Source organism: Telopea speciosissima, chromosome 9 (genome assembly GCF_018873765.1).
Source record: "Telopea speciosissima isolate NSW1024214 ecotype Mountain lineage chromosome 9, Tspe_v1, whole genome shotgun sequence".
In the NCBI taxonomy this organism is placed as follows: Eukaryota; Viridiplantae; Streptophyta; class Magnoliopsida; order Proteales; family Proteaceae; genus Telopea; species Telopea speciosissima.
This window is the reverse complement of record NC_057924.1, coordinates 28,199,597-28,271,685: the sequence shown is the minus strand read 5'-3', so window position 1 is coordinate 28,271,685 and position 72,089 is coordinate 28,199,597. Positions and strand designations below refer to the sequence as shown.

Below are 72,089 nucleotides of genomic sequence, written 5' to 3'. Positions count from 1 at the left end.
ACGTAATTTGCGGCTATGATGCATGAACGTGCGGCATCACCTCCACCACCCAACCGGCCCTTACTTTTTCCACCACCTGTGCCTCAACACTTAGGTGAAACTCTACTGCCAAGGTGATGGAGAGATTCAAGAAACTCCAACCACCTGTGTTTTCCAAGTTGAATTCTAAGGCCATGCAGCCAGAACAATGGATTAGTGCCTTAGAGAAGGCATTTGATGTGCTCGAGTGTTCGGATGCACAAAAGCTGAGATGTGTGGGTTATCAGGTACAGAATGAGATTGAAGCCTGGTGGAAGGCTACCAAGCTAAATCTTAAAGCCGTTCATCCGAATCCCACGTGGGAGCAATTTCAGGAAGTCTTCTTCAAGAACTACTTCCCAGAGAGTTTTAGGGACAAGAAAGAAGTTGAGTTCTCTACACTGGTACAAGGAACCAAATCAGTGCTAGACTATCAACAACGATTTGAAGATCTGTTCCATTTTTCTCTAGAGCACCTGAAAGGGGAAGTCAGCAAGACGAAGAAGTTTGAGAAGGGACTTAAACCTAAGATCGGGCCAGTTCTATCAATAATGGACATTCGGGATTATGCTCAGATGGTCGATAAGGCGAAGACCATGGAGGATAGATTGAAGGAGAAAGAAAAAGAAAAGGCTACGACATCGCCCGGGTTGGGTAAAAGACCAATTTGGGTGGCCAAACAAGCTTTTTTGAGGAACCAGTTCAAGTCCCAATCCGACTTCATACCTTAAGCCAAATGTGGGTCAGAACCCTTTTTGCCCCACTTTCAATCGACCTGCTCAAACGGCTACAAGTCAAGCGACAACAGCAGCTTCGCCAGCCCGACCAACCATAAGCTAAGTGAGCCAAGCCTCAACACCAGTTGCTCCACCATATAAGTGTTACGTGTGCAATAAAGAAGGGCACATGGCCAGAGAATGCAGGCAGTGTGGATACAGCAATAACTCTCCAAATCAGCCCTACGCTAGACCTTTTCAGCCACGGGACAATCGGACGCGAGGAAAGGTGTTCGCATTAACTAATGAAGAAGCTGAGGCGAACCCTGACGTAATGACAAGTAAGTCCACTGAATACTACAAAGTTGTAGGGAATAACCAGTGTATACATGTAACCTAAGCTATGTACAAACCCTAGGTACCCTGAGTGTCTCAACCATCCCTATACGAGTGCTATTCGACTCGGGCACATCCCACTCGTTTGTTTTCACTACCTTTGCAAGTAGGATGGAAGATCAACCGAGAGACATCGGGCACGATGTAGTAGTCAGCACACCGACGGGTAGTGTGGTGAGCTTGAAGGAAGTCTACGACCCCTGTCAGGAAGAAATTTATGGGAGAAACTTGACCGCATGGCTAATAAAGTTTGATATGAAGGACTTTAACGTAATATTAGGCATGGATTGGCTATCCGCCTATGGAGCAAATGTCATGTGTACGGAAAAGAAGATAGTATTCAAGTTGGAGGATGGGTCAGTTTTCACCTATCAAAGTGAACCAAAGAGGAAACTCAGAAGGATAACCCTATCCGCCCTCCAGGCACGAAAGTTGCTAGATGAAGGATGTCAAGGCTTTCTGGCCACGGTAATAGACACTGAGGCAAAGATAAAGCCCTTGGAGGAACTTGACGTCATCAGAGAATTTCCTGATGTTTTTCTAGAAGATCTGACCCAACTACTGCCTGATGGTGAGACAGAGTTCGCGATTGATCTAATTTTGGGTGTAGCACCAGTATCCAAGGCACCATACCACATGGCACCTATCGAATTGAAGGAATTACAGGTCCAACTATAAGACCTACTGAAGAAAGGTTTTATACAACCCAGCGTGTCTCCCTGGGGAGCACCCATGCTATTTGTTAAGAAAAAGGATGGTAGTATGCGGCTGTGTATCGACTACCATGAGCTAAATAAGCTGACCATCAAGAATCGATACCCATTGCCATGCATTGGCGACCTATTTGACTAGCTACAAGGAGCAAGAGTCTTCTCCAAGACTGATCTTAGGTCCGGATATCATCAATTGAAGATCAAGAGCGGCGATATTCACAAGACGGCGTTTAGAACTCGATACGGACATTATGAATTCTTGGTCTTGTCGTTCGGGTTAACCAACGCCCCGGCAGCGTTCATGGACATGATGAATAGAGTATTCCATGATGTGTGGACAAGTTCGTCATCGTATTTATTGATGACATTCTGGTGTACTCCAAGAGTGAAGATGAGCACGCTCGACACCTTACCTTTGTATTGCAGCGACTGTGGAAACACCAGTTATATGCCAAGTTCAGCAAATATAAATTTTGGCTTCACCAAATTGGATTCCTAGGACACATCGTCACCAAGGATGGCATTAAAGTGGACCCAGACAAAGTGAAGGCGGTTCTCGAGTGGGAGACTCTGAAGAATGTCATTGAGATCCGAAGTTTCTTAGGTTTGGTTGGATATTACCGCCGATTCATCAAAAATTTCTCGCGCATCTCGGCACCTATGAAAAAGCTAACAAAGAAGGGCGCAAAGTTTGAATGGAATGAAGCATGCGAGAAAAGTTTCCAAGAGTTAAGGAACCGGCTAGTAACAGCACCAGTGTTGACCATCCCGGATGACACTGGAGGAATGGTGGTATATACTGACGCATCCAGAACGGGATTGGGTGGCGTCTTAATGCAGAGACATAAAGTAGTCGCCTATGCCTCAAGACAACTAAAGGAACATGAAAAGAACTACCCCACTCATGACTTAGAATTGGCCGTGGTAGTCTTCGCGTTAAAGATATGGCAACATTACCTATACGATGAAAAGAGTAAAATCTTCAGCGATCACAAAAGTTTGAAGTATTTCTTCACCCTGAAGGAGCTGAATATGAGACAGAGGAGGTGGTTAGAACTGGTGAAGGATTATGACAGTGAGATCCAGTACCACCCCGGCAAGGCTAACGTTGTAGCGGATGCATTAAGCAGGAAATCTCAGACTGCATCCCTCGCTTCCTTGGTCATAAGCGAGCAGTGAATAGAAGAAGCTCAAAAGTTTGATCTGGAACTCGTGATCGAAGGAATGGCTATACAATTAGTAGCCATGGATTTACAGTCGTCGATACGAGAAGAGGTAATTGCGAAGCAACCATTGGACCTCGAATTGGCCAAGATAATCTGGGAAGTACAACAAGGAGTCCATAAGGACCCAGATTTTTCATTGGCCCATGATGCGGCATTGAAGTTTTGAGACAGGTGGTGCATGCCTAATGATTATGATGTCCAAATGCCTCACCTGCCAACAAATTAAAGCGGAGAGACACTGACCGTATGGATTGTTGCAGCCGCTCCCTATACCTGAATGGAAGTGGGAAAAGATTATCATGGATTTTGTGACAAATCTGCCCAACACCAGGAGGGGAATGAATGTAATTTGGGTGATTGTAGACGGGTTGACGAAGGCAGCTCACTTTATACCAATCAAGATAAGTTATTCAATGGAGAAGCTTGCCCAACTATATATTGAAAATATAGTCTGCTTACACGGCATGCCTATCAGTATTGTATCTGATAAGGATCCTCGATTTACCTCAAGGTTTTGGAGAAGTTTACAAAAGGCACTGGGACCTCAATTAAATCTTAGTACGGCTTTCCATCCACAGACGGACGGGCAATCCGAAAGAACTATCTAGACTCTGGAAGACATGCTCAGAGCCTGTGTCTTGGAAATGAACGACAGTTGGGATGCCCACATACCTTTGGTGGAATTTGCATACAACAATAGTCACCACTCCACCATTGGCATTGCACCGTTTGAAGCTCTCTATGGTCGGAAGTGCCGGACCCCGTTATATTGGGACAAGGTTGGAGAACAGAAATATCTCAGGCCAAAGATGATACAAGCAACCTATGACAAGGTAGATATCATTAGAGAAAAAATCAAAGCGGCTCAATCAAGGCAGAAGAGTTATGCTGATAATCGAAGAAAGGATATTGAATTTAATATCAGAGAAAAGATATTCCTCCGGGTATCTCCAATGAAGGGATTGCTACATTTTAACAAGAAGGGCAAGCTGAGCCCAAGATTCATTGGTCCTTATGAAATTCTCAACAAAGTGGGACCCGTAGCATACCGACTGGCATTACCACCATCTTTGCAAGGCGTCCACGATGTTTTCCATGTGTCAATGCTAAGAAAATATATCAACAACCCGACGCATGTACTATCAACTGAACCTGAACAGTTGGATGTGGATATGACCTATGAAGAATGTTGAGGAAAACACCTTATACACTCCAAGCCATGTTTTGATGATAACAAATAAAGCCTCTCTTGGACTAACATTTGTTTAAAGTGTTTAGATGAGAATGTAGCACCAAGTGAGGGGGAGCATACATAAGAGCATATACAAGAATAATTGCTCAAAATAATTCCAAAGACATGGAAGTCAAAAGTCAATACTTGAAGACCAAAAAGCCTATTAAAGATTGAAGACTTTTTGAAGACTTTGTAATCTTGTATTTGTAATCTTAAGTCACAAATTGATGTAATGCACACACGCACGCATACATCCATTTAGAATGTCCTTAGCATGTATTTTGACCCCTTAGACACATGACCATTTGAGTTTGGAACCCCCTAAACCAATCCCTTAGTGGAATTGAAGCATCTCCACTGAAATTGCCCAATCCGGCATACCAGTTTCCAATCTAGCATATCGGATCAATGGAAGTCTCAGGGAAATGGCCAAAGTAGCCCTCCGGCGTACGCTGGATAATGATCCAGCATACCGGATCCTATTTGGCTGCATTTTACCCTGATCCGGCATACGAATAGCTATCCAGCATACCGGATCCAAATACCACTGTTTAACTTTTTAACTATTATTCCTCTGTTTTATAAGGAAATTAGGTGATCTGGCATACCGGATTGATATCCAGCATACCGGATTATATATGGCTTTTGAAATCCGATCTTGATCTAGATTTCTAATTAATTTAAGCCATCTAGCCTATAAATACCCACTTGTTTAAGGCTCTAAACACTACTACTAATCACAATCAAGAGCCTCCAAGAACAAGTCACTCTCAAGTGAGAATCCAAGCACCAATCCAAGGCATTCAATCTCATTTAGCTCCCTTCATTCATATTTGCATTAAAGCTTCATAGTTTGAAAGGTAGCACATCCTTACTAAGGTTTGAGGTAATTTTAAACTCCTTAGTACCACTTTTACTTTATATAAGTAGGTTGAGTTCTCTTGCTCGGAATCAAGAGTAGGTTGAGTTCTCGTGCTCATTAACTCAAGATTAATTGTTGTTGAGTCCTCTTGCTCTTACTCAAGATTTGACATAGTGAAATTATTTCTAAGGTGAGAGGAATGGACGTAGGCCAGCTTTGGCTGAACCACTATAAATTTCTGGTGTTGTTTATTGTTGCTTGTTTGCATTACTTAGATAATTTTAATTCTGCATTATTTAGCATATTTCGCTATCTTCACCTATTCACCCCCCCTTTAGGTGAATTCACATTTGGTATCAAAGCGGGAGCTTAAGACTGTGATTATTTTTAATCCAATTAAGAGTTTTAAGATCATGGGATCCTTTTTCAATCGCAAGGTTGAAGGATACAACATTACCAGACCTCCCTTCATTGAAGGTGAAGGATTCTCCTATTGAAAGAATCGCTTCAAGAATTTTGTTTGTGCCAATAACATTGACGCATGGAAAATTATTGAAAATGGGCCAAACACTATAGACAAACCCAAAGAAGAGTAGACTCCAGCTAAAAAGGTAAAGGTTCAACTCAACTATGTAGCTATAAGTTACATCCAATGTGCCTTAGGAGAAAAAGAATATAATAGGACATGCATGTGTGACTCCGCTAAGGAGATGTTTGATAAGCTTGTTGTTACTTATGAAGGTACTTCAGAAGTTAAGCAATCTAAAATTGATATGTTAGTAAATGAATATGAGCTATTTAAAATGAAAAATGATGAAGACATATATGCTATGTTCACTTGCTTTACTAAATTGTGAACAAGTTGAAAGGTTTAGGAAAGGTTTACTCCAATAGTGAGAATGTTCGAAAGATATTGAGATCTCTCTCAAATGAATGGAGACCCAAGACTACAGCAATAAAAGAATCGAAAGACATCGATATGCTAAGTTTAGATGAGTTGTTGGGATCACTCCAAACTCATGAGATGGAACTCAAACAAGACACCAAAAAGGATAAACCAAAGGAACCAAAGAAGAAAGTTGTGGCATTCAAATCCTATGAAATCAGCGATGATGACAAAAAACTCTCAGATGATGAGATTGCCTATTTATCCAAGAAGTTTTTAAGATTCTTAAAGAACAAAAGCAAAACTTCATTCAATAAGAGAAGATTTTTCAAAGATCAAAAAGGTAAGAGTATTTCTAAAGATAACACTGACTCTTCTTCAAAATAATTGTGTGTTATGAATGTAGGAAACCAAGACATTTTAGAGGAGATTGTCCTAAAATGAAGAAATATAAGAAGGCCTACAAAGCTGAACACACCTTTGATTCAAGTGATGAAGAAGAGGATAATGAAGAATCACAAGAAGAAGAAGAACAAACAAATCTTGCATTAATGGCTACTGAAGAAGAAGAAACCCAAAATGAGGTGCACTTGAGCAACATGGAATGGTATATTGATAGTGGCTACTCGAAGCACATGATATCCAACCCAAAGCTATTTTCAAAACTCAAGAAACAAAAAGGAAGATGGGTATCCTTTGGAGACAACAGCAAAGGAAGAATCATCAAAAATGGATCGATAAAATTTGGAGGTACAGTGATCTCTAACGTTAGCCTAGTTGATAATCTTAAGTACAACTTACTTAGCATAAGTCAACTATGCAATAATGGTTATTTTGTTAACTTTAATGCCTTCAAGTGTGAGATTAAAGATTCTAATGATAATATGATTCTTGAGGGTTGTAGGAAGAACAATGTTTATACCTGCATATTTAGTGTAAACTCTCATAATGCTTGTCTTTTCTCTAAGTTTGATGATGCCACTTTATGGCATAGGAAATTGGGACATATCAATCCTAAGAGATCCCTTTCCTCTAAGAACTTGGTGAGAAACCTACCTAAGTTGAACTTTGATAAGCAACGCACTTATGGAGCATGTCAAAAAAGTAAACTTACAAAGGTGTCTCATAAGGCCCTTAATTCTGTTGCTACCTCAAGACCTCTATAATTACTTCACCTTGACTTGTTTAGACCTATACAAACTACAAGCCTAGGAGGTAAGAAGTATACTTTTGTAATTATAGATGATTACTCCCAATTCACTTGGACCCTCTTTCTTAAGCATAAAAATGATGCATTTGAGGAGTTTGTATCTCTTTGTAAGAGAGTACAAAATCAAAAGGGTTACTTGATCACTTCTATAAAAAATGACCATGGTGGTGAATTTGATAACATAGAAGAATTTGGAAAATTTTATCAAAAACAAGGTATAACACATAATTTCTCGGTTCCTAGAACTCCACAATCAAATGGTGTGGTTGAAAGGAAAAATAGAACTATCCCAAAAACCTCTAGGACAATGCTCAATGAGTATTCCTTACCTAAGTATCTTTGGGCCGAAGCTGTTCATACAGCATGATATGTGTTGAACCGAGTTTTAATAAGACCTATTTTGTTGAAAACTCCTTATGAATTATTTCATAACAAGATTCCTAAAGTTGATTATTTTAAAGTATTTGATTGTGTATGTTTCATTCTTAATACTAAGGACAACTTAGGAAAGTTTGAGGAAAAGGCTGATGATGGTATATTCCTAGGCTACTCTACAAATAGTAGAGCATATAGAGTATTTAATAAAAGAACACTAGTTGTGAAAGAGTTTGTGAATGTTAAATTTGATGAATCTATGGAAAAAGATAGGTAAAAAGCCCTAGAAGAAGATGATGAAGATAAAATACTTGAAATCAGGAAAAGAGTTGAGAAAGTCACTCTAGATGATCCAAATGATCAAGTACCTCAACTTCCTAAAGATATTAGAACTGTTAAAGACCACCCTCTTGACCTTGTCATTGGAAACCTGGATAAAGGTATATAAACTAGGAGTAAAATCCAAAATGTTTGTTCCAATGTGGCTTTCATTTCTACCATTGAACCCAAGAACATAAAAGAAGCACTTTTGGATAGTAATTGGATAATTGCTATGCAAGAAGAGCTCAATCGGTTTGAAAGAAATCAAGTTTGGGACTTGGTGCCAAGACCCTCGAACACCAAGATTATTAGAACTAGATGGATATTTAGAAATAAACTTGATGAAGATGGTAACATAACTAGAAACAAGGCTAGACTGGTTGCCCAAGGCTATAACCAACAGGAAGGCATCGACTTCTATGAGACATATGTAGCTGTAGCTAGACTTGAATCTATTAGAATGCTTCTTGTGTTTGTTTTGTCATAAGAATTTTAGGTTACATCAAATGGATGTGAAGAGCACATTCTTAAATGCCTTCATCAATGAAGAAGTACACGTCATTCAACCACCTGGATTCAAAGACTCAAAATTTCCTGACCATGTCTACAAATTGAAGAAGGCCTTGTATGACTTAAAACAAACTCCAAGAGCATGGTACGACAGGCTAAGTAAATTTCTCATTGATGACGATTTTACAATGGGTAAGATAGATACAACTCTCTTTGTAAAACATAAGAATAAAGACTTAATTCTTGTTCAAATATATGTAGATGATATCATTTTTTGATCTACAAATGAATCTCTTTGTCATGATTTTAGTAAAAGTATGAGTAGTGAATTTTAGATGAGTCTTATGGGAGAATTGAACTTCTTTTTAGGACTCTAAATAAAACAGACCCCGAATGAAATTTTCATCAGTCAAACTAAGTATCTTAAAGAATTATTAAAGAAGTTTGACATTAATGGACAGAAGTCATCTAGTACGCCAATGAGTACATCTGTAACTCTATCCAAGGATGAAGATGGAACTCTAGTTGACCCGACCAAGTATAGAGGTATGATAGGTAGTTTACTTTACCTAACGACTAGTAGACCAGACATAATGTTTAGTGTCTGTGCTTGTGCTAGGTTTCAAGCCAAACCTATGCAATCCCATTTGAGTACTGTAAAGAGGATTTTTAAGTACTTAAAAGGAACTCCAAACATTGGCCTATGGTACCTTATAGACAATGACTTTGACCTTATTAGCTTCTCTGACGCCGACTTTGCCGATTGTCATGTTAATCAGAAAAGTACAAGTGGTACTTGTCACTTTCTTGGATCATGTTTGGTTTCGTGGTTCAATAAAAAGCAAAACTCAGTTGATCTATCCACCACCGAAGCTGAATACATCGCCGTAGGACGATGTTGTGCACAAGTGCTATGGATGAGACAAACCCTCCAAGACTACGGAGTTAAGTTTGACACTTCCTCTATCCAATGTGATAACACAAGTGCAATCAATCTTAGCAAGAATCCAATTTTACACTCCAGATCTAAACATATTGACATTTGTCATCATTTGCTATGTGATATAGCTCGAAGAGGTGAAATCCGGCTTGATTATATTGAGACAGAGAAGCAACTTGCAGACATCTTCACAAAACCCTTAAGTGAAGAAAGATTCTGCTCTCTTAGAAAAGATCTTGGCTTGTGTGACCCATTTGATTTTTTAAAAAGCTGTTTTTTTCTCTATTTTTGCTAAAATGGTATACCGGATCTCAAAACGGTATATCGAATTAGTAATTCTGGCTATTTTTTATCGTTACTACTTGCAACGGTATACCGGATCTTCAAATGGTATACCGGATTAATTGATTTCTGACCGTTTTATAGCTGTTACATTTGAATTCAAGCCTATATAAGTCTCTCTTTTTGTCATTTTCTTGATCACTGTTCACTCATTCTTCACTCTATACTCTAATTCTCACTTGATACATAATTTCTTTTCATATTTCTTTCTCTCTCTCTTTCAAATATGAGTAGAAGAGGCAAGGATGTTGTGCCCGAAAGACAACAACCTTCCAAAAGGGGAAGAACTGGAAGCTCCTCAAGGCAACCTTATACTCCAAGAGAAGATCGTCTCTTTCGCTCTTCTGATTGCCGTGCTAGTTGACCCCTCTATCTCGCCCAAAAAATCAAGGAAGGCCGTGAAGTTGATATCTTTTCCTTTAATAGTATTCGACTTGAAGAAAGGTTCAAAGATATTGATTGGGAACCCCTTCTCAACATGGTGGAACCTTGCTACCCTCAATTAGTCAAATACTTTTATGCAAATCTCTATTTCAGCGGGGCGGATGGATCCTTAAAACTCCACTCTTATGTGCAGAGTGTTCACATAGAGCTTTCCATTGCCCATTTTGCTCGCCATCTTGGACTCTCTTACGATGGATCATGTATTTTTTGGACTCCAAAAAGCATTATCTTTAGAGACTTCATAAACCATGAAGAAGTTTACTCCTCCATCTTGAAGCAATATGATCCTCAGGCGGCAACCGTGGTAACTGGAAGACTTCGACTCATCCCTCATGTCATTTCCTATATTATTCAACACAATTATATCCCTCGAGGAGGTGATCGAAATAAGTGTCTCACCCCTCAAGCCTATCTCACTTTCTGTGTCTATACCAATACACCCACTTGTCTTCTATACTTCATTATGAGGTATATGGAATCTTGTGCTCACCCCCAAAGGCATACTAATCTACCCTATGGGCGGCTTCTCACTCGTCTCTTTCGAGCTTTTAGTATTGATCTCACTCGAGAGGAGGAATCCACCATCACTTTTTAACACATCACTCGCAATAGCTTCCACACCATTGCTATTCCTCCTCCTACCAATGTTTTCATTGAAGCCAATGAGATTTTGGATGACGATGCTCCACTGGCTCGTCAAGCACATGAAGAAATCCCTCCTTCTCTACTTGAATGGGTCCCTAGCATCGATGATTACATGGACGAAGCAAATACTCGAATCATGGAACTTGAATTCGGTCAACAAAGAATTCAAGATGATGTTACTTCTCTTCGCCACAATGTGAAGACCGGATTTGACTCTCTAAATGTTCGCCAAGATAAAATTCTTAATGCCGTGCATCAACTCTCTCTCAATCTTGGCTTTCTATCTCTTGACACACCGGGAGCTACTCCTTAAGGGATCATCCCTCAAGGAGTTAGACCACCACTTCCCGGTGCCTCAAGCTCTATTCCACCTATTCCGCCCATTGACCCTAATCCATGAAGTATAATGCCCCTTCTTTTGACAATGCCAAAGGGGGAGAATGTTTGGAATTGAAATATATTTGAATCTTTTGAAATTTAATGGGTATGCAAATGTGTATGCATGTTTATGTTTGGAATTGAAATATATTTGAATTTGAAATTTTTATTTCTTATTTATTCACTTGGATTATTTGTCATCATAAAAAATGGGGAGATTGTTGAGGAAAACACCTTATACACTCCAAGCCATGTTTTGATGATAACAAATAAAACCTCTCTTGGACTAACATTTGTTTAAAGTGTTTAGATGAGAGCGTAGCACCAAGTGAGGGGGAGCATACACAAGAACAAACACAATAGCGTATACAAGAATAATTGCTCAAAATAATTCCAAAGACATGGAAATCAAAAGTCAATACTTGAAGACCAAAAAGCCTATTGAAGATTGAAGACTTTTTGAAGACTTTGTAATCTTGTATTTGTAATCTTAAGTCACAAATTGATGTAATGCACACACGCACGCATACATCCATTTAGAATGTTCTTAGGAGGTATTTTGACCCCTTAGACACATGACCATTTGAGTTTGGAACCCCCCAAACCAATCCCTTAGTGGAATTGAAGCATCTCCACTGAAATTGCCCAATCCAGCATACCGCTTCCCAATCTAGCATACCGGATCAATGGGAGTCTCAGGGAAATGGCCACAGTAGCCCTCCGGCGTATGTTGGATAATGATCCAGCATACCGGATCCTGTTTGGTTGCATTTTACCCTGATCCGGCATACCGGATACCATATACCACTGTTTAACTTTTTAACCATTATTCCTCTATTTTATAAGGAAATTAGGTGATCCGGCATACCGAATTGATATCCAACATATCGGATTATATATGGCTTTTGGGATCCAATCTTAATCTAGATTTCTAATTAATTTAAGCCATCTAGCCTATAAATACCCACTTGTTTAAGGCTCTAAACGCTACTACTAATCACAATCAAGAGCCTCCAAGAACAAGTCACTCTCAAGTGAGAATCCAAGCACCAATCCAAGGCATTCAATCTCACATAGCTCCCTTCATTCATATTTGCATTAAAGCTTCATAGTTTGAAAGGTAGCACATCCTTACTAAGGTTTGAGGTAATTCTAAACTCCGTAGTACCACTTTTACTTTATATAAGTAGGTTGAGTTCTCTTCTCGGAATCAAGAGTAGGTTGAGTCCTCTTGCTCATTAACTCAAGATTAATTATTGTTGAGCCCTCTTGCTCGTTTCTTAAGAGTTGTACAAGTCCTCTTGCTCTTACTCAAGATTTGACATAGTGAAATTCTCTCTAAGGTGAGAGGAGTGGACGTAGGCAAGCTTTGGCTGAACCACTATAAATTTCTGGTGTTGTTTATTGTTACTTGTTTGCTTTACTTAGATAATTTTTAATTTCGCATTATTTAGTAAATTCTGCTATCTTCACCTATTCACCCCCCCCCCTCTAGGTGAATTCACAAAGAACAGCCTAAGGAGATATTGGATAGGAAGGAACCTAATCTTCGTAACTGCACGGTCGCCTTTGTAAAGGTTCAATGGGGAAACAATCCCATAGAAGAGGCTTCGTGGGAACGTGAGGAAGAGATGAAAGAAAAGTATCCCCAACTCTTCGAACTACAAAGTAAGCAAATTTCGAGGATGAAATTTTTGTAAGGTGGGGAGAAATGTCAAACCTACCCCTGACTGGCTGGAATTGTTGATTGAAGGACAGGAACCCCTGACATGGCATCCAAGCATACTATGGAGTATCACCCCAGTGATTGAATTTAATGGAGAACCCTCAAGGATGTCCTCCTACATACCTGTCAGAAGATGGATTGCGGACCCCTGCAGTTGCACTGCCCACAGCATAATGTACTGCTTGGACTCCAAGTACTCTCTCTCCTCTCCATGAATGTGGGTCCCACACCTGAAAATAGGTGCAAAAGGTCTTAAATGCCTTGTGGGTGCAAGGCCCCAACCCTGGGTCAAACCCCTGTGCAAGCCCAAAGAGAAATAGCTTTGCTGTAATCTCTGGGCGATGCACTGGGCGATGCAGACATCACCCAGAGACATCGCCGAGAGTGGAAAAATGCATTATTTTATTAAACAGATATGTGGGGACCACCCATATTGGACATGGGCACCGTCCATAGGTAGAAGGGAGTATGGGGGACCACCTCATACCCTTGGATCCCTGTGGACCCCACCTGAGTGCCCAAAATGGCTGCGAATCAGTTTAAAAACACATTCTCAAAAGGGACCCAGGCAACCAAATAGTCCTCAGTAGGAGGCTGGCCTATAAATAGGGGGCCTTAGGCTCATTTTAAAGCTATAGGCACTGTTGAAATCGTGGAGAGAAGGAGAAGAAAGAAAAGAGAAGGAGCAGAAGAAGGAAAGAGAAGGAGGAGGGGAAGAGCTCACCTTGCATCAAATCTACTCCAGCATCCATTCTCCACTCAGTTCAGGTACAAATTTGAACCTATACCTGCTGTTGTGATGCTGCTACTGTTCTTCTCCATGAATCTCTGATGGTTAGTAGCCTTTTTGGCTATTGGCAGCCTAAAACAGTTGGGGGCTGCCATGAACCACCTCATATCCAACATGCAAACATGATGCATGGAGGATCTGAGCTTTTTATGATGTTTTTTATGGTTGTTCTACACGTGAGACCGAAGCCCAATCTTGTGCTAGACTGCACTGCACTGTTACACCAAGAACAGGCAGTCTGGGCTCAGATCTGTGTGCCCTGGCTGCATGCAACCTAGCCATGAGTTGCAACAGCTTTAGATTACTGTATTACATGTGAAATAACCCTTGCATGTAATGAAATCCATGGTCTGCAGCTGAAGATATATTGGGTTACTATTCATTGGGCTGTCTGGGCAGCTCCTGGCAGCTAAGTGGTGGGCCTAGGTAAAAATCCACGGGGTCCAGTGCAAAGTACACCCCAGGGGGTCCATGATGACCTAACATGCATGGGGGAATGATCAAGGCACTACCCATGGTGCAGATCCTGGGAATTGGAGCCTGTTCACATGTTAAGCAGGCTTTGGGCGATGCACTGGGCGATGCAAACATCACCTAGAGACATCGCCCAGAGAATAAAAAGTGATAGTTTTGTTGATCTGCTATGGGGACCTCCACATATAGACTGTGAACAGTGTAGGGAGGTGGTAAATGAACAAAATACTTGGGTACCCAAGTGGGCCCCGTAGGGCTTGGAAACCCTGTCTGTGTTGGTCCTACAGCACTGCTGAGTTGGAGTCAGTGTTATGGGGCTGTTATGACCTAGAACCATGTACTGCAGGTGTAAATGACCATTCTGCCCATAGGCCACAATTTCTAGATGATGCACTGGGACTTAGGCCTAAGGCCCAATGCAAGGCCCAGAGAATTCCAAGTGATGTCCAATTGTGCACCGAGTCAACCCAGTAAGCCTAGATCAACCCTAGGACATCCAAAAATAGTTTGGAATATTCAATAATATATTTCTAATTTATACTTAGGGTTTGATCCCGTGCTCGAGGCATACTGCCAAACTACAATCGGAACTGAAACTACAACTGAATTCCTAGAACCAGACCCAGGTGAGTGAAATGTTATCGTGTATGTACGTGTAACAATATTCTTATACCGACAATTAAATTCTTTAATTATAATGTTGTGTTACTTGAACAATTACAATTTCACAATTATTACACATCATGTGGCTGTTGATTAACTCTATTTGAATATATCATGATGGCTATGATTGATAGACTAGATGTCGTAGTCGGCTTGGAAATGAGGCCTGTGGTAGCCCGTAGAATGGGATACGGTTGACACTGCCTGACTCATACGATGCCATATAGACATAGGGCTAGAGTTTCATCACCCGTTCTACGCACCCTTGCCAACAAGGGTTAAGGTGTTGGATGCCTATGAGGACTACCGTAAAACCTCGGGCGTTTATGTCTGGAAGCCTCGGCAATATGCTGGGATGCCTCGAGCTATAAGCTGGGAAGCCTCAAGTAACATGCTTGGGAAGCATTGAATGGTGAATCATGGCTATATGCCAAATAATGTTTATCCTCGATCTACATGTCGGGAAGCACCAAAATGGTGAATTTGATATTAAGTCGATTACCAAGCCCAAGCGTGGGGACGTCAGTCCTTGAGGTTGAAGCTCTGTGTTGGGAGTTTTCACTCAGGGTCTCAAAAAGATCCCATGCTTCATTCTCGCTCTTATGCATAAATGTTCCTCCACAAGAGGCATCTACCATCTGACGATACTGGTCACTAAGACCATCATAGAAGCACTGTACCAATTGCCATTTTGGTACAACATGGTGGGGGCATTTCGAAGTAGTTCCTTCAGTCTTTCCCAATACTCATGAAATTCTTCACCACTATTCTGGGAGAAGGTGGTGACGGCCCTTCTAATGGTATTGGTTCGGCCTGTTGGGAAAAACTTCTTCAGAAACTGCTGTTGCATTTTCGCCCATGTGGTTACTTCTGCAGAATCCAAGGAATGCAGCCAATGCTTGGCTTTATCCTTGAGGGAAAATGGAATAGCAACAATTTTAGGGCATCCTCTGAGAGGTTTTGGATTTTTACTGTAGAGCAAATTTCCAAAAACTCATCCAGGTGCTTATAGGGCTCTTCATTCTAATGTCCATAGAATGATGGCAGCATCTGGATAATGCTTGATTTGATTTCATAATGAGCAACCGCAATTGGTAGCCTAATGCCGGTTTGGGGTTGGTATGCAGTTGGAGTGAAATGATCACTCAGTGGTCTGGCCTGTGGGTTTGCCTCGTCACCCATCCTGATATGGTGTCTAATCCTCCTACAAGTATGTTCAATTTTGGGGTCAAAATCTAATAGGTCAGGTCGGGCTGAGCGCGTACCAAGCATACAACAGCCAAACTAAACTAGGCTGGGACCGAGCATACAAGTGTATCAACCTAGCTATCGGGGTCCAAACGTAGTAAGTGTAGAGTCGAATGTCCTAATATGGGACCGATCAAAATAGGGCAACTAAGCTCACAGGACCGCACATACAAGGGTAACCTATACTAAAAGAAAAAGAAAATTACAAAAGTGGTAAAGAAAAATTACAGAATTAAATTAAAATGAAAATTACACATGTAAGTTAAAACTAAAATTAAAACTATCCTAAAAAAAAATTTTAAAGTTTAAACTACCCTAAATAAAATGAAATCCTAAACTAGCGCAGATCCAAGTGTACCAAGGTCAATCCTAAAGTAGTTTAGGACCGAAGCATACAAGGGTAACTAGGCCAGCGTGGGACCGAATCATACAAGGCTGAAATTAGCTACTAAAAGAAAAATAAAGACGAAAGTTAGAGAATATCACAGAGGCTATCCGGACTGCATCGGTGTCTTTTTGAAAGAACCAAATCCAGCTGAACCGCATCCCCTCTTAAACAACCTCCAACGATTCAATACCTATAGCAAAAAATAAAACGTGAGTCTATCACTCATACTAAAGACAAATTTAGAATGAATAGTAAATTAAGCTATGTTAACACAAAAAATAAATCAAAATTAATGCTACTGTAGGCTGTTAAACTAAGAGATGCAAAAATCTAAAATACCTAAAACGAAAATCAGAAATAAAGATTAAAGCAAGCTATTGAAAGAACATTGAAAGACTCGATAAAACTCTAGCAATCGTGCTCTAGTTCCCTGGCAACAGCACCAAAATTTGATCGAGTCGTTGAACCAATCAAAAATAAACCTAACTAAACACTAATACAGTGGAAAGTACGGGTATCGAACTACGAGGAATAGAGGCTAAGTTACATGAAATTAAATCAAGTCTAAGATGAAACTAAAAACGTAAATTAATTAATTTAAAGCTAACACTAGCAACTGATTAAAGCGAATAGAAGATGGTGAGAAAATACTGCTTTTAGGTTGAATCAACTTTAATTCAGATTCATCATTCAATCTCTCTCATATTCGGCTCATGGCGACTACAAGCCCCATGACAACCACAGAAAATAGGGTCCCTTCTAGGTATAAAGTATCTTGGCGACATTGTCGTCCGATCGCTACAATGAATCGAAAGTTTAAAGAACTCGGGTACGCACAATCCACTCAGGTATACCGTATCATCGATACGACCACATGAATCAATTCAATACTATTGCTTGGTAGATTAAATTGAATCACAGAAACAAATTACCCTAACTAGATGTAAACATGATTACACAAAAATCACAATGAGATGCCTAAGTCTTTTCCAAGCAATCAATAAGAAAAGAGAATGACTAATTAAATCATCCTTAAAGTATCATCTTCCCAAAAACAGCAGCAAGTTTAGTTACTCATTTAACATAAATGAAATAAAGAGAAGTTAGGGATACAAGCCAAAGAATTAGAGGGAACAAGAGAGTAGAAGCAATGGCAGCAATGACGATGGTAGATGCTCTTCCTCTCCTCTTCTTCTTCCTCTTCTAGTCTTCTTCTCCCCAAAACCGTCAACCCCCTTTTGCTCTCGGTCTTCAATCTCCCAATTCAATTCTCCTCCCCCCTTTTTGAACTCCATCTGTATCCTTCTTTTAGGGGAGAGGTGATATATTTTGAATTAAAAATAAAACTGAAAATAACCCAAGGGAGTTGCATTCCACTAGGAGAGTAAGAGAGAGGGAAAGACAACGTGTGAGATGGGGATGACTTAGAAAAAAGGGTAAAAAGATAGAAAGAGAGAGAGAGGTAAAAAGATATTTAATAGTTTGTTTTTGAATTAACAAACTAGAAAGAGAGAGAGAGAGAGGTTTACGTGAGAGAATACGTCTCTCTTTCTTTCTTTTATTTTGTTTTTCTTCACACACTCCAACTTTGCCATAATCCATCTTTGGCCATAATCCCTCCTTCCTTGAACCGAATTGATTCGACCCAAGAATTAAATGTTAATCATTTAATTTTTTTGATGCAATGAGTCCAATATCGATTTTTCTTGAGAAATTTCCTCTTTGTCAAATTACGATAATGCCCTGAGATGACTATTTGCACACATACGAACCTTTGACCCAGTTGGTAATCATCCAAAATCGGCTAAAGGAACTGATTCTATCACTGATTCATGCTTTTCTCCTTCCAGGCCTGCAATCATAGAAATTACATAATAGTATCAAATCCTTCATAAATATTCAAATACAAATCGAAAATAAATAGTGATTTCTATCTAAGATTACAGCCCAATCAGTCGGTTTCCAAGCCCAAACTAGGGATACATGTATTGGGGAATGTAGTAGCACTAACCTGCCTTAGTTGTATTGATAGGTGGCTAATAAATAAACTGGACTTGCATATCATGTAGGATCATGTGGAATGTGGTTGCATATGCATGCGTGATGATATGTTTTACTCACGGGCTCAGTGGGGCTCACACTCTGTTATATATATTTTCTTTCTATTAGATGATTCTACAGGTGGATGCCACGGTGGCATGGAGGCTCATTGCGAGGAGGAGAGCCCTTGTGGTTATGATGATATTGGTATGGATCCTGACGAAGGTCATGCTGATGATGCGAGTGTTCTCAGTGGTTATTGATGAACACCAATGAGGGCCGCTCTTGATGCTTTTGTTTTGGGGACTCCATTTAGTTTTTTGTTAGGAGTTTATCCCCATGTTTGTTTCTGTTTTAGTTTCTTCTTTTCTTTTTGGGGTTGAGTTGTCTCACCCTGTATATAGTTACTTTTACCTCAGCTTATGTATATGTCAGTTCTTACTGTTCTGTTAGTGGGTGTAAGGGGAATGGAACAAATCTTACTTATGTATATGTATCACAATCATTTCCTGTATCGCTACGCTTTCTCTTTCTTTTTATAATTGTAGATTCTCTGTTGCACTCTGACCTTACTTGTGGTAATGTTATAGACGTGTGTGTCCGTGAATGTATTAACTGCTTCTAAATCCGTGGGATTTAGCGGATTGTTGTTATGCATTTCGGGTCACCTACCTAATCCTCCCAGGGGTTGGTTTGGGGTGTGACACTCTTATCCCGTAGAAAAATATTGTAAAGGTGTTCTTCCCACCTACTGTACTGAAAGGAAGTAACTAGTAAAATTCTCTCAAGGTTGAGAGGAGTGGACGTAGGCTAAGTTTAGCCGAACCACTATAAATTTTGTGTATCCTCCATTTGTGCAATTTATCTCTCTCTATCTTGTTTAATTCAAGAAAATTTAAAAAGGACAATATTTCACTAATGATAACCTATTCACCCCCCTCTAGGTTATCCCACATTTGGTATCAGAGCGGGAGCTCATTTTATTTGAGACATAAAGATCTATGAGATCACATTACACCAATCCACTTAACGGACTGAATGTCTCTAGACCTCCTCTGTTCAATGGAGATATTTTTTCATATTGGAAGATTAGATTCAGGAACTTTACATGTGCTCATAATCTTGAGGTTTGGCATGTAATTGAACATGGACCATATTCCTTCACTAAAATTGTAGAGGGTGAAAGCATTCCTAAGGAAACCTCTGAATTAACTCCTGCTGAAAAGGAGAAAATTTAATATAATTTCAAGGCTATCACCTTCCTACAAAATGCCTCAAGTGATTTCGAATTTAACAAAATAGCCATGTGTGAAACGGCAAAGGAAATTTGGGATACACTTGTGGTGTCATATGAAGGAACTTCACAAGTAAAGGAATCTAAAATTGATAAACTTATGCATTCTCAGGTCACTTTCCTCCAAGTGGAGATCGAAAGTGACGGTCATAAAGGAAGCAAAAGATCTTGACAAAGTTAGCTTGGACAAATTGCTTGGATCTCTTCTTACTCACGATGTTGAATTAAATGAAGACAAAAGATGGTCAAAAATAAAATAATCAAAGAAGAAGACCATAGCTCTTAAGACTACTAATCCATTTGATGAAGAGAGCAATGAAGAAGAGGACATCACATTCTCAGAAAAAGAAATGTCTCTCATTACCAAAAAATTTCAGAAATTTCTCAAAAAGAAAGGTGGAAAATATTTCAACAAGGGACAAGCAAGCAAAGGTAAGAATCTATCCAAAGATAAAACTCTTCCTTCTAAGAAAGATATCGTTTGCTATGAGTGCAAAAAGCCTGGCCACTTTAGAACTGAGTGCCCAAAAGGATAAGACAAAAAGAAAGTGTATGCTGTTGAAATTTCATGGCACTCAAGTGAAGAAGAAGAGGTAGGAGAATCTGATGAAGAAGTCACAAATCTTGCTCTTATGGCAACAGAAGATGACATATAGAGGTAAGTTCAGCCTATCTCACTTCTAACTCTAAATATAGTGACCAAATTGAAGATATAGATACGGATGACATAAATGAGAACGATATTGAAAAGGGATTTGAAGCTCTCAATGAGACAAGCCGCAAACTTGAAGCTTCAAACTCCTTTTTAGAAAAAGGAAGTACGAGAATTGCATTATCAAATAGATAATCTATGTATCTACATTGCCCAACTTGAAGGAGAAAAGGAGAAATTAACGTCGGCCTTGCTCACCTTCACCAAGGAACAAAAATCACTAGACACTCTTCTTGGTACACCTGAAAAACCACCACAAGACAAGGAAGGACTAGGTTATAATGGAAAATCCCATATCATGCCAAAGGTAAAGAAAAAATGATGTACATGGAAGAGGGAAGAACATATCAAGGTCAAACATCAATCTGTCATGCTCCCTCTTCAAAAAATCAAGGGTATACAAATCAAAGGTATAGAAATCAACATCATCATGCATTTCGATATATATCTCAAAGAAGGAATAGACTTCAAAGAGAATGTATTCCTCAAAGACCCCAAAGACAATTTCATAGACCACAATTTCTATACACAATGGAAAGAAACTATAGACCTCAACCATATCATAGGCCATATATGAAGTATAACTTACATAGACCTTATGACCATCAAAAATTTCAAAGAGGTAGAAGGACTCAAAATTCCTTTGATTGGCAAATACCACAAAAACAGAAAAGGGTACCATCTCCATTTGATATTTGTGACCCTAGGTACCAACGACCTAAGAACTATATTCTGGACACAAACTATGGTCCAAACAAGAACCATAAATATAAGAAAGTTTGGGTACCTAAGGAATATCTCAACTCTAACAACGATGGACCCATGAGATTATAGGGACCAATGCATGTGTAAACTTTGTTTTGTAGGTAGGCTTGAAGAGCAAAGGCCAAGTAGAATGCTATATCAACAGTGGATGCTCCAAGCATATGACGGCAACTACAAAGCTATTTACAAAGTTGAGAAAGTATGATGGAGGATGGGTGACCTTCGGAAACAATGGCAAAGGAAAGATAATCGGCATTGGAAACATCAACATAGAAGGTACTACCATCACAAGCGTCTATCTGGTAAATAAACTTGCCTATAACCTACTTAGTGTAAGTCAACTATGTAGTGTTGAAAATAAAGTAAGTTTTGATGTCTCACATTGCCTAGTTATGGATACAAATAACAAAGTAGTATTGAAAGGAACTAGAAATAACAACATATATACTTGCATTATTGATGAAGCTAGTTCTAGCAATACTTGCTTAGTTTCCTATGAAGATTCAAGTATTTGGCATAGAAAACTTGGACATATAAATATCAAGTTGATTCAATCAATAGCCTCCAAAGAACTTGTCCGAAACTTACTTAAACTAAAGTTTGACAAGAATCATTTTTGTGATGCATGCCAAAAGGGTAAACAAGTTAAAGTGTCTCACAAATCTAAGAACATTGTTTAAACTACTAGACCACTTGAACTTCTCCATTTGGACTTTTTTGGCCTTATCCCTACTCCAAGCCTAGGTGGAAAAGTCTACACTTTTGTGATTGTTGATGATTACTCTAGATACACTTGGACTTCTTTTCTTAGACATAAAAATGAGGCTTTTAATGAATTTTTAAAACTTTGTAAGAAAATCCAAAACCAAAAGGGCTATTTGGTCGCTATAAAAAGAAGTGATCATGGTGGTGAGTTTGACAACTCAAACCAATTTGGGAAATATTGTGATGATGAAGGCATCACTCACAATATCTCTGCTCCTAGAACCCCTCAATCCAATGGGGTTATTGAAAGAAAAAATAGATCTCTTCAAGAGACTGCCCGGACTATGTTAAATGAATATTTTCTACCTAAATATTTTTGGGCTGAAGTTGTGAATACTGCATGCTATGTGTTAAATCGTGTTTTGATTCAAAAAATCCTATCTAAAACACCTTATGAGTTATATTTTGAAAAGAAGCCTAGAGTTGACTATTTTAAAATTTTTGGATGTAAATGCTTCATTTTGAACACTAAAGACTCCAAAGAAAAATTTGATGAAAAATCAGATGAAAGTATTTTTCTTGGGTACTCTAGCAATAGCCGTGTTTATAGAGTATTCAACAAAAACAACCTAGTGGTAGAGGAATCTATGAACATAAGATTTGATATCTCTCCTCCAAAAGAAAAGTACAAACCTCTAGTTGATGATGATGAGGATGTTATATCCGAAATCTCAATAAGAGTTAAGACTACTTCTTTAAATGAAAATTCTCCTTTAGATACATCAAATGAAGACTCATTAGAATTCCCTAAAGAAGTTAGACCAATAAGACATCATCCATTAGAACAAATTATTGGTGACTTAGAATTAGGTGTTCAAACTAGGTCTGAACTTCAAAACACTTGTAATTTTGATGCATTCCTATCCATGATAGAACCTAAGAACATAAAAGAAGCTCTATTGGATAATGATTGGATTTTGACCAAGCAAGAAGAACTCCATCAATTTGAAAGAAATGATGTATGGGAGCTTGTGCCAAAACCCAAAAATAAATCCATCATTAGAACTAAATGGGTTTTCAGAAATAAACTAGATGAAAATGGTATTGTAGTAAGAAATAAGGCTAGACTAGTGGCTCATGGATATAATCAGCAAGAGAGAATTGATTTCGATGAAACATATGCCCCTGTTGCTAGATTAGAAGCTATTAGAATGCTCCTAGCATTTGCTTGTCATAAAAATTTCAAACCTTTTTAAATGGATGTGAAAAGTGCTTTCTTAAATGGTTTTATTGAGGAAGAAGTGTATGTCTCTCAACCTCCAGGTTTTGAAAACTCTTCTGACCCTGATCATGTTTTTAGATTAAAGAAAGCACTGTATAGACTCAAACAAGCACCAAGAGCTTAGTATGATAGATTAAAGACATTTTTGATTGATAATGCATATATCATTGGTAAGATAGACACTACATTATTTATTAAACGTAAGGGCTCTAAATTAATCATAGTACAAATTTATGTAGATGATATTATCTTTGGTACTACTGATGAATCTTTATGCATTGAATTTAGTAATTGTATGAAAAATGAGTTTGAAATAAGTTTAATGGGTGAACTCAACTTCTTTTTAGGCCTTCAGATCAAACAAACTAAAAATGGGATTTTTATCAATCAATCAAAATATATCAAAGAATTGTTAAAGAAATTTGACATTAATTCCCAAAATGCCTCTAATACTCCTATGAGTAACTGCAAGCAAACTGGATCGCGGATAGAATATTTTTAAACACAATCCGTGGGTCGTTTGGCTCATCTCTTTTCTCTCAAAACCCTTCTCTCTTCTCTCCAAAAACCCTCTCTTGAGTTTTTAGGGCAAAATCTTGCAAAACCCTTGAAGGTTATTGCTCTTTTGGTGATCCAATCGCATCTTCACCATCAAATCTTCAAACTTTTACTTCTTTCTCTCCTAAAATCTCTTCAAAACCCTTGTTCTCCAAAACCCTTGCTTTCTATGGCTTCCAAAGGAGAACCCTCAAAGAAAAGAAAGACCGTTGATTCACAGAAGGATACCTAAGATGGAACTTTGTTCATCTCTAAAGAGGCTTCAATTTTGTGGAAGCAATTGCAACTCAAGAACTCATTAGGGAAAGGTTAGTAAGTGTCACTGAACTCAATAATATTCTCCCTTGTGAAATCAACACTTTCTTTAAAATGTTGGGTTGGGACTCCATCCTTTATCCCCAAGAGAAAGCCTACCCTAGACTTGTGCAACTCTTCTATTGCAATCTCCAAGTTGTTGGTAATGAAGGTGACTATACCATCACCTCTCTAGTTAAGGGCAAATACATCTCATTTGACACTGTGGAACTTGCCCAAATGATTGGAGTTGATGACTCTAGAGAACGCAAATATCTCCGTACCAAAACCTTGTTAGGGAATTCTACCCTACCTCCATAAGTGTTTTGATGATAACAGACATATTGGTCAAGATCTTGGTTGTGTTACTATGTCAACAGGCTAATAAGTCAAAGAACTAGAAGACACAAAGTAAAGACATTCAAATAAAGCTTGTCAAGTAAAGAAGATCTTTTAAAGATTGAAGAACGTCACATGAAAAAAGAAAGACAAGATGTTCGTGTGCACATACTTAGATACACACTGCATACATACTTGTAATTGCATTCGCATAAAATAAATGAAAAAGCATTTGCATCATTTAGAGACCTTATGAGGTTTTAATTGAACCCCTTTTGACCTTAAAATATGTTGGAATTTGTTGGAGAAAGTCCCGGACCAATCTCCTCTATCAAACTGTCAAAATCATTCCAAGACAGGGATCCGGTCTATGATCCGGTATCACAGGGTATGCATCGACCGGGAGAAACAGTGGCCTCACTGGTACATTCCTAGAAATGATCCGATCGATCAAATCAAGTGGGACGATGATCCGATCGACCGGACATCGACTGGATGCTCTTTTTGCCCTCCAATGACTAGTTTTTAACGGCTAGTTTTTCCAATGGCTATGATCCGGTCGACAAGATCAATCTTCAGGCCAACCAGATGGATTAAAAATAGATCCATTAGAGCACATTTTGCATATGTTCTATAGGCCATTAATGAGCCTATAAATAGAGAACATGTCAGACCTTTTCACCTATCCACTATAGTCCAAAATTCAACTTTTGTGAAAGGTGAAAAGTCAATTATTGCTCTCATTATTGAAGTCTTCTTATCCACATCTACATCACTCAAGGATTGACTTCAAAGGTCAAAGGACCTTCACATGCTTGCACTCTAAAGAATAGCCTTGAAGAAGGTCATCATTACAAGCATTCATTTACATCATTTGACACTTGCAAGGAGTACACATCACACTCCTTGCCTAGGTAATCTTTACCCTTATACTCCTAGGGTTCCCTTTGGGACCCAATATGGTGAATGGGTTCCTAGCTTAGCTCCAATGTGAGTAATACTCATTAATGGACAGCTACCTACCCTATTTAAATTTCCCTATTGGATTCTTAACCATCAATAAACTTAACCTAAAAATGGAGACCTTGGGAGGAATCAATACTTAAATCCCTAAGATCAAGCTTAGGCTAGGTCATAGTGATCTTAAGGGACCTTGGAATGACCTTCCTTAAGCTCTAAAACCTTTAGACACACAAGGAACCAAGTTGGAAATCGGAGACTTAAGGAACACATGTTCTGCCTTGAATGGATTTACACACGGACCCAAGTATCGGGGCTTATGTCCGAAAATCCATTCCATATATTTACTCAATCCCTTAAGGCTTGGCCTAGATGGACTTACGAACAGAACCACCAAAGTGGGTTACTTCCACTAGTCCGTCCCAAATGCTAAAGCTTCTACTTCTCTTAATTGAGGACGGAACTACAGACAGATTCACCTAGTGTGGGTTACATCCGTAAATCTATCCGTGCTCTATTTTACTGAACTAAATAGTAAACCTAGGGGAACCTTTATGGGACCCACCTATACCTTCTAACACCTTGTTCACACATCCCTAGGCTATCTAAATAGTACGGGGGAACGCGTACCAAGCAACCTACACTAGACACAAAGATTATACGTGAATCTTTGGTGAGTGGGTTAGGGTGACTGTTTTGGGTTGTTTACTATTGCTTACTTATATATATCATGATGGTTGCATTATCATTCAAGCATGATTGCATATTGCATTTCTTCTTATATGATGATGATGATATTGATGATATGGAATGTGTCGGGTTACGGTCCCGGGACCCCAGAAATATGTGAACTTATAAATTACATGTCATTCTTGCCTGTATGCGCCGTGTTGTGCTGGTACCCGGGTGTTAGATGGAAATGGACGTTGATACCCGGAATACCTCTCAACACGATAGGATTCATGTAATATATCTGTGGTTAGAATTAGTTCCCTATGCTATGACCCTTACCAACAAGAGTTTAGGTGTTGGGTAGCCAGAGCACCTACCGCCTGTGGAGAGTTTGAGAGGCCAGGCCAGGGGTAGTAATGGTTATAGGGGTCTACCTCTAGGTGGTATGAGGCAATGGCCGATACGGGCCCCATGGTAATAAATGAGGCTTCCCTGTGATGAGAAAGGAAGGACCCACAATGTCCCCCGAGTTATTGCAGTAGCATATGCCTTTGACTTAGAATTATATATTGGGTGGCAATTTGATAATAATTACATGCACCCTGGACTATCTATGATTTATGTGTGTTTGTGCATTCCCCATCCCCTCACTGGCTCAGTGGAGCTAACCCCCTTTGTGCACACTCTTTTAGATGTTGCTGCAGGTGATGCTTACCTTGCTGGACTCGAGGCTCAGGCCTCAAAGTATGATCATATTGGCAGCGAGGACCCCGAGGCTGTGACAGAGGAGCACGGCGATGGATGTCCTTGTGATAACTGTGCTTACGGGCCGTATTGATACTTGGGACTTATTCCCTCTTTTGATTCTTGTGGGGCTTTGTGCCCATTTATAAACATTGTCTGTAATACAGCATATTCTTTTTTAATAGTTATATGATGGTCAGTCGGATAACCGTTAAACTACGATGTATCACTTAGACAATTGAACATACTGTAACTACTAATACTAATGCTTCCGCTTATATTCTGATCAATGTGAAATGTGGTATTTCCTTTCCGCACTTTGATATTATCCTGCCTTTAATATTGGTTTATTAATTGTGTGTTGGGACACTATATCTGTGATCTTGATAGCTTTGGGATGACACGTGTCATCCTAATCACACCCCTTTTAATATTATTATATCTCGACTAGGATAGGGTGTGACACTTAGACATACTAGTTGTAATGATAATTTTAAGTGATTACTCAAGGCCGTAAAGTACCGCAAGGAAAACCAACCTAAGGACATAACAAAGTCCACTAAGACATGCTTGTACTAAAACCTTTCGTCCCTTTATGAATTTGGCACTCAAACTAAAAGTCAAAAAAATCTCAGTAAGGAGTCCTAATATTTTAGAGTGCTTAACCCCATTCTTAAACAAATAAAAATATTCATAATCTCGATTTTCTACCCAATTTCTATTTGGTTAACCGACGGTTTTCTGGTTTTGAATCAAACAGAACCGGTAATAGAACCTATGAAATCAGAATCACGTCATTTTTATACGGTGCAGTTCGGTTCGATCGTAAGTAGTTGATTCTGGTTCCGACAATCGGTTTGGGTTCCATTTTGACACCCTTAAATAATATGAGAAGAACATCACTTTTTATGTAGAATCTAGAAACTCATCATAGATGGCAATGATTCTCTATACGAAGAATCACCAATTACTTGGGCTTTCAATTGGCTACATAGATCATAGAACAAGAATCGGATCCAATTGGCGGCTTATATAGTTATGTAAAAGAGTTCTTTATAGGGGGAGCGTGGCTCTTGCGTGCATACAGGGACCAATGAGGGTGTGATTTCTGTCTTTCATTGAGGGTGGGATGGTTATTTTGCCCCCCACTATGTCCGGGTGTGGGTGGTACACTCCCCCATGGGAAATTTTCTCCTATAGTTATATTCGTCAATGTCGAATTAGGGTTGGTTGAATCATCCAAGTCGGTTTGGAATTGATTTAGGCTGACTCTGATTAAACCATATTTTACACGTGTTTGATGATACTATAAGGCTAACACAATTCAATCCAAAGGTATTTGGATTTGCTCATTCTAACTCACCTTAGGTTCATGACCTACGTGGCGCAATAACACTGATTAATGCATTGGGGTCAAAATTTCATTTGTCATGTGATGATGCTTATATGTTTAATTAAAGGCAATTATTATAATGTAATAATGTATTAGGAAGGATATAGTTTTTGGTGGATATGGAATTTGGTCAAGGAATATGAACTTGGAAGGGAAAAAGGTGTGGATTGAAGACATGATGATTATGCTTTCACTTTTGGAAATGGGAGAGGGTTCCCATGCTGCCTGTGAGATTTGTGTGTGAGAAATCTCACACCACACCAATGGTGGTACTAAGAATTGTATCATCTCCATGAGACTCACCTGATTTGGGTATGAAAGAAAAAAATAATAAAAATGGGTAAAGTTTGGGCACACTATGAGGGTGCCAACATGTGTGCCTCTCCCCACTTAGTGTAAAGACTCCATCTTCCCTTATCCCTTTCTCATGTGTCTATCGCCCACTAGTTTACCCGAAGCAGACAACATGTCTATCCTTTCCCCCCCTAAAAAAATTTGTAAAAAAGTGTTGATACATCAGTAGTGTGGAAACTTTTTCCCTTATGAAACTAATACTTTAAAAAAAACAAGAAGATTGATGTAGCGTAGAAAAAAGTGCAAAGAGTTAACTATGGTTTCAATCATTGGATATAAGTATATATTTTTCTCTTTTTTGATGCAAGGATATAAACATTATTTTATTGTATTTACTCATAACTTTCCATTACAAGTTAGGGAAAGCTTTATGATGGAAGGAAAGAATATCCATAAGTTCGTTTCACTGGTTCTCAATTTTCTTTTGACCCTTCAGTCATCAAGCGTTACAAGTAGGCAAGTAGCAATCGTTATCTTTTAGTTATTATAAACTTACCAAAATTCCATTGAAAATTAAGGGTGTATTTGGATAACATTACAATGAATTAGTGGAATTCAAATTCAATAAAGGACCCAGTTGACGTTCACCTAAGGCCCCGTTTGTTTAGATGGGAAGATGGGGTGGGATTATTGGGAAGATGAGATCGACATGTTGATGGGATTTTCTTGGGGTGAAAATGTTGAGGTAAAGTTGAGATAAAATTACTTTTCCCATGAATAGTAAACAAAATTTTACCAAATTGGTGGGACTTTGGACAGCAAAGAGATGAGATTTTGAAGTGCCACATCAGCAGACAAAACGATTAATGATGTCACTTGAGTTTTTGTAAGTTCACTACCTCAAATTAACCAAACAAGGTTGGGATAGGATTTTGAAGTGCCACATTAGCATTTTCCCAACCCAATTTGTTAAGATGGTAATTGAATGTAATTCGGATGGATTATTTCACTAATGGTAAATGTAATATATACAAATACAATGGAGTAATTAACTCCTTGATAGAGGGAAAACTACCAAAACTGTGATCAAAAGATCCTAATCTGATCCGAACTAATCTCTAGAAGATATATACAAATATATACAAGAGAGGATGGATGAGTCGATGCCAACTCATCCGATGAGGATATCTAATACTCCCCCTCAAGGTGGTACATGAAGGTCTCGAATGCCTAGATTGGACTTGAGATGTTGAAATTGAGCCCAACCAAGAGACTTAGTGAATAAGTCGGCCAATTGATTAGCCGAAGCTATCTTGGTTGTGCAAATAAGTCCCTGTTGTAATTTCTTATGAACAACATGACAATCTATCTCGATGTGCTTCGTTCGCTCATCATAAACTGGGTTAGCAGCAATGTGAAGCGCTGCTTGGTTATCACAATATAGAGTAATACCCTTCAAGGGTGGCAAGCCAATATCCCGTAAGAGGTACGAGAGCCAAGTAACTTCACAGGTAGCAATTGCCATAGCACAGTACTCGGCTTCAGCAGAAGAGCGTGACACAGTGGTTTATTTTTTTTCCAAGAAACCATGCTAGAGCTAAGAAGAATGCAATAGCCTGTGGTGGATCGTCTAGTCATTGGACAGCTAGCCCAATCTGAGTTACAAAATGTCGTTAAGCAAAGATCAGAATTTGCAGGGAGAAATATGCTTTGTCTAGGAGTGCCTTTCAATATCATAGTAAACGATGTTCAGCATCTAGGTGAGGTTGGCGGGGTTGGTGCATGAATTGGTTCAAAATGTTGACCGTATGTACAATATCAGGCTGTGTAACAGTTAGATAAATTAAGCGACCAATTAACCGCCGATAGGAGCCGGATCAGAATACTGCCTGTGGAATCAGAAAGCTTTAGGTTCTATTCCATTGGGAAATCCGTCGGTCGAGTGCCAGTGAGTCCACTATCATTGAGTATATCAAGAATGTATTTCCGTTGGCAAAGGTAAAGACCCTTTTGGGAACAGACGACCTCTATACCAAGAAAATACTTCAGGGGTCCAATATCTTTGGTTTGAAACTGAGAATAAATGCGAGTCTTGATGTCCTATAGTAAAGTGTCATCAGAACCAATAATGATGATATCATCGACATATACAAGAAAGAAGAGGGAAGCTGATTGTTGACGAAGAACAAAAAGAGAATGATCAACCTATGATTAGATAAGACCAAAACTTAGTAAAGCAATGGATAATTTGGAGAACCAATTTCAGGATGCCTGTTTGAGCCCATATAGAGACTGTTGGAGTTTGCAAACGACGGTCTCCCCCTTACGACGATACTCGGGAGGGGGCAACATATATACATCTTTTGCGACTGCCACAGTAAGAAGCACAAGGATGGTGACAAGTTTAGCCACAGGGGCAAATGTGTCATGGTAATCGACCCCTTCAATTTGTGTGTAGCCCTTAGCAACAAGACGAGCTTTAAATCTTTCCACAGAACCATCCACTCGCCGTTTAATTTTGAAAACCCATTTAGACCCAATAATCTTTTTGCTAGGAGGTAACGGAACCAAAGTCCAAGTCTTGTTGTTTGTGAGAGCAATAATCTCATTTTGCATTGCATCATGCCATTCGGAATGTTTCATAGCCTTGGCGAAACTGGTAGGCTTAGTGGTAGTGGTTAAAGTAGTGAGAAAGGACATATGATTGGAAGAAAAATGATGATAACTTAAAAAATGAGCAAGCGGGTGAGACTTACCTTGACCAACAGTTGAAGACGTATTTGCTTGAGCAATAGACAATTGGTAATCTTTTAGATAACTTGGAGGTTTAGTGGTGCTTCGGGCACGTGGAGGGAGGAATAGATGGAGAAGGTTGGGTTGGAGCAGCAGTATCAAGGTGAGATTGCGGCAGTGATGGAGATGGGATTGGAGCGGCAGTATCAAGATGAGATGGTGGCAGTGATGGAGTTGGGGCAGGGGCGGAAATTGGAGGAATTTCATCATGGTCCGTCGGTGGTATAGGAAAAACATAGGAGGGTGTTGTGGAGGGGTTGGGGTATAGGACAAAAGGGAAACACAGTTTCATGAAAAATGACATTGCAAGATACATAGGTAACCTTATTAGAAAGGTCATAAATTTTGTAACCCTTTTGTCCATGGGGAAAACCAATGAAAATTCCAAGAGCCTGTTGATCAAACTTGTGTTTGATAGTGGTGTTGCGGCCAAAACAAAGCATCTAAAGGCTTTGAGATGGAAAATGGTTGTTTTTTTTTAAAATAAAAAGTTCATGAGGGGTTCTCCCTTTGAGGACAGGGTAGGTAAATAGTTAATTATGTAACAGGCTGTAAGAACACAATCAGCCCAAAAAGGTAAGGGAAGATTGGCTTGAAAACAAAGAGCCCTAGCAACATTAAGAAGATGGCAATGTTTTCGCTCCACAACACCCTTTTGTTGTGGGGTGTAAACACAGCTTGATTCTTGAAGAACGCCCAATGTTTGAAAAAAAATTAAGGTGTCCGTGCTAAAAAATCACGAGCATTGTCAGATCGTATCTGATGAATAGTCATATGAAATTGGGTTTTGATTAAAGTGAAAAAATTCCGAATGATGGAATTAGCTTCGGTTTTGTGGCTCATTAAGTAAACCCATGTAGAGCGCAAGTAGTCATCAACTATACTTAAAAAATAACGAGCACCAGAGAGGGAGGGTGTATGATAGGGCCCCCAAATGCCAACATGAATTAAATCAAAACAACATCGTGTAGAAATCATACTAGAAGAAAATGGTAACCTGGTTTGTTTTGCAAGAGGACAAACATTGCAAACATTGTTATTTGAAAAGGAATTAGTAGCATCTAGGTGATGTAATTTGGGAAGAAGGGTAGGAGAACAGTGATCGAGACGCCAATGCCAAAGTTTGAACTGGGAATGAGATGAGGTTGCAGAGACCATAGGAGAAGAGCACTCCAAGTAGTAGAGACCACCGTGTTGTTTACCCGTCGCAAAAATCGTCTTCGTCACTTGGTCCTGAAAAAGACAAGAATCATGAAGGAAAACGATTAGAGAATTGGTTTGGGCTATAAATTTACTTACAGATAATAAGTTAAATTTAAAGGATGGAACAAGAAGTATGTCTGTAAGGTGTAGGTGAGAAAACAAGGGTACAGTACCAACATGGGTTACTAGTGTAGTTGACCCATCAGGTAACCGAATAGAGGAAGGGGAAGTTGATTGTTTAAAAGTAGAAAATAAGGTGGAATTCAAAACCATGTGATTTGTGGCGCCGATATCAATAATCCAAAAACAAGAAGGAGGTAGTGTAAGTAGCGCTGTACCTGCGACATTGGCCAATGGGTGGGGATTACCAGTAGGAAGAAGCAAAAGAAGCTATTGGAGTTGCTCGGCAGAAATAGTGGGAAGAGCAGCAATAGGTGGGGCAAATTTGCCGGACTGTGTCACATTCGCAGCAGGGTAACAGGCAGAAGCAATGCCATTAGAGGGACCAGGATTGTTGCGAGACTTGTGCTTAGTGTTGTCACTGTGACGAGGAGTCCAATTGGGTCGGTAACTATGTTGCTTGAAGCATCTAGAGTCAGAATGCACATCCATATTACAGAAGTTGCAATGATATCGTGGGCGAGTATTGCCTTTAGAATCGTTTCGGGAAGACAAGTACTGAGCAGCTAATGTGACTTGATCAAGGGGAACAGAGAGCCTTGTAAGGATCGTTTGATCCATAAGAAGGATCTGACTATGAACAGCAGAGAAGGAGTCATTGAGACCCTGTAAAAAATCGATGAGAGCATCAGTTTCGACATAAGCATTCAACATCGTCATGGCGCTACAGGTGCATGCGGGAAGGGTCCGATATGAAGATAATTCATCACGATAAGTTTTCAAGGCAGTATAGAAGGCAGAGACTGAGTTAGTTCCTTGAGAATGATTTGATATGGAACGTCGTATTTCAAATATACGGGGGGCATTTTGTTAAGAAAACCTTTCGCTCAGATCAACCCAAACATTGCGAGCATTCGTGGTCCAGAGAATGTTGTTAGCGATAGAGGGGATGGTAGAGTGAATCAACCATGAAGTAACCATGGAATTGCAGCGACCCCAGGCGAGATAATCTTCGGAATCAGCAGCGGGCTGTGTGAGAGTGTCGTCAATAGAACCGAGCTTGTTCTTTGCCTGGAGAGCCATGGTGATGGAATGGCTCCAGGTTGGAAAGTCATCACCATTGAGAAGTTGGGTGACACGAGGGGTGCCAGGGTGATCGGAATTGTGAAGGAAGTAAGGGGTGGTGGGGCAGAGATGACCGGTGTTTTGGCCATTAGAGAGGAAAAATGGAGGAAGATGAGGATCGAATGTTAGGCTGATACCATGTTAAGATGGTAATTGAATGTAATTCGGATGGATTATTTCACTAATGGTAAATGTAATATATACAAATACAATGGAGTAATTAACTCCTTGATAGAGGGAAAACTACCAAAACTGTGATCAAAAGATCCTAATCTGATCCTAACTAATCTCTAGAAGATATCTACAAATATATACAAGAGAGGATGGATGAGTCGATGCCAACTCATCCGATGAGGATATCTAATACAATTCTCCCACCCACCTAAGTGAAGGAAAATCCCTTGACAAAGAGTAGCATTATTATGAGGGGAGAGATACTAATGACCATAGATTGGTATACTTTTCCTTTATCCATGATGGAGAATACCTTAAAAAAAAAAAAGGTGTACCCAATGCATGAGGCTCCCAGCGCTGTGGGGTTTAAAAAGGCTCATAATGTATGTAGCCTTACCCCTACTTTCACAAAGTATCTGTTTTCAGATTTGAATCCATGACTATTTTATCACAATGGAGCAACTTTACCATTGCACCCATGATGGAGGAAAACTTTGTTCTTCAATAAAATTAAAACAAATTTTCACTTGAAACGATGGAATTGATTTTTTCTTCATTGATAAGGGTATCAAGACCATTGCATTAGAGGCTTTCCTACATGGCCTTCATGGCAGAAAAAGTCTACATGTCTGAGAAAGGCTGAAAGCATCTTTCCAAGCTAGTAGCCCAGTAGTCTTCCACATCAGCATCCGTTTCTAAGCCCATTACAGAGATTTTAACCTATCAGCTAATCAAAGTGTCAGAAGATAACCAACAAGGAGTTAAAACCATTGCCATCCCAAAAGATCTTAGATGGACTCCTTGCACTGACCAAATTATCAAGGTTTTATTGTAGATAAGAAAACAATGGGACATAAGTAGGAAACCTTTGTTCACAATGAAAAGAAAATTGATTATTTTGCTGGTTTACTCATAAATAAACAATTTCAACATCATGGGTTGCATCTGAAAGCTTACACTAATATGGGCCCTTATGTTTTGGCTTGATCTAGAGAGCAAACCAAAGAGATAGACATTGAAGAAAGTCAATATTAGTAATTCGATGGAAGCCACTAAATATAGACTTCACAGTTCACACTAAGAAAAGCCTAACAAATGTAATTTGTGAATCCATGCTATTCATAGGGAATCGTTATCCTCTCCTGTTACAGCACGGTGCTGTAATGCATCATGCGGCACTGCAGAGGCCATGTGACATAATGGACCCCACATGGTGTACATGGCCTCTGCAGCCGCCGCATGATGCGTTACAACACCATGCTGTAACAGGAGAGGATAAAAATTCATTCATAGGCAGAATTGTGTGCTAGAAAATGGGATCCGGCTCCTCTCTAGGGAGTGCCCAGTGAGACATTCAATGGATGGGTATGCACTGGGATGTTCGCCTTCCTAGCATGAACCCAATCAACCCAGTCGTTGAATGTTCACTAGGCACTTTCTAGACGATGGGAGTCGCTAGAGAAATGGGTTTCACTTCTTATTTTTAAATTATATGTACCCATTTACAGTCTAGATTCCTCTTTGATTAAACCCACTAAACTATAAACAAGCCACTATTTATTGTCTAGGATTATAATAATGAAGCTATAAATTGCTTACTTGCTGTAACCAATGGTTGGAGGGGCTGTTTGATTATAGTTTTTTTTTGGTCTCAAAGAGAGTGCAAATTCATTCTCTACATTCATCAGTAGTGACTGTAGTGAGCAAAGTTAATTTTTCTTCTTCCATAAAAAAATAGGGTAAAATACATCTACCCCTAAAATGCACCCAATATTGTTCATGCCCTTATAAGGTTCTGACAAATCCACATGCATCCCTTCAAAATTTTACGTACCACCTCTATTTTACTCCCCTAAAACCATTTAAGTCCACACTGCTAATTTTAGGCGCTAAATGTTACAAATTTTTTTTTATTGATCAAACTACCCTGTAATTTGAAAAGACCTTTTTGCCCAACCCTCATCTTTCCCAATTGATTTAACCAGCAACTCATCTTCCCCAAACCTGCAAATCCACTCCTTTTTATTGAACTAGATGAGGTTAATTGCCTGAATTGCCCGCATCTTCCCCAAATAATTTAGAGTTTGAAACCCTTCAATCCTCTCTTCAAACGCTCTCCATCCACCTCTGTTGACCCTCATCCTTCAATCTCACAACCCAAATGAATGGGTATCCAGAAGCCTCTATAATATTAGCAGATACCTAACGAAATCTCTCCAACACCCAAGTAATACACCTCAAAATTTGGAAACTTCAGAAAACCATATATTTAAATCAACAGAACACTCCATTGCAATCCGATTTAAAGTTATCTCTGTATATCCAAAAATTGCCTTTATTGAAAATTGGAGATATTTATAAACACATTGACAAGAGGAGGTAGAATTGAGTTGCTAAACAGGTCCTCTATAGTATCTTATTTCAATTCCAAAACCCTAATACAAGACGAAGCAATCATAAAGGTAAAATAGAATCGAACGAAAAAATAAAAACCCTGGCGTGATCCGAATGGCTACCTGTTACACAAGGCGTCTCATGAAGTCGGTGACTCCATGGTTCACTTCTGCTTCTAATGAACCTTACCTTCTCCTCTTTCCTTTCTTTAATCAAATCTCCTACGGTCCAATTGGTTTGACAATAACAGGACAGAGGTAAGCCATGTTTGATTGCAGAAAGCCATGTTTGATTGCGGTTTTACCTTTCGAAATTGAAGAATAACTAATGGCCAATGGGGTATTTAGGTATATGAGTTTTGAGAGAAGTTTTAGAAATGGAAGATGGATTTCGGGGAAAATAAGGGCATTTTGATAATTATACCTTAACATGGGTATAACTATACGTTACATTTTTCAATTTCAGATCCATTAGTATTTAATGCCTAAATTAACGGTGTGAACCTAGATGGTTTTATGGGGATAAAGTAAGGGTGATAGTGTGAACTTAAATGGCTTTAGGGGATAAAGTAAAAATGATACGTGGACTTTTGAAGGGAGTTGGCCGGTGGATTTTTCAAAACCTTAGGGAGGCATTAAGAACATTGGATGCAATTTAAGGGGAAAATGTATTTTACCCTAAAAAAAGTTACTTTCTCTTGCCACTGAGCTGTAGGACGAAAAGGGTTGTTTGGCTGCCAGTAATTTTGGAGCGTAGAAATCGATGGGAAACATCATAATGCTCATAATATTCTGTCAAAAACAGCACAACAAAGCCGAAGAAATTTATTACAGCAAAGCCTGCAAGGGCGCAAACCAGTGAACCACCAACCACCAGTGGTAGTATAGTAATTTAAAAGAATATAGAGGTTGAAAATCCAGGTTTGAAATTATCCAATAAGAAGTTTCCTTTTGTAAACCTCATTATCCCAAAATTGGAAGAGCTTAGAGCAGAAGGGAAGGTTGTGTCAACGGACGCCAAACATGATTCAAATACAGCAGAATCCCTCCTGCAGAAGGAGGGGGGAAAAGAGAGTGGCGTCTGTTCAATAAGTTTTCTGCTCCTTCACTCTTCTGTAATTTTTTTTTCCCTCTCGTCTGGTTAGCTCTCTCTATCTCTGTATTTCCGGCGAGAGAGAAGGAAGTAGATGAGTAGACGAAACAAACATCTTTCTGTTTTACGTTATATAGTTTCAGGACAAGATTTTCGTTGTGAATCTGTCAAAAGATCCAACTGTAATGGAGTTGCTCGAACTGTTTCTCCTATGAATTCAGGGTTGGTTGAAGTGTTTTTAGGGCTGTTTTCCTTTTCTTCTTTATGCTTCGGACCTCCTGTGACCACCTTGTGCTAGGGTTCGTCCACGTGTGATTCGTTTCGGTAAGTGGTCTTTTCTTGTTTTCAACTTTTCTTTATTCGAGATTGATCGATCATTCAATGGCATATTTCTGTTTTTAGTTGGGGGTGGAGGTGGGGTTTGTGATCGGCTGAATATGGCTTGTGAAAGAGTAATCCTTTTTCCTCTTTCTGTTGAAGGTGTGTTAAAGTTTAGAGTTTTGCTTGTTTTTTGGTTTTATTTTGGTTGCTGAAGCTCAATTATTGCCGAAATATTTGTTGGGTTCTTAATGGTAAGCGGATATTGGGGTATTTGGAGTTACTTTGATGATTTCAACTTTCGGCTATAACTTCACTGATGAGAGTAGCTGTTTTGGTTTCGTATTTTGTCTATTGTTGCTATAAACTATTCCATGTGATTCTGTTTTAATATATGTTTGGTACTGCTTGGGTTCGTCTTTCCCTGTTTTTAAGGGGGACGGTTTTTTGAAAACTAGTTTATTTGTTGTAGTACATTATGGCATGTATTGGTACGGGAATGGATGTAAGCCCATCCAGTAATTCTTCTTTTTGACATTCGGTCCAAATTCCTGCGGCAAAACCATTTAATGCTTCCACTTTTTCAAGGATTTTGAATTTTGTTCTCCATGGGAGGTTTATCTGAAGCTTGTAACCTTCTACCATAGGATTCTCTTAAGCTCAGCTCTTGAGTTCTTACTGAGATACCTATTTGGCATGGTTTCCTGTTGACTAAATTGATTGACTTTACTTAATGTGGTTTCACAATATAACATCAGCATTTGGATTTTATATTGATATGATTATTTTTAGTGCTGTCGGGCTAATTTCTGTTCAAAAGCATCTGAGGCTGGTAAATGCCTGCCATTTTCACAATCAGATTAGCACTGCTGGTTTTTTTTTAGACTGAAGAACTATTTGCATCTGTGTATTACTCATTAATTTGCTTCGTGTTTTTTGTATCCTAGGAAAGAATCTCAAGATTTGGTGGTCTTCTGTGTCTTTCGTTTTTGTTTTTTTAAACTTTTGGCAGAAGGTGGGCAAATGGAGCAGCCTGCTGATACTTCAGTCTCAGGTAGCTGCAGGGGTTCTCCATATCTTCCTGTTAGATAGCCAATGATGAATGGCTCTATTTATTCTGTGCCATATGTTTCTCGAATAACTCTTCTTGTTGCAGGTCCTTCCAAAATTTCATCAGTTAATTTTCCCCGAAGAGTTGGAAGCAGTGCATGGGGGATTCCATCTAGATCTGATGCATATCATGCATCAAGTGATGCCAGCCTTTTCTCAAGCTCCTTACCTGTTCTTCGACATGAAAAGTGTATGCCCCGGCTCTTCTTTGTAGATTCTATATAGATTTATGCACTGACAGAAAGTTTTCATTTTTTTTTTAATTGCAGTGAATTTTGCAGACTTGGAGCACAGTGGTCAATCTGTAGATGATGGATCGGCTCCCTTAAATAAATTACATCAAGATGTTGAAGGTAAGGATTCTCTGGAAGATGATGGACCAAATGCAATTGGTAGCCTTCTTCCTGATGATGAGGATGACCTTTTAGCTGGTATCATGGATGATTTTGACCTACGTGGCCTGCCTAGTCAACTAGAGGAATTGGATGAGTATGATCTTTTTGGCAGTGGAGGGGGTATGGAAATGGACTTTGATCCTCAGGAGAGCATCAATGCGAGCATGTCAAAGATAACCATATCTGATGGTGGTTCTGCCAATGGGAACAGTCAGTATGGTATTCCAAATGGTGTTGGAGCAGTTGCTGGGGAGCATCCCTATGGAGAGCATCCTTCTAGAACATTATTTGTGCGGAACATCAATAGTAATGTCGAGGATTCGGAACTGAGAGCTCTCTTTGAGGTCAGTGCAATCTCATCTCAGCTTGCTTTTGGTAATTTCTGATTTATACCCTACTTAGTATTGGTTGATTATTTAGTTTTATGTTGTCTCTACTTGAATAAGTTACCAATTTCTGTTTGGAATTTTCTTTTGTTAACTTTAAAGGAGAGGTCATGATTTCAGTATGGTTCAGCTAAAATGCAAATTATTTTAATAAAAGAACCTTTGTTTAACTTATGGATAGGAGATCCCATCAGCAAATATCACAGCCAGCTTGAAAATGGAATGAATGCTGCTGAGAGTTTTTTGTTGCTAGTTACTTAAGCTCAGTCTTATTTACTGGGTCAAGAGAGATGGTCCCCGTGGCAGTTTCGGAGGATTGAATTTGTTGTGGAATATAGTAAGCATAGGTTTCACTTATGGGCACATATATTTTCAGCGAATGAAGCACTGAGGTTTATAATAATATCATCCATTGAATCGAAAAGTGAAAACTTCTAAAGCAGAATCCATGTCTGTACTGTAGTCTTGGACAGTGCTCCCAACCAAGATATACTATCCATAGGTCTTATGATTCACTGATTAAACTTTAGGTGAGAGTCACCATACAAAAGTTTCAATGTTTTTTGATCTACTTCACATCCTAGTGAATATCGTGTAGCCTTTGATAGAGGATTGTACAATAATGCCTGAATGGGTAATGTAGAGCTGGATCACGAAGGACCTAGCCCCAGGCAGGATCTTCTTGAACAAAGTTTAATGCTGATTTTAGAAATGGGTAAACGGACCAGATTCGGTGCGGATACATTGCTATCCGCATTCAAATTCGGAAATCCTATTTGATATCTGAATTCGGTTTGATATCCGTCGGAGATGTAAAACAAATTCCAAATTTGAATTCGACGATGTAGCGGATATTCGGTACATTCGGCCATCCGATTCGAAACAGCAGTCGTAGAGAGAAGAGTGATGAGGCCGCTGGATGTCTGCTGGCCATTCTCCAACTGCACCAGAGAGAGAGAGAGAGAGAGAGAGAGAGAGAGAGAGAGTCAAATTACCAATCAAAAAATATCTGGGTTGTTTCTTCTGGTCCTGTTTCAGAGATCCAAATTTATCTTCTTGGTTATTGATTCACACGGACCTAATCTATTCCCACTTCTTGGTTTTTCCTCAGGTTTGATGATTATTTTCCCCCATAGCTTTAGATCTGATGGTTATTTTCACTTACGGATTCAGTTCTGATAAATATCTAACCCACTTTTCACTTATGGATTCAGATCTGATAAATATCTAATCCACAACATATCTGCTTCAGAGATTCAGGAAGGATTCCCATCGCAAGCTTCTCCTTCTCCACCCAACAGCAGCACCTCCTCCAGATCAGAAACTTTTCAGGCTAGAAAGTTTCCGTACAAATGAACTAATCAATGGGATCAGATCTACTTGCCTGATCTTACGATCCGATCTGTTTGGCTCTTCTCACGAACAGACCTGCTCATAATGAACGAGTTTCTCTATTTCTCCATGTCTCCATTTCCCCATTTTTCTTGATGCTTCTGACTTCTCAGTACAGTCTTCAAATTGAAGGAAAGGAACAAGTCTCATAAGTCTTATCAAAATCTTAGTGGGCGACCTAACAGGCGAACACTCCAGAAGATGAGCATAAAATAATAAAATTATAAGAAATGATAAAAAACTAAGCCCAAATGCCCAAATGTCGAATGATGAAATGACAATGAGTCTATAAATACCCAGACTCCACTCTTAACTCGAGGTTGTATTATTTTAATTTTTAATCCCATAAATGCCTAATGTCGAAATACCCAAATACTAAACTTCCAGTGGATCCACCAAAAGTCTCCCAGGAAGTGAAAAATTTCTGAACATATTTGATATTATAAAATATAATTTATATATTTAATTAATTTTCTAATTTGGATAGATGGATACAGATATATATTTCGGGTAGTTTATTCCCATCAGATACCTAAATGAATCGAATAATAATCGGTCGGAAACTGGGATATCCGTATTCGTATCCTATTAGTTTTCAGACGGATTCGGATAGTTCTGAATAATGATTTTTCGAATATGAATTCTTCTGAACGAATACGAACATGGATTTAATACAGATTTTCGACTATCCGTTTATATCCCTAGCTGATTTGGCCTTCAAAAAACTGGGCAACAATTGATGAACTTGTAGCAGATCACACAATGAAATCGATTGAAATGGAAACAAAGAAGAAAATAGAAAATAGAGAAGGATAGGACTGGATCGAGTATCCCACTCTCTCCCGGGTCTCTCACCCACTCACAAGTATAGGCATCTCACCCTTCCCCACTGCATCTCACAGCATAGCATGGTTTACAAACCAAAACTCTCTTTTTTCCTTCAATTCATTGGCCACTGAAATCCTGCAGCTTTCCCTTATTTATAACCTTTAATCAATTACAGCAATTGAATCCTTCTTTGCGTGGAAAGGAATCCCCTTACAAGCTATGCATTATCCTAATTGGAAACTAATTACAAATCAAATCCAATCTATCTAGAGAACTGAAATAGAAAGAGTCCTAGGATTAAAAACTACGAATTACATAAACAAATCTAATTAAAAAGGAAACAATCTTAAAGTTACCGAGTACCCCATGCAAGGACTAGATACACAATTTAAAATCCTAAATTAAATGAAATCAACACATCGCTAAGCAGCTGGGCTTCACCAGAAAATCTCTCACGCAATATGGCTTCTTGACAGAATCTTTCTCTAATGCAGGCTGGCATGGCTCCCACAGAATCTTCTCAAAATTATCTTCAAATAAATCTGATTGACCTGGGATTAATCCTCCTTCAAATCAGGAAGATCAATAGTTATATTCACCCCCAAATAAAGCTGGTCGATGGCTATTCTTGGGCAGAATATAGACTGGGAAGTTGGAATTAAATAATACCATAATATGGGCCAGGTATGGATGCAGTGTGAAACTCAATCGATGTACCAATTCTGCATCAATGGGGAGCTGTCATATATCCCTACCAATTGTTCATTTAGACAGTATCTTCTTTTAGGGTGTATCACTGATCAGTGGTCACTACTATGCTTAAATTGATACCTGTTTAGGATATTATCATCTGTCAAACAATTGTATGATGTTTCCATCAAGGGAAACCTTGGGAAATTAGGTGGCTCCAACCCTCAACCTTCCTACCACCCCCGCAACAAAACTAAAGGAGGAAAAGAAAAAGAAAGGTATAAACATGTTCTAACATAGTGAGACACTTAAATTATTGTGTTGAATACAACTAGCTGTAATGCTGTCTGCCTGAGTAGGATAGTCAGGGTTATCTTTTGGTTGAAATTTGGTATGGGTGTTATGTCTTGGGGATCGATAGAAGACAATGAGATACAGTGGCCATGAATGTATCCTCAAATAAAATATAAGTTTGAAATGTTTCATCTCAAAATACCAGGGCTATATTTTAGCTTGGAAGACTCTATACAAGATACAAATATATCATCACACCTTACAAAGATTGTAGTTGAACATTTTATTTATGGCATGCTGTTTCCTTTGTATTAACATTAGGGCTTAGATGTCCACTCCTAGAAATAAGATAGTGTGATTCTTGGACCACGTAAATCACTGATTGTAGTTCTTATTGCTTTTCTTAATTACCATTATAATTAGCTGTCGTCTTGTTTTCTGATTTGTTGGTCCCTCAGTCAATGCCAACTGCATGTCTTTCTATGCTTATGCATGTATCTTGCTCTTCTCAATTTACATGGCTGATGGTAGGTAATATCAATACTTCGAAGACCCTATTTTTCGCTCATCTGAATATTGAAAAAGTTCTTTATGACTATCCTTAAGTTGCTAGAAGCTTTCCATTTTACGCATGCGTGCATTTTAAGCTAAAGGTATGGATTGGCTAGTTACATAGTAGTCAAGGCGACTAGACGACCCAAGGTGTTGGAGGGGTGATTAGGCGACAAGGCACCCGCCCAAGCGTTGCCTAGGCATGCAATATATGACTATGTATGATATAACAATGATAATTTTATATAATTATGCTAATATGCAAATAAAAGCTATATCAATTCAATATGACATAATTATGCTAGTAATGACCTGATATGAGAAAATCAGCATATAATAAACAAAGTATAGGATAAAATATAAACATAGTTGTCGAAAAATAGAACAATAAACATTAATCAATGTAAACTCATGAATTTTCAACAAGGTGTGCTGTTGCCTTGGACCCAAGAAGAGCAAGGTGGTGCCTAGGCGATGCCTTGACAACTATGGCTAGTTATCTATATACTCTAAAGTTTGTTGATTCCTAGCAAGCTTATATCAACGGTGGTCTTATACCTTAAAGGATATGCAAGAAGCATACATGCTACATTAGTAATGTCTAAAGTCATTGCCTTTTCTAGCTTTTTATCTCATTCATTGTCGTCATGATCATCTATACTTGGTCTTTAGCTTCTATAAGTTGATTGGGCAAGCATTATTGGATTTAACATAATGGTGCATGTTGTGAATTTAGTAGTAGAATATGTATAATACACCAATAATCTTGGTTACAACAAGCACATTATTGCAAGTCTAGCTGCTGGCTTCAAAAATAAGGAAATTTATGGTTAGAGGAAAATTCTTCTATTGTAGAAATCTTGAGGGTCCAGGTACCTCTACCCCATGAAGAGAGTTGTTATCTAGACAACTTCACTATCTCACTGACCATTTTTTCCCCATACTGCCTATTTGTGTGGCCAAGTTTTCAACAGCCTTTTGTTCAGTCGCTGCATGCATGTGTTTGGAGTTTTCTTTTGGATATCCAAATGAGTGGTTTAACTGATGTTGAATCTCTGCCATCTTTCCTGAAGAGCGCAACTTTGTTTCTAATGCATTTTCTTTGTGTTTTGGTACATGGTTTTGATATCATGACGTCGTTTTCTTTATAGCAATATGGTGCTATTAGGACCCTTTACACTGCATGCAAGCACAGGGGCTTTGTAATGATATCTTACTATGATATCCGAGCTGCTCGGACTGCCATGCGTGCCTTGCAAAATAAGCCATTGCGTCGGAGAAAGCTTGACATTCATTTTTCAATACCAAAGGTTTGAGATAAAACCATAGCCACTTTTGTATTAAATATTCACTTTGTTGACTCACCGTTTCATCTATTTCTTGTGCCATTCCAGGATAACCCATCAGATAAGGATATTAACCAAGGAACTCTTGTAGTCTTTAATTTGGATCCTTCTGTGTCAAATGATGATCTCCGTCAAATATTTGGGGCTTATGGGGAGGTTAAAGAGGTGTGTAGTTTGTTGTCTACTTTGTTAACGTTCATTTTTCCCTTCATGTTCTTATATAATGTTTGTTTTGAATGATTCTTTGTGACATTTCATGTTTGGATGTTTCCTATTACATGAATACAGATCAGGGAGACACCTCATAAGCGGCACCATAAGTTTATTGAATTTTATGATGTCAGAGCGGCAGAAGCAGCTCTTCGGTCATTAAATAGGAGTGACATAGCTGGGAAACGTATAAAGCTCGAGCCTAGTCGTCCTGGGGGAGCACGTCGGAAGTGCGTATATGGATTTAATTCGATTCCTTCTCTCTTTTTCCTTAGTTACCATTTTTTCAAATATACCAGCTTTAAGTTTTCTTATTTTCTTGGGTTTTCTGTTTGCTGCTTCTTTTCCCTGTATTGAGTTTTGTTTCCATCAACTCACTTTTATGCTAGTATTTGTTATGCAAATTTGTTTTGTCAACTTCCTTTGGACCAGATACGCATTGGAAAAAAGTTTAGAGCTTCAAAGGTAGCTGGAAAGCAGTGAATAAACTTTAGACCTAGGGCCTGATTTCTTGCAGAATTTGGTTTGAAACATCATGTTTATTTTAAAATAAATTAATAAAATAAATAAAATATAATTGAATTCAGTGGTTGAGGATTTGGAATAGCAAGTCACTCATGATTTCGCTGATCCGGTAGATTGGTCACCAAGAACTCTAATTGTGATTCAGTTTGGAAACAATTAAATATAAAACTATGGAAGTTAGAGAAATATTTTGAAACTTACATAGAAAATATATAATGCATATGCATCTGCATGGGACCTAGTTGTTCTTTAGTCCATTAGATGAGTAGTATGTGATTTGATCAAGGTACTGAGTCAAACCTGAGTTATTCAAGACTGAATGAGAAGCAGGATCTGAGCCAAGATTTGACTGAATCTGAAGATTGACCAGCCCCTAAGTACTAATGAAGTTTGGGGACAACAGGCTAATATTCTGATTTTTGACAAATTGGTCCATTTGAGTAAACTTTACTCCTGACATAGTTGTCCAAGGCAATGCCTGGGCGAGAAGGCTCTTTTTGTGGTTCAAAGCAACAATGGCTACCAGTCACTTTATGTGCAGTGTTCATTCGAAGAAAACCTAATATCTGGGAAGCCCACTTTTCCCTGACATCAACCATAAACTATTGTGCATTCTTGTGCATGCCAGATGTGCTACTGTGATGTGCTGAAACCCTAAATAATTTGTCTTCTCGAAGCTGAAAAGTAATTTGCTAATCCCTACACTGCACTTTGTGTCCTAGTTCCTGAACTTTACCCTGATGCTAATATGTCCTGAATTTTTGAAAGAGCAACCACTCAAGTTGAATTTGATGGTTTCCTCGGAACAGTGGGACCATGGTGTCACTGTCTGCTGCTTGAGATCTGATGATCTGTTTATCAGATTCCGGTTGCGAAAGAGTCCATATTTATCCCATGAAAGCTGTTTTGTTACTTCAACAATAAATATTATTGATGTTTTGTCAAGTAGAATGTGGCATCCCAAACTACTCTACTATACCCCTCCAAGAGTCACTATATTCTTGCCATCAAGGTAGACGAATAGGGGTTTTTGTCTCTTGCTAAAGGCGCAAAAATGTGAATGCATCTGTAGTTCTAATCAATACAACCCTGACTAGGCTGCCTAAACTAACAGATTAATGATGTGTCATCAGGTTTTGTTTACAGGTCAACTTGTTAATTGACTTGTCTATATCATCCACTTGTCTTGTGTATTGTATTAGACATTTTAACCTGTTGTTTGTCTATTGTCAATTGGATTTATTTGTTGAGAATATCTTCACCAAGTACCTTTTTGGGAATAGATTCCCTGTAAATTGTCTCTTTTTGCATGAATGCTGGTAAAGTATTACAATTACTCAGTTTGGACTCTCAGGGTTGCAGTTCATATCTTGTACCTTTGTTATTGTCTGATGTAGGTATCATTTTCCCCTAAATGTCATCTTGTCCAACCAAGTAGCTCCAATTTGTACTCCTTTGCATATCTCCCTTCCTATTATAGTCTATAACTAGTGTACTATTCTTGGTTTATCTTTTTAGTATTTAATGCGTATGCCTTTATGCCCTGTATGTGCAGCTTGATGCAGCAATTGAGTCAAGAGCTGGAACAAGATGAAACTAGGAGTTTCAGGCATCAAGTAGGTTCACCAATTGCCAATTCTCCTCCAGGTAGGCTCTTTCTGGATCCTTTGCCTTGATGTATTAATAACTGTATTTTGGTTTGAGTCCCTGTTCTTGTTCTTTTTATTGTTAATGGGAGTATACTGGAGGTTAATTTCCTTGCTTGGTTCATGACAGGTAACTGGGCCCAGCTGAGCAGCCCGGTTGACCATGGCCCTTTGCAAACTCTGAGTCAATCCCCAGGTGTGGGAAGCATTAGTCCTATAGCCAGCAACCATTTGCCTGGGTTAGCTTCAATTTTACCACCTCTGGGATCAAATTCTATAAAAATAGCACCTATTGGGAAGGATCAAGGGCGGGCCGGCCATGTTGACCAAGTATTCAACAGTGCTAGCTCTCCTCATGGAGCTGGCTATCAGCATTCTCATCCATTTCCAGAGTCAAAATTGAGCCCAAGTCCTGGGAATATATCTTCATGTGGTCCTTCAACCTCTAGTGCATCTGGTATTGGAACATTATCAGGGCCACAGTTTCTCTGGGGCAGTGCCACTCCTTATTCGGAACACACTAATTCTTCTGCCTGGCCAACACCGTCAATGGGACATCCCTATTCTTCTAACGGACAGGGACAGAGCCATCCATATTCAAGTCGACATGGTCCTTTTCTTGGTTCATCACACCATCACCATCATGTTGGGTCTGCCCCATCTGGTGTTCCTTTAGAGAGACATTTTGGATATTTCCCAGAATCGCCAGAAACATCCTTCATGAGTCCAGTTGCATTTGGAGGAATGGGCTTAAGCCGTAATGATGGGGGATTTATGATGGGCATGGGTGGTCGTGTGAATGCTGGAGTTGGTCTATCAGGAAACATATCCGAAAATGGTTCCCCCAGTTTCAGGATGATGTCCTCACGTAGGATGGGACCCATGTTCCTTGGTGGTGGTGGTCTATATCCTGGTCTAGGTGTCCCTGGTATTGATGGTTTGGCTGACCGGGGGCGGAATTGCCGGCTTGAAAGCAATGGAAACCAGATAGACAGCAAGAAGCAATACCAGCTTGACTTGGAGAAGATTATTAGTGGTGAAGATACTCGTACTGCTCTAATGATAAAAAATATCCCGAATAAGTAAGAATAATTTCTGCAGCTCATTGAGTTGATGATGATTAATTTTTTTAGGATCGGGTGTGAAGTTGATGGTATTTTGATTTTGTGCCAGGTACACCTCAAAGATGTTGTTGGCTGCCATTGATGAACATCACCGTGGTACCTATGATTTCCTCTACTTGCCTATTGATTTTAAGGTAATTCTGTCGGGAGTCAGGAAGGAATACTTTGAATTTTCCCTCAGGTTGAATTGTGACTAATGGTTATAACCATTTGTGGATGCAGAACAAATGCAATGTAGGCTATGCATTCATCAATATGGTGTCTCCTTCTCTCATTATCCCCTTTTATGAGGTTTCATTTGCATTCAGCCTTGAAACTATTATGTTTTTATTTCTTCTATAGTTTGGTTATGGATTTTTCAGTTAATGAAAGATAGGCGCTTAATATATACTTAGCACTCAACCACATTGCCCATTTTGAGGGAAAGATTGTTGTATCTAAGTTTTGTGTTGGCAAGCCACATTATTCTAACATCTCACCTGCCTCAAAATGATAAATAGGGCATCTTAAGGCTCTGGAAAGATTTATGCAGTAGAAACTTGGGTAGTCAACTAAGGTTATCTAATGATTATGCAGGCATTCAATGGAAAGAAATGGGAGAAGTTCAACAGTGAGAAAGTTGCTTCTTTAGCCTATGCTCGAATTCAAGGCAAGGCAGCGCTTGTTACCCACTTCCAGAATTCTAGCTTGATGAATGAGGATAAACGGTGCCGCCCAATTCTATTCCATTCTGAGGGCCCTGAGGGTGATCAGGTAAATGAATAGGCTTGATTATGCAGGAATTGTATGTCTGGCATATTTTTAGTTATAGTATTAGTGGAACCATCATCTTTGTCCTCTTTAAGTATCTTCTCTTTGATCTTTCCTTCTTTCTTCTTTCTTCTTTCTTTAACAGTCTCATCTGACTATCATTGGATCTTAGTATAAAGTCAAGCATTCACTGATGAGAACTTTGCATGTTCATTTTTGTAGATCATTCAGGAAACTTTTCCATCCAATACTATGAATATCTGTATCCGTCAGCCAGATGGATCATATATGGGAGATTCACCACAGAGCCCTACTGAGGGAATTTTGGGTGAGAAACCAAGTAAGAGTTAATACTGTTTTTTGGAAGCAGGTTGCTTTTAGCTCAAATGAGATGATGGCTGTGAGTTCTAACTCTTGCGAAGATAAATTGTGTATAAAATTGGGGAGAGGTAATTTAAAGAAAGTGTATATAGGCAGCATCCGCTTATGAATGCACCCAGAGCATGTCACAAGAAATCTTTGGATGAAGATGCGGAGGGAGCATTTTTTTTTAATGTGTAGAATGATTTGATATCTAAAGATGGGAAGACAATAAGGTGGTGCATGCAGGTGAAAAGTCGATTCTCTTCGCTACCAAATGCATTGCTCGCCAGTTTGTGCATGATTCTATCCTTACCTTTTGTTTGTATTTTTTTTTTCTCTTATAGGTCTTGTTGTTAGGGGTTGGGATTGGGTTAGGTATTTGCAAATATTCCTACATGTTTATATGGGTATGTGTATGGGAATTGAAATTTTAGGGTTGATCCAAGGGCCTGTTTACAAAATTGTATAGAGGTTGATAACAGACCCTACTTTTGTATTGTGCTGGGTGGTGTTCACTTGGAATTATGATATTTTTGTATTTAATGAAGACATGGGCCTGTACATATGTTTCATTTCAGTTGTTCCATTCTTTAACCATTGGGTTTTCTTCAAATGCCCTCTTCAAATTGCCCAAATGTACAAATGCCCCCTTGAACTTTCATTAATTCTAAATGCACCCCTACTTTCTAAACTGTGTACCACTCTAGTACTCCCCGTTAGTTTGTGACGTTATGTTCTAATGGCTGGCATTTTTTGAACATGATTAGATCATTTTGCTCTTGATAGGGTAGAATGACAAAATTGCCCGCCCTTGAAAAAAAAAAGAAAAAGAAAAACTTGCAATTCATCCTACCAAATCTCTGCAAATTTTTCCTTTTTTTCAAACGCTAAACATTTGGGGGAAACTAAAGATGAGATTTGGTCCTCCATTCCACCTCCGCCAATCGAGAGCTCTTCAAGTGGTGGCCGCAAATGAGGTATTGCTGAGTCAACGATGCCTTTTCCTTTGAAAAGGACACGTGAGAATGCAGATCTCGGCTGTCATGTAACTATCGATTGGATGCCCAAATGCCACATGTCAGACATCGTCCTTAAGAACCGGACGAACAACATGGTGTCAGAACCAGAGACGATAAAAATCCCAAATGTTTATTAACTCTGTTTTCTTTCTCCATTGTGCTTTATAGCCTCAGTTAATTTAGAAGAGTGAGGAAACAGAAAATGTCTTCTTCCAAAGGAATTGGTCCTGTTGTACAAGAATTTTTGCCGCACAATCCTTGTTACAAACAGAGTTCCTAGTCTAATTAGGGAAATTGAAAGAAATTGGGAATGAGAGAACGAAGACCAAGAGAAAAAGATCAAGAATATACCCTATTCCTTTTACTGAATGTTAATACCACCTGTCCTCTTACATGGGGCTTGCCTTGTGTTTATATAGATGGAGGGGAGGGGAGAACTTGCAGTAAGCCATTCTTTGTTAGCCATAGTCCTCCTTCGTAGCATGATTTTTTGATACTTCCGTTCTTGATATGGTCCCCTCTTTGTCTCCGAGATTCCTGGTCCACGTGGGAGTTTTCTCTAAAGGGGGTCTCTAACCGTCATAACTCAATAACTGTCATGTGCATGGGACTTCGTAGGCGTGCTCTCCAAGTTTTATCTCCTGGCGAGTCCACGTGTATGGTCATGATCTGAAGCGGAAATTATGGTGTAACATTTGCCCCCTACTCCCTTCACCTTGGTCGAGGTATCTCGGTTGAGGTGTAGGGTGTAATTCAATGAAATTCGAAGGAGCGTTTAGGTATACTCCACCTTACAAAGTCTTTACAAATACGCCGTCTTTGGCCGTTCTTAAGCACGTGGGAGCGAAATATTTGCCTCCTTTTCGCGTCTTTTGAGGGGAGATTGATGGGAAGTTAAAATTTAACTTTTAAACTTCTTTACTCTTCCCGGTGTTCTAATGATAGTGCTCTTATTCCTAGGTATAGGTTTTTTCGTCTTCCCTATTATCTGGTCCACTCAAAGATATTGGAATAGTGGGATCTAGTCGAGGGTTATCTGTGTTGTCTCCAAGGACATAAAACATTCTAATCTTCTTGAGTTTTCCATTTCTTCATCTTCAAGTTTTTTTTTCTGTGAGGGATTTTTCTTCAAGTTCTGCCATTGTGTCGCTCTGTCGTTTCATATCTTCTACAACCGTAATCTTCTCCTTCTCAAGTAAGTGCTCTTCTTTCTCTTCTTTTTATCTATAATTCTTTTTCTTTCCCGTTTGTTTTTAGTTTAGTGGAATGGGAAAAACGAAGAAAAATCAGTCATCTAGGGAGGAGGTTGAAGTAGAATCTTTGCTAGATGAAGGTGAAAGATTATACCATGGAGTTACCCCAGGAAGGGGTAAAGGAATTTCTCCCCAATCATCCTCAGTGGGGGATATAGATTCTAGGGTTTCAGTGTTTGTTCCCAGGAGTTCTACTGGAGCGCTGGCTAGTTCTTGTAGTCTTGATTCCATGAAACAACTTGGGAAAAAAGGTTATCGAGTTCACCAGCCACAACTAGATCCTACAATTGGAAAAGGGGTTGACGAGATTTGCTCTGTTCTATCTGAGAATAATCTTTTGGAAATAAAAAATGTGTATGCAATTCTAGAAGAGATTGTTCTGAAAATTCCTTCATCCGAGGACAGATTGAACCAGCCCCGACCTGAAGAAGTGGGATTTATTCTTGATGCTTTTGAGGCCGGTCTTCAATATCCCCTTTCCCCTTTCGTGGGCCGACTCCTCAGGCATTATCAAATTGCCCCCAGTCAACTGGTTCCTAACGGGTGGAGGTGTATAGGAGCCTTTCTGATAAAGTGTTTTCGGTTAAAAAGGCGTGCTTCCCCAGCATTGTTCATTAAGTGTTTCACTTTAAATCAGAATAGTGGTCATCCCGGATGGTATTATTTTCGTCAATGGGCCGGTATTCCTATAGTAGATTCTCTTCTAACGTCCAACCACGGTTGGAAACAAAGATTTTTCTGGGCAGTTCTGGTGGGGCCTGATTATCCTACCACGTGGGGTTACCCCGATACTAAGGCTGGTAACAAGACCCCTCAGTTGGACTCCACGGATCAGGCAACTTTGAAGAAATTGATAGCGGACGAGAATCGCATCAGGGGAGAGGCCGTTGATGTGCAGGATACAGGCGAGTTGGAATGGGGTGAGCATCTCGGGAGCTATTCCTCAATGCAGGAGATTTCCTTTGTCTCATATATTTCTTTTGTTGATTGCAGTGGAATTTGATTTGGATTCGGTGGCGTTGTTTATAGAGGAGGAGGACCTTCAAATCGCTGGGGATACGGTTGTAGCTTCCTTTGGCATAGGCAAGAAGAGAAAAACGCCACCCACCGAGCTGAGCAAGGATTCCTCTAAAAAGGGATCATTTAAATCTCCTCCTGCAACTCCCCAAAATTCAGAGATTGCCGAAGCTTCCTCGGGTGGAGAAAGGACTCCTGATCCGGGCCTGGTCTCTCAGGAGGAGGGATCCTTGATGATCCCAAAAGATGTTCCTCCCCCCCAACAATACAAAAAAGGATAAGGGGAAAGGCAAGGCTGACCTTGGTGCGTTTGTTCCCCAATGGTCTATTACAAATGACCAGAGGGTAATTGGCAATAATGCAGCGGCTGAGGACATGGCCTTGAATTGTGTCGCTTCGGCAGATCAGGTTTATCTTTTTGAAATGCTTGACGATCTCTTGGAAAAGTCTGCTCTTGTTCGAGGTTATGAGGTAATACTCTTTCTTCAATTGACATCTTCACTTATTCTTCTACGCACACTAACATAGTTGTTATTTATTTTAGATTTTGGCCTTTGCCTCTGAGTTGGTGGAACGAAGAAGGAAAGTTGCAGAAGTATACAAAAAATCTGAGGAGGAGATGAGAGAGTTAAGAAAGACTCTGAGGTGTTATGAGGAAGAGTCTCCTCGGCTGCAGAGAGAATTGACCAAATTAAAGGTCGACAAGAAGTCTGCTGAGAAGATGTTGTTGGAAGTTCAGGAGACCTTGAAGAAAGTTAAGGAAGAGGTCCGATCTTCTAAATCCTCTGCTTTGAAATTACAGATTTTAGTGCCCTAACCTTGTTTTGTTTCTATTCTTGTTTGCAGCACCATGTCTACAAGTGGTAGGCACACTACAGCAAGGAAAGCGGTGACACGCAAGCGGTTGCGGTCCGATCCCGCACCTTCTTCACCATCTACGGTACCCGCTGCCTCACCGGGAGAGGATTCTTCATCCGAAGAACCTGAGCTTGATCACTTTTGGTTCTCTAGGTTTGAGTACTCAAGGGACTGGGCAAAATTTATGTCCAAGAGTATAGTGAATGGGAGGATGGTGCGGGTGGATGACTTCCACCAATATGGTCTGTATGCGAGGTTCAATGCCCTAGGCTGGGCATCTATGTTGTTACCCACATAGCCATGCTACCCGAACCTGGTTCGGTATTTTTACTGCAACCTTGTGCCATCTGGGGTGCAAGAATTTGATCTGGAGAGTAGGGTGAAGGAGGTTGATATCAGACTTACCACTGCCATCCTGGCAGAGATCTTGGGACTGCCTAACACAGGCAAGAGATGCTACTACAAGCCTAGGATAGACATTTTTGACATGTTTTCCTTGGAAACTAGGAGGATGGTCTTCAAGGCATTGACCGAATCAGAAGGGGTCCCAAAATCTGAGGCTGACTATAAGCCTAGTGCTAGGATCATCGGCAGATGCATCTCCAACAACATATACCCGAAGGGCGGTAACCGGGATAGTATTTCTATGCTCTGGGCTTATATTACCTACTGTTTGTTGGGGCTGGTAAGGGGGGTCCAGTGATCAACCTCCCATATTTGCTGATGCAGGCGATGCTCTATCATGCGCAGAACCCGTCTGATGGGAACCTACCTTATGGGAAGTTCCTAACTCTAATATTTCAGTATTTTGGAGTTCCTCTGGCGGGAGAGTACATGGATAGGGACAAGTCGAGACCCATTAGTAAGACCTCCATCCAGAAGATGAAGATGCCAGGGGAGCCTAAGAGTGATCCTGAGGGTGGTGATGAGATGGAGATGGAGTAGGAGCAGGAGCAGGGTGACCTAGAGTGTCACACCCCCATCCCAATAAGGGATAAAATATTATAAAAGGGCTATGACTAGGATGCTCCCCAACATCCTAATCACCACCAGGATCTCGATGCAGTGGCTTACCTCATAGTCACACAGTCGAGAATCAGGATTAATATCAGAGTAGCGGAAGACTCAAAATAAGTACCGTTGATTCTCATTTAAGGAAATAACTACAGTGATATTACATATATGAAAGATTATCTTTGAGTACAATACTTAATCCAAAAGTCACTACATTTAAAAGATGATTTGAAATACAAAGAAAAGATAACATTACATCAAAATGCAGCAACACATGCAGCATGAAATACATAAAATAATTAAAGTATCAACATCCATAATCTAGCTTTCGCCTCCGCATCGTCCAAGTCCTCCATTGCACCTCGATGTAGTACTACCTGCATCACAATCTAAAAAGAAGGGTTCCCTGAGGGGTGAGCTTCCACTAGCCCAATGAGTAGAAAGTTGAATCACACACACACAACAATTATGAGACTATAAGCCAAACCTGATGAGCAAACATCCTTGACGTCCCATTGTAAGTACCGTGGTCCTCGATCTCTAACGAGGTTTCCGCAACCATCTTGGCGACCGTTTGTATTAGTATGGATGATATTGTCATTGTATAATATTGATAAATTGGGATTGGGATCATGCATTAAAATATGCTAACATAATGTGAAGTCGCCACCTAGGGTTAGGGCCTATGACCCATTAAGTGTAGCCCTATCCATTGTGAATGGAATCGGGCTACGTGACTCCATATGGTCTGACCAGAGGTTTGGGTAAGGGGTCAGGTTATGAGTGTGGGAAGGTGTTAGGCACCCACCTCGCCCGGCCGAAGCCGGTCTCTCTGTATTAGATGCTACATAAGGACGAATGTTCTCTCTCTTTTATTACGGGGATGGGGGATATTATGAACTACATTCAGACGTTGTAAATTAAATTAGAACATAATAAACTACATTACATATATGAAAAACATATACTAAAATGATGAAATACGAAAGGACTACATTGAAACGATGAGAATGCAGTAATTATACCTGTACGATTATATTCCCTTGGCTCAGGGGAGATGGACGAATTGGCTGACATCAATTCCTTCTGGGTAGAGCAACGGCTGTTTCAAGTGATTTGGTGGGGAGCAAACAGACAGAATAACGTCTGTAATAAAGGGGTTTTAGCTGTTAGTCGTACACTGATGGGATAACAACGCCTAGGAGCGAAAATGCTCTATGCTTGGAGGGATAATCAAAGGATCTATCCACACCAGAGATGGCTTCACTCACTCATAGTCTCATAAGAGAAAGAGGAGAAAGGAGGGTGAAAATGGAGAAAAAAGGGGTGGAAATCACTTGGGGAGGGTCTCTCTACCCAAAAATCCTTGAAAAATAAGGGGGGGAGACCCTCCTATTTATAGGGGAGGGGGACCCTCACTACTGGCCAGATAAGTCCTCCACGGCCCCGTGGAGACATCTACGGTGCCGTGGGGGACTTTTCCATGGCACCGTGTGTGATGTCAGCAGGCTGATCTCACATTCCTTCATGGTGCCTTAGAAATCAAGTACACGTCCCCACGGTACCGTGGGAAGGAACCCACGGCGCCGTGGGAGCGCAGTACCACTTTTCCCTTATTTTTGGGCCTAAAATGGGCCATTTTGTGTTCAGAATGGTTCTTGGGCTTATGGGTCAGGTATCTTAGGTCCAGAAAGAGGGAAAGTGCATCATCCATCATCCATGTCCTGTTTCCATCATCGCTAATGAGGGGGTGCCAAAAATTGGTGTCTATAGTTTACCCCTCTTTGGCTGAGGCCTGTGCCAACAGCCGAAGGGTAAAGACAAAAGACCAACTAATTTTATCACTAAGATCATGTACTGCTGACGGTTTGCTCAAAGGCGACAGAGTTGCTAAAAATAAACGGTTAATCACGATGAAATCTTTCGATAAACCTCAAAAAAAAAAATCAGAAAAACCAAATCTTTATTATGTGAGCATCGCTCAATCAAATTTTGAGGGTGATATGGCACCGCTCGGCCCAAAAATCAGGTTTGAGGGTGATAAGGCAACAAATGGGTTAGGTTTGAGGTGATGAAACACCGCTCTATCGGAGATTAGGTTTAAGGGTGATAAGGCAGGTTTGAGGGTGATAAGGCAACACTCGACCATAGGTTTGACCATAAGCACCAGGTTAGGGTAAGGGTGCCTGAGTGGTTGAGGGTGTAAGGCACCGCCCACTGGGTGTGCCCTGGAGCGCTCGCCGTGAGGGAAGGCAGTAGGAAAGCACGCTTTTAGTTGTAAACCCGATTTGGGGGGGGGGGGGGGGGGGGGGGGGGGGGGGGGGGGGGAGAGGTTGAGGGGGGGGGGGGGGAGGGGGGGGGGGGGGGGGGGGGGGCACCGGGGAAGGTGAGGGGGGGGGGTGAAGGGGGGGGGGGGGTGTTGGGGGGGCACCTTAGGTTGAGGTGATAAGGCGCTAGACGATTAGGTTTGAGGGTGATAAGGCACCGCGATCCGCAAGTTTGAGGTGTAGGCCCCGAGTGGGTGTGGCGGTAGGTTTGAGGGGTAAGGCACCGCGGGCGGGAGTAGGTGAGGGGAAGGCACCCTTTTTTGAGGGTAGGCCCCCTGCCATCTTAAGTCCCTTTTTTTCCGTTGTTTTTAGTGTAAGGCCGCTCATAAATGGTTGGGGGGGGGTTGAATGTTGTCCAAGGCATCGCCGATCACAAATTAGTTTTGGGCCCCTTGTTTGACTTGTTTGTGCACTCCGGGGATATGGATGGGCCCATGGTGGAAAGAACATGGCTTCTTGGGTGTTGTTCGCAAGTCAGGGAGAGCAGGTCTTTGTAAGCTTGGGGTTGGGGAGAAAGACTCATGAGGGCAAGACCTCGCAACCGCGGCCCATGATCGGGTTGATGCAGACCATCCCGTGAGGGTAAAGATTAAGAGTGGTCATACGAGGAAGGGTGGAAAAAATGGAAAAAAGGGAGACCAAACCAACCGCGATTGGTGATGGTGCAAGGTGAAAAGGTTGTGGTATATGATTAACTGAAAAATCAAAAAGCATGATGCAAATGGAAAAGCAACCAAAGTACATAGGCAGTCCATTGGTACATTATTTTTTATTTTTTTCTCTCTCTTCTTTTTTTTTTTTTTTATTTCGTGTTTTTTTTGCCTTTTTTTGTTTTGGGAGGACCGAGCTTGGACATCAAAGAGACGAGAGTTGAGGCTCGTGAACCATATAGGAAGAGGTTGGCCTAGGGCGATGTGGGAGTGAGAGAGCTCGGGGATTCAGGGTAGGGGGAGGTTTGAGTTGATGATTATTCCCCGAGGAGGTTCTCCTCCTTTTTCTTTTTTTTAGACAGCAATTTTCATTTTTTTTGTTTTATATCAAAACAACTTTTGGTTAGAAGCCAGTATGTGGAGGCATGAGGAAAGAAAACGCCACCCTACACTTTCACCTCCTGGATCGGTTACCACTTCTGAGTGACGTGCCCTGGTGTAAGGAGGGACACAACCCGGCCCAGAGCCAGGGTTGTCCTGTCTGCTCTCCAAGGGGCCTGGTTGAGCTTCTTCTCCAAAAATCTCCACTTGGTTGGGAAACCCGACTTTTTTGTATGTTGGGGGGGGGGGGGGGGGGAAGATGAGGACTGGAGTGGCTCCTCTCCTTTGGTTCCGAGGGGGCATGGAAAGAAGCCCGTTCCATATATTTGGTTCGACAGATAACCCCTGCTCAGTGGTCTGTCTCCCTCCTGTTCCCATCTTGGGCTGCCTCTTCCTGGCGCTTTGATGGGCTGTTCCATTGAGTCTCAACAAGCACCACTCTCTAATGAGGATCGTTCTCTTTTACTCGAAGAAATCTTCCAATTTTTAAGGGCTTTTTTCGGGGAAAAATTCTCGAGGATTTTTGGGGGGGGCTCACAAGCCGAAATTTGTGGGTGCTTAAAGAAGGTTGAGGGGCCAGAATTTCAAAGCCTCCCTAAGTAAGTCGGGCACCCCTGCCTAAGGGATGGTCTGAAGAGAGGACAACCCACTCAGGGGGGGGGGGGGGGTCGGAGAGCGGGGGGGGGGGGGGGGGGGGGGGGGGGGGGGGTGGGGGGGGGGGGGGGGGGGGGGGGGGGGGGGGGGGGGGGGGGGGGGGGGGGGGGGGGGGGGGGGGGGGGGGGGGGGGGGGGGGGGGGGGGGGGGGGGGGGGGGGGGGGGGGGGGGGGGGGGGGGGGGGGGGGGGGGGGGGGGGGGGGGGGGGGGGGGGGGGGGGGGGGGGGGGGGGGGGGGGGGGGGGGTGGGGGGGGGGGGGGGGGGGGGGGGGGGGGGGGGGGGGGGGGGGGGGGGGGGGGGGGGTGGGGTGGGGGGGGGGGGGGGGGGGGGGGGGGGGGAAGGATCCTAGGGCGGGAATTTTCCTCTTAGATCATGAACAAGAGCCCGCCGCTGCTCTCTAAGGACCAAATCTCCTTCCTCAATGTTTCAAGTGTGTACACCCTTATTGAATGCCCTGGACATTCTTTGTTGGTATTTCTTGAGATTGTCCATGGCTTTCATCCTTTTCTCATCCAGGAGATCGAGCTCTTCATATCTGGCCCTTACCCATTCTCCTTCTAGTAATTGACTATCGAGTAAAACTCAAAGGGAAGGGACTTGAATTTCCATGGGTAATACCGCCTCTATTCCGTGCACCAGAGAGTATGGAGTTACTCCGGTAGAGGTTTGGACAGAGGTCCGATATGCCCATAAGGCCAGCGAAGCTTCTCTGCCTAGTCATTGTGTGTATCTGCCATCTTTTGCAGTATGACCTTCATATTTTTGTTTGCTGCTTCTACTGCCCCATTAGTTTGTGGACGGTAAGTAGTAGACTTATGCCTCTTAATGCCAAATTGGCTACAGAGTTCCTCCACTTTTCCTCTGAAATGCAAGCCTTGATCTAAAATCAATTGCTGAGGTACACCGTATCTGCAGATGATGTTTTCTTTTATGAACTTTGCCACCTTAGTGGAAGTCAAGACCGCATAAGATTGAGCCTCCACCCATTTTGTGAGGTAGTCGATGGCGACTACCATGAATTGATGGCCATTCAAAGCTTTTGGAGTTATTTTGCCAACTACATCAATTCCCCAAGTAGAAAACGGCCAAGGGGCATTCAACGAGTGCAACTCTGTTGGAGGAATATGAATAATATTGGCAAGTATCTGGCATTTATGGCATCTTTTCACAAAGGTAGCACACTCAACCTTCATGGTTGCCCAATAATATCCCATCCTGAGGATCTTCTTGGCAAGCATCTTCGCATTCATGTGTGGCCCACATATTCCTTAATAGATTTCTTCCATAATAATTTGAGCTTGTTCCTCATCTACACATAACAGTTGGATGCCATCATAAGACCTCTTATACAACAAGCTTCCTTGGAGGATGAATTGAGTAGCATATTTCCACAAATGCCTCTTTTCTCTTTCTGAAAAATGTTCAGGGTACCTTCTTTCCCTGATGTAATCCACCATCGGGGTGTACCAAGGCCTTCCATCCTCAGTGAGCGCATTGACTAGCTCTCCATATGCTGGGCTGGTCCTTCTTTCTATCAAAAAAGGCCGGATCCTGTCTTGTGCATCGCATTCCACCATAGACATCTGAGTGGCCAAGGCATCAGCAAATTGGTTGCTATCTCTGGGCAGATATTCAAAGGAGACTTCTTTGAAGCATTGGGTCAATTGCTCCAAATAAACTTGGTAGGGCTTCAGCTTTTCATCCTTAGTCTTCCACTTTCCTTGTGTTTGATAGATCACAACGGAGGAGTCTCCGTAAACTTTAATCTTGTCCACCCCTACAGACAAAGCCATTTCCAACCCAATAGCACAAGCTTCATACTCTGCTATGTTATTGGTGCAACTGAATTCTAGCCGGAATGCCATCGGCAAGTAAAAATCCTCTGGGGTTATCAGTAATACCCCAGTGCCAATCCCCTTTTGATTTGTGGCTCCATCGAAATACAGCTGCCACCCTTCATTTGGTTCTGCTTCTATGGAGTGTAAATCTTCATCTGGGAAAGAGTCATCTGTTGGTGGGGGATCAACTCCTACAGGGAACGCTGGCAAATGGTCAGAGATTGCTCGCCCTTTCATAGATTTTTGATTGACATAAGCTATGTCAAATTCTGATAATAGCAACAACCACCTAGCCATCCTCCCAGTCAATGCCGGTTTCTCGAAAAGGTATTTGATTGGATCCATTCACGAGATCAATTTGACTAGATGTGAGACCATGTAATGTCTCAGACGCTTAGTTACCCATACCAGGGATGTGCAGGTCTTCTCCACAGGAGTATATCGAGTTTCATACTCTAACAATTTCCTGCTCACGTAATATATTACGTGCTCTTCTCCATCCGCCTTGTCGACTTGGGCCATCATTGATCTGATCGCCGTCTCTCCTACTGACAAATATAAGAGCAAAGGTTCACCGAACACTGGAGGGACAAGTATAGGAGGAGAAAGTAGATACTCCTTAATTTTCATAAAGGCATCTTGGCATTTCCCATTCCATTCTTTCGGTTCTTTCTTCCTAAGAAGTTTAAAGATAGGTTCACAAGTAGACGTTAGCCGAGATATGAACCTGCTGATGTATTGAATGCGGCCTAAGAAACCTCGTACCTCTTTTTCTATCTAGGGTTGTGATGGCCTTTATCTTGTCGGGGTCCACTTCTATCCCTCTTTCGCTAACAAGGAACCCCAAGAGTTTTCCTGCCTTAGCCCCGAATACACACTTCTGAGGGTTCAGCCCTAGCTTGTATTCTTTGATTCATTCAAAAAACTTTCTGAGGGCTACAAAATGGCCCTGTCGGTCAACAAATTTGACTATCATATCATCGACATACACCTCTACTTATTTGTGTATCATGTCATGTAGGATAGCCATGGCCGCTCTTTGATATGTTGCCCCAGTGTTCTTCAACCCAAAAGGCATCACTTTGTAACAAAATGATCCCCATGGTGTGGTGAAGGCAGTCTTCTCCCTGTCCTTTGGGCACATACTAATTTGGTTATATCCCGAGAAACCATCCATGAAGGATAGCAGAGCATGGCCTGCAGTATTGTCCACCAAAATGTCAATGTGGAGTAATGGAAAATCGTCCTTAGGGCTGGACCTGTTCAGGTCACGAAAATCCACACACATTCTGACCTTCCCATCTTTCTTAGGGACTGGGATAATATTGGATAACCATTGAGAGTACTGGGTTACTTGGAGAAATCCTGCATTCCACTACTTGATGACCTCTTCTCTGATCTTCTCACTCCATTCCGGCCGCATCCTCTTTAACTTCTGCTTGACTATGGGCGGGCATCCGGATATGTCGGCAATTCATGTTGCACAATCTTTGGATCGATGCCGGGCATATCCTTGTAAGACCAGGCGAAGACTTCCTCAAATTCCTTGAGGAGAGAGACCATTTGGGATGTTTCATTATTATTAAGAGAGGAACCAATTTTATCATTCGAGGGCATTGGTCGGTCCCTATATTTATGATATGGGTGTCCTCTTGGACGAGTTGGGCTCTTCTTTGCTCCAATTGTTCTAATAGGTTATGATATTCTAGGACATTATCATCATCAGAAGAATAGGAAGAAGAAAAAGATGAAACATACTCAGAATCAGCAATTTCATTCATGATAAGGGGAAGAGTACAGACAGACCCAACAGACTGGGCATTTCCACTTTCTTTAAGGGACTCAAATACAAACTCAGGGATAGACTTAGACAGGACTATGCTAGAGCTGGTTGTAACTTCAGACTTATTAACATGGAAATCTTCCATCATTCTTGCCCAATTTGCTATGGAGCCTTGGAGAGGTTGTATGAGAAGATGTGGTGCTGGTCCTTCTTCTTCTTCCTTGATGATTACTGCAACTTCGAACAGTTCTCCGATCCCTTGATCTCCTGTGACTTCCTTCTTACTTTCTTGATCCAATTCCATGGCCACCCAATCTATTTCATTTCTGAAGAATATTTCAAGCCCCAGCAGACATTTTCCCTGCTCTTAATTGAACCACGGCTCCTGATTTCCATAGTAAGGAAAGTCTTCTCCCTCTTTCACGAAGTACCCATTCAGAGTCTTGAAGTACAGAGTACTATTTACTGCACTGTTTCTCCGTCCTGAGGCTTTCTTCTTCAAGTCCCTTGGATTAAACCCTAAACCATGACGGTTGGTATTGGATTGTATTTCCGAGAATGTTGGTATTCCTTATTGGTTCTTTCCCAACCCCAGTCCTGGGAAGTATTTCATCTTCCTCATGATCTTTATGGAGGCCCTGCTCCACATCACCAGGAATTTCCCTAGACCCAAAACTTCTTCATTTGCAGAGGTAGTGTGAATGTGGCCAATTTTAAATCCTCCCAGCTATACTTCCTATGAGAGTGAACCACCCACTTCTATGTTGGCCAGAGTATGCACCATTTTTGGATCTCCGAAGATGGTAATCACTTTCTGGTCATGCATGAACTTCAGCTTCTAATGGAGACTTGATGCTAGGGCTCCTGTTGAATGCAGCCATGGCCTCCCAAGCAACATATTAAAAGATGCTTGAATGTCAATGACTTGAAAGTCTATGGTGAAGCAAGCTGGCCCGATTTTGACACTGGTGGTAAGAATCCCGATTACCTCCCTCCTGGAATTGTCGTATGCTCTGATGGTTTGACTGGATGACTTCATTTTATCTAGAGATAAACCCATGAATCTTGCAGCTTTGAGAGGCATCACATTGAGAGCGGACCCATTGTCTATCATGACTTGGGGAACCTGATTCTTGTTACATTCCACGGTAATGTAGAGTGCCCTGTTATGATTCTTTCCTTCTGGGGGTATGTCCTTTTTTGAGAAAAATAGTGACTAAATAGCATAAGTAGCCCCCACTATGTGAGATAATTCTTCAGGTCCCATTTCTATGGGCACTTGTACTTTGGTGAGAGCTTTCAAAATAGCTTCTCGGTGGGTCGGTGATGCCATTAACAATCCCCAGATTGAGATATTAGCTTGGGCCTTCTTCAATTGGTCCAATACTTGATTTTCTGGCTCAACAACCGCCGTTGACTGGCTAGATTGATATTTTTCTACTGTCAAATACTTATTCTTGAAGTTTCTGCCACTCCTGGTTTCCGTGACTTCTGACTCCCTTCCTTTGATGACCAACTAAACTGGACAAAGGTTGTCATCCTCTTCGTCACTATCAATGATGATAAGGGGACCCTTGGGACAAGTTCGGATTTCAGCTCCTTCATCGGACAAGGCCACAATAGACTTCTGAGCTTGATCTAGGCTTTTTATCAGAGTTTCTTGCTTCTTAGCCACTTGTTGGGCCGTGTGAGAATTTTCCGGTATCAATTGGCTAATGGCCTGAAAGGCTTCTAGTGCTGCTTGGTACATCTTTTTTGCTTCTACCAATAACTTGTAGAAGTTGCGATCCTTCCCTTCCTCTTGAGAACCTAAACTTTCATAATTCTCTCTGGGGCTTGAAATGACTGGGTAAATGTTCCCTGTTGGATCATTAACTGCTCCCTCTCCGTTGACATGACACATATGGAACTCGTCATGCGCTCTCGCCCATGCACGGTATTCTCTATTGCCTTGATCTGGGGATGGAGGAGGAGTCCCACACAGGTCTTGTGCCAAAGCCAGAGTTAGTTTCACAGAATTCTCCAAGTGGTGAATTGCTTGAGGGAGTGACCACTGTTCTTTGACAGGTTCCAGTTGTTGGAGTTCCTCTTGGTATTTATAATTTGAGACCACCATTCTCATAATCATTTCTTGGATTTTATCCACATCCCGATGAATCTTGTTCACCTGAAATGACAAGTCCCATGGTGCTGGTCCGCAGATATTCTCATATTTTTTCAAATGTGTCCTTGGTTGCCAAGGTTCCTCATCCTCTGTTTCCTCTTCTTGTTCTGATTCTTCATCTTCCAACCCTTCTGATACAACTTCTTGCTCACTCTCATCTTCTTCGGAGGATTGTCCTCCCTCTGAATCTTCCACCTCTTCATCATTGATGTCCATAGGAAAGATACCTTTGGTGGGGTCATTCTGAAATTCTCTGAGACTAATGTCATTGATCCATGCATCCCATGTTTCACTTCTTCGGGGCGGATCCAGATAAGGGAATGAATTTGAATATAGGGCCAGATCTTCAGGAGGGGTTCCGAATAGATCCTGAGCTAAGGCATTGGCTAACCAAGTCATATTTTACAACTCATGGAGAGTCCGAGCGAGCACATCACTCTCATTTGGCATCTCTAACTTCTCCCAACATGCTACAAAGTTGTTGCACACTAGATTTGGAAACAAAGAAGTGGCCTTGTAAAGGATCTCTTAAGTATTGGTGGAAACATCCAGTATATCTACCACCTGGTAGAACACACTCATGCTCCATCGCTCGAAATCTTCCCTGGACACCGTCCAATCACTTCTTGGGAGTTCTGGTGAGGATATCTCCTCGTCATCCCTGCTTTCATCCTCATCTGATGATATGGGTTAGATAAGATTGGTTGGATTACTGTTATCATCGCTCTCGATGTTGTTTACCCAATCCATCGCATCATCCATCGTCGAACTCTGCTCAGCATACTCCATCCATTCTTCATAGACTTCTCGATTGTCCACTTCATCTGAGCTATCATCAGTGTCTCCCCCTATATGGATAAAAGAGACTTCTTCTAATAGAACCTGACCAATGCCTAGTGCTGAGACTGCTTTGAGGAGCTGGGGTGTGACTCTGGTGATTTCATCCCCTTCTATTTCTTCTTCTTCTGGGACTAGGTGACATACTTTGGATGGCGAGAAGCCATATTTGCACAATGGTGTCATTGACTCGAGACCTTCTAATCCAAACTCCAAGAAATCCAACTTTCGGAGCCGATTGATGGATACTATGTGTTACGTGTGGAAATCTCCGACTCTTGGTTCGCCCATGGATGAGCCTGCAAGGACCAAGTGATGAGCACAAGAGGGCCAGTGTGGCTCCGGCCTAGGACTCTCCGATGCTCAAGTTAGATCACCAGTGCAACAGCGTAACAGTTAGTAAAAAGCGAGATGATGAATGGTGCTCCATACCTGGGTATTTATAGAGTGAGGATGAGATGAGGCGGTTGGGAGAGTCCTAGTATGGTAAGAGTTCTTCTTTCGGAAGGTTCTCTCGCATAGAGCGGAGTGGAGAGCTATTTTTTGGGTCGGGCTCTTATTAAGGTAAGAGTCCATGTAGAGTGTGATTCCGTATTGTGCGGGGATCGTGGCTCGATCCTTATCCCGTGATTCTCGGGATGCGCTGACATGGCCCGGAGATCCCCAATGGGGCGCTATGGTAGCTTCAGTGGAGGAGGGCTCGGCCTCGAAGGTCGGCCTAGGGGGTCGGCAAGGGAGGTCGGCCCGAGAGGTTGGTCTTGGCCGTAAGCTCGGCCAGGAGTCTATGGCTGACTTGTATGAGCTCGACCTCAGCCACCGGCTAGCTTACGCGAGTCTGGCTCTGTCAGGTGACTTATCGGAGATGGGGTCGGCCCGATTTCCTACTTGGCCCAACTTGGTTCTCGGACTGAGGTCGGGTCGGCCATGTGGCAGCCTCTGATAGGTGGGGTGTTTTATGCCTCATCACAGGCCCCCCCACTCATCAGGGGTCGGCTCAACACTGATGAGTGAAGTTTCCTGGTCTGCTTGTTTGGAAGATTTTTGCGGTCAAGCCGAGCTTATTTTTTGCCATGGATTTGACGTTACACAGTCTGACGGTTGGGTGTCAGTGCCACATCAGCAGAGTCATTATGGTAGGCTCAGGAATTTGAAACGTCCTTTGATCTGGGCCATTGAATTATGCTGAGCTCTGCTCGGCCGTTGGATTAGTTCAACCCAAGAATTATAAATAGGCGACTCCTAACTATTCATTCTTCACTGCTCTAAGTTATTGACTCCTCGGCAAGCTCAGATTCTTTAGCTCTGTAGCGCTCGGTGTTTACTGGTTCGTGATCAGCTCGGCCTTTGCTTCATCCGCGCTCAGCTCACCCTCAGCTCTTCTTCAACCAGTAAGTCTTCTCCGCCCAGTATGTTAGTTGGTATTAGTCTCATGGGTGAGCTGTTCGCCGGGGCGGCAGAGGGCGCTAGTCCGAGTCTAGAGCTCCCCGCTCGTTCTCCCACCATAGACTTATTGGGCTCGACTTTGGATGAGCCCGATGTAGTAGAGCCTCGTCAGGTCGAGGTGGCTGAACCTCCGTTGCTCCTGGAGTTCTACCACGCGGCCCAGCCAATTGCCGTGGACAGAGCCGAGAACTCTGGGTCGTCCTCATCCGATGAGGAGTCAAGTGAGGAAGATTCGTCCGAAGTGGGGGTTGGCTCGGTCAGCTCGTCCGCTGACGCCCCTGAGCTCGAAGAAGGGAGTGTCGGCACCATTCCGAGCACAATCATGGATGCCAACCTCGACTATCTGAGGACGACCTATGCCATCCCCGAGGACATCCAGCTCCGAGCTCCTAACCCAGGGGAGATGGCCTGCTACATCAGGCCCGGCGAGGTGGCTTTGTATGAGCTTCCCTTCAAGTATGCGTTCAGGCTCCCCGTCCTCGGCCTGGTGGACCAGATCTTGGACCACTTCCATCTGTCCCCGGGTCAGCTGGTGCCGAACTCCTGGTTGGCCGTGTACGGCTTCTACGCCCTATTTTGTGAGATGGGCCGAGGCGCAAGCGTGGCGCTCTTTTCTCGGCTCTTCTTGTTGAAGAAGTCTCCAAAAAAGGGGTGGTATTATTTTAGCCACCGATCTGGGAAGAGTGCGTCCCTGGGCGGCCACAAGTTTTTGGTCGGCATGCCAAGCTTCAATAAGTAGTGGAAGCCCGGCTTCTTCTTTGCTTCGATCCCAAACAGCCCTCTCCGAGCCGAGTGGAAGGAGATCCATTTGAATTATGTCAACAGGGTACTACCCCTGACAGAGAACAAGATGACCTCGCTTGACTTGATCCTCCAGCGTCCGCCCCTCGATGTCCTCCAGCTTCAGGACTAGGGGTTTCTTTAAATGTGGCATATGACCCCTGGTAGGAGCCCGAGTCAAGCCCGTCTCTGTTGTCCGAGCTGACCCCTTTACTTAGTCTTCTTTTCTTTTTCGACTTATTTTTTATGTTTTCGGTTTCTCTTGCAGTGGTCGGCCACATTCCCCCTATGGATACAGCTCGGCTAAGGGCCGACACCCTTGCAGACCGAAGGAAGAGAAATGTAGAGAAGAAGTCCCAGGGCTAGTCCTCCAAGGCCCCCAAGGGCAAGGCCGTGATGTCGGGCCCACCAGATGCTGTGGTCGGCCTTAAGGCCGAGAAGAGTACGGGCCCAGCGGGGTCTCCAAGGAAAGGGAAAGGCCGAAAAGGCGAAAGGAGCCCGCCGAAAGACATCAAGCGTCAGAAGCTCTCGGTCAATCTGACGAGTGGTGGCCTTCCGCCCGTGGCTTCACCCCCCAACATCTCCCAATATGTCTTGGGGAGGGCCTCGGCCAGCAACGTTCCTGTGAGGCCGACCTGGTGCCTCTTCCTCGGGGACTCAGCATTGACGTCGGTCGCACATGCCAAGGAATGGCTGGACACAGGTTGGCTGCCGGCTGACAGGGAGAAGCTTGAGGCGCTGTCTGACCCTGAGCTCCTCTCCACGCTGTTTCAAGATTTCAACATGGTGAGTTTTCTGGTCAGCTCTTGCGATTAGGTTCGACCTGTGTAGTCTGTCCTGACTTTTGTTCTCATGCTTTTTTGCAGGGCTTTGTCAAGGCAATGGAGACCATGCTTCGCTTTGAGCGGCTCCTGACCGAGAACCACTCCTTGGGCGTCCAGTGCAAGAAGGCCTACCAGGATGCCCAGGATGCCGTTCAGAGGCATCGGGAGACCCAAGAGAGGCTTATTACCACCGAGGCCAAAGTGGAGAGCTCTCAGGCCGAGGTGATCAGGCAAAAAGAGAAGGTCCGGGCTCTGCAGGCTCAGCTTGCCGAGGCGAGGGAGATGGCCAAGGAGGACCTGGCCATGGCCCGGGATGAGGCGATCAGCGACTATCTCCAATCGAAGGAGTACGCTGATGTGTGCCACGAGATCAGGAAACCTCCCTTCACCGAAGGCTTTGAGGCAGGCTGAGCTAATCTCTTGGCCGAGATCAAGGCTGTTTATCCCGAGCTCAACCTCTCACGTTTTGATGACGATGCGACTACCTTTGCCGGGGAGTTGGGAGATGAGGAGGGAGCCGAGGTCACCCAGGCTCTGCCCCTAGAGGAACCTACACAGGCCGACGTCTTCCCTCCTGACACTGAACCCCAAGACCCCCTTGTCGAGCCTACTGCCATGGATACCGCCGAGGTCGCCTCCAAGTCCAACGCTGAGGAGATTGAGATGTAAAATTTTATTTATTGTTGTTTTTTTTTTTTTTTTTTTTTTTTGGGGGCCGAACTGCCCATCTTGTAACCATGCCGAGCAGTCGGCTTATAATGAATGAAAAAATCTATTTTTGTCAGAATTTGTCCAAGTGTTTTAGCTCAGCACTCTTAACCTTCTCTTCCTTGTGTACATTGTTCTATTTGAGGTTGTGGCCGAACTGCCGAGTCGTTCCGCTAGCTGAGCTTAAGAACTTGTCCCTTTTTTACCCATGCTTCACGTAGTCGATGGCTCGGCCATGCCATGCCCCAGGTCAATGTGATCCTCACTTTGGTTGGTTAATTCGCCATTCCCATCGGTCCGATTGGACAGGCTATCATATAAGCGGACGCATGGCCGAGCAGCCTTCCTGGCCGAGCGTAATGCCTTAGCTTAGTTTCAAACTTTGTTAGGCTCTGCAAAAGGAGGAGTTTTCTCTTGAGAGGTCGGCCAGGTCTATGGGGACCGGTCTTACGACTTGGTTGCCAACCTATGAGGGTCGATCTTCGAGGTCGGCCAGGTCTATGAGGACCGGTCTTACGACTTGGTTGCCGACCTATGAGGGTCGGTCTTCGAGGTCGGCCAGGTCTATGAGGACCGGTCTTACGACTTGGTTGCCGACCTATGAGGGTCGATCTTCGAGGTCAGCCAGGTCTATGAGGACCGGTCTTACGACTTGGTTGCCGACCTATGAGGGTCGGTCTTCAAGGTCGGCCAGGTCTATGAGGACCGGTCTTACGACTTGGTTGCCAACCTATGATGGTCGGTCTTCGAGGTCGGCCAGGTCTATGAGGATCGGTCTTACGACTTGGTTGCCGACCTATGAGGGTCGGTCTTTGAGGTCGGCCAGGTCTATGAGGATCGGTCTTAGGACTTGGTTGCCGACCTATGAGGGTCGGTCTTCGAGGTCGGCCAGGTCTATGAGGACCGGTCTTACGACTTTGATTTAGGAGCTTGCAAATACGTTAAGTGGTGGAGAAAGACTTTATTTAATTGAATCAAACATCGGGGCTGAAGCCGAATACAAGCATGCTCAGTTATTGAAAAAACTTCTTCAAATTTTCTGAGTTCCAAGGTCTCAATACCTTCTTGCCCCCGGAGTCTGCAAGCGATATGTCCCGGGGTGAATTTGCTTGGAGACTATGTACGGGCCTTCCCAGTTTGGTGCTAACTTTCCTTGCTGCCTTGGCTGGGACGTGCTAAGCTTTCTGAGGACAAGGTCCCCTTGACGGAAGTGCTGCTCTTTTACTCTTGAGTCGTAGTACTTTGCCGTCCTCTGTTGGTATGTCGTGTTCCGGAGTAGAGCATTTTCTCAAACTTCGTTGAGGAAGTCAAGGTTGGCTCTCACTCCATCTTCATAGGTCTTTTCATCGAAGTTGAGCACTCGGTACGACGATGCCATAATTTCGACCGGGATGAGGGCTTCGGTCCCATAAGCGAGGCGAAAAGGACTCTCCCCAGTTAGTGTTCTTACAGTCGTCCTATATACCCATAGGACACTTGGGAGCTCTTCCACCCATCTTCCTTTGGCCTCATCTAACCTTCTCTTAATGCCAACGAGCAATATTCGGTTGGACACTTCTACTTGTCCATTTGCTTGCGGATGAGCTACTGAGACGGGTCGGAAGTCAATGTAGAAGTGTTTGTAGAGCTCTCGGAAGGCCGGGTTATTGAATTGCGTGCCATTATCTGTGATGAGCACTTTCGGTAGCCCGAACCGATAGATGACCTTATCTCGGAAGAATTTCTCCATGTTCTTCTTGGTGATAGTTGCAAGGGGCTCGGCCTCGACCCACTTGGTGAAGTATGTTGGGTAACCTAGAGGGGGGTGAATAGGTTACCACTAGTGGATTTTGACTCTTTTTCGATTGGTTGCACACTTATATTAAATATAAAAGCGAAGTAAATGAGGCACAAGATTTATAGTGGTTCGCTAACTTAGCCTACATCCACTCCTCTCAACCTTGAGAGAATTCCACTAGTATTTCCCTTTCAATACAATAGGTGGGAAATGACACCTTTACAACTCTTTTAACAGGATAAGAGGATCCTTACAATCTTAGTTCCAGGACAAGAGTATCCTTTCAATCTCTTAAGGATGAGAGGGTCCTTGTACTAATCTAAGTACAGTCTAGATTAATACAACAATGCTTTATCAAATCAAAAGCATAAACAAGTAAATACAATAGAGGTTTGGTATAAATACCTATCAAAGAGTAGTGACACTTTTACCCTTTGAGTGATGGTGCTCAATGATATGAATGAGAGTGATGCACCTTGAGTCTCCTAGATGACTCTCCTTGATGGCATGAGTTGGAGAGAGTGGAGAGTTAAGAGCTTGGTAATATCTCTTTGAAGAGCTTGAATTGAATAACTTAGCTCAATGACAAATTCTCACTTTTGTACTTTCTCAAATGTACAATGCACTTTTCTATCAAAAGATGTGTTTTGTTCCTTGTTTGGATGTGTTTTATAAAGCCAAAAGTTGGAGTTTGTTTGTTTTCCAACGGATATAAAATCTGTCATATTTTTAGTCTCGTTGGCGACCTATAAAAGTTGTCGGTCGACCATCAAAAACTAGCCGTTGAAAACTAGCCGTTGAGCCCAAGTTTGGGGCTGTAGGTCGATTGTCGGTCGACCTATGGATCGACCTACAGTGTCGGTCGACCGATAGATCTGTCGGTTGCAACCGCAAGCCAGGCACACGAAACAGAGGCTGTATTTTTATATTCGTAGGTCGACGACGAGTCTCGTAGGTCGGCCGGCGAGATAGTCATCCTATTTTTGATTGTCTCGTCAGGGGATTTTTGGTCCAGCTTGCTTGGGGACTTCATAGGTTTTTGTCTAACACTTTAATGGCCATGTTTCTTGAGTCTAGGGCATGGGAATGAGTTCCTCCTAGGGTCTCTTACATGTGAATGCAATGTGTTTGTGATGTGATATGTACATGTAATGAAATGTGTTCTAATGCACTTGAATCTTCTTGGAGAGTCTTTGTCTTGGCTTCCTTTAGAAGATGTTCCTCAATCTTCAAATTTCTTCTTTTCCTTAACTCTTCGTTGTGAGCTCCGTTGATCAAGTCTTTCCGGATGCTTGATGTTCCCAACGTCGACTATGAGGTTTGCTTAAAGATTGGAATATTAGTATTAATCTTAATGTTTGTTATCATCAAAATT

General features: G+C 41.6%; 2 protein-coding genes across 3 annotated transcripts; one reads left to right on the top strand and one right to left on the bottom strand.

Moving 5' to 3' along the window:
* Positions 1–30,819: 30,819 nt before the first annotated feature.
* On the bottom strand, positions 30,820–31,257 carry LOC122638804 (uncharacterized mitochondrial protein AtMg00820-like). Its single transcript, XM_043831652.1, has one exon. It carries the CDS (start codon positions 31,255–31,257, stop codon positions 30,820–30,822), a length of 438 nt encoding a protein of 145 aa, XP_043687587.1.
* Positions 31,258–38,552: 7,295 nt separating this feature from the next.
* On the top strand, positions 38,553–49,964 carry LOC122639927 (protein MEI2-like 2). Of its 2 annotated transcripts, XM_043832974.1 has the most exons (13): positions 38,553–38,608; positions 38,789–38,830; positions 38,933–39,076; positions 39,156–39,625; positions 44,575–44,733; positions 44,818–44,934; positions 45,058–45,209; positions 47,060–47,151; positions 47,281–48,232; positions 48,324–48,408; positions 48,497–48,565; positions 48,851–49,027; positions 49,247–49,964. In XM_043832974.1, exons 2-13 carry the CDS (start codon positions 38,800–38,802, stop codon positions 49,373–49,375), a joined length of 2,577 nt encoding a protein of 858 aa, XP_043688909.1. In that variant the 5' UTR covers positions 38,553–38,608; positions 38,789–38,799; the 3' UTR covers positions 49,376–49,964. The 2 variants fall into 2 exon arrangements, with proteins under 2 accessions (XP_043688909.1, XP_043688910.1); XM_043832975.1 differs by lacking the exon at positions 38,553–38,608 and having other exon boundaries at positions 39,168–39,625.
* The last annotated feature ends 22,125 nt before the right edge of the window (positions 49,965–72,089 follow it).

Excerpts from the sequence above, each read along its gene's own strand:
- LOC122638804 (XM_043831652.1), bottom strand. The coding sequence starts at position 31,257 with ATGTCCTTTCTCACTACTTTAACCACTACCACTAAGCCTACCAGTTTC.
- LOC122639927 (XM_043832974.1), top strand. The coding sequence starts at position 38,800 with ATGGAGCAGCCTGCTGATACTTCAGTCTCAG. Across the intron at positions 39,077-39,155 it reads TGTTCTTCGACATGAAAAGT|TGAATTTTGCAGACTTGGAG; the intron begins GTATGCCCCGGC and ends TTTTAATTGCAG. Across the intron at positions 48,233-48,323 it reads ATAAAAAATATCCCGAATAA|GTACACCTCAAAGATGTTGT; the intron begins GTAAGAATAATT and ends ATTTTGTGCCAG.